At 38.6% G+C, this 72,089-nt stretch overlaps 1 protein-coding gene across 1 annotated transcript; it reads left to right on the plus strand.

The window, feature by feature from the left end:
• Positions 1-33,069: 33,069 nt before the first annotated feature.
• On the plus strand, positions 33,070-50,112 carry LOC140240547 (prokineticin receptor 2-like). Its single transcript, XM_072320312.1, has 2 exons — positions 33,070-33,533; positions 49,302-50,112. Exons 1-2 carry the CDS (start codon positions 33,070-33,072, stop codon positions 50,110-50,112), a joined length of 1,275 nt encoding a protein of 424 aa, XP_072176413.1.
• The last annotated feature ends 21,977 nt before the right edge of the window (positions 50,113-72,089 follow it).

The following is a 72,089-nucleotide window of genomic DNA, read 5'->3' on the forward strand; positions in this document are numbered from 1 at the left end:
ACACGTGACTCATTTCAGCGCTTCCAATTGGCTACATTCTTGAACCCATTTTATAATATTCAAATAGTGAATGGTCACGAGTGCAATGGTACGAGATTTCGCACGAGGTGAAAGATAGAGGCGCTCTATTCAACGAGGCGAAGCCGAGTTGAATAGTGCGCCTCATCTTTCACCGAGTGCGAAATCTCGTTCCATTGCACGAGTAAAGACCATACACTATTTGATTTATACAACGTCCAAGTAGATCTTTTTGGTCTAAGTAGGCCTAGAAGTCTATATATGTATGAAAAATATAGCCATACTTACATGTGGATCCACTGCGATTCTCTTTCTGGCTTGTGCAATCAGTGTAGTATGGTTGGGTGTTCATAATATCGGACACCTAACGTTTTTCTATCAATAGAAACGTGAAAAATCTCACAATTTGCCTGAAATTTTACTCACGTGTGGAGAAAATACTCCGGATTCACAAGCGCGCACTGAAAATGCGATCTGAGGTACGCGCTCTAGATGGCGGCTTCGAACGCGTGGGGTGTCATTTTTTCCGCACTCAGTTGCCGGGCTCATATCGACCGACCACCCCGCCCTCTATTGACAATACGTATAAAGCGTACTTAAACGCGTTTTTTTCGACAAGCTGCTGTTTTTTTCTAGTCGTAATTTTTTTCCCCAATAATATTTGAATATATTTTGAATCCTTCGATATTACTTTTGAAGGACTGTTTGATGAATTTGACTTGATTTTCATTAGGAAACTTTTCATCGTAATTGAAATAAATTAGATGAGTCGGTTTGTTTTTTCACATTCATTTCTCGTTTCTGCATCAACTCGTACGGTCGTATAGTAGCGGGCGACAAAATGTTTATGTCATGTGTATTATGTGTAACGTGTGTGCACGATCGTACAAGCGGCGGTGACAATTTTGCGGTCAAAATCATCAAATTTATTACGGAAGGATCCTCTACATCTAACAACGAGTCAGCAAAGTTAGGCCTATAGTTATATGTAGTTACACGATAAACCTTATTCGATTTTGCTAAATTTCGGTAATTTAGAGGGAATACTTAGTTGTTTTCGCCACATTTTACTCGGTAGCGTAGCCCAGTGAAGAATCGAACACCGTTGCGCGTAGTCCCATGCGTACATTTTCTTTCTGTACGCGCAATGCCATTATAATGCGCGGTCGGTCGTTATGGACCCGGCCGGTGGGTTGGACCCCTACCATATACAGGTCACAGTTATACTAGCGCTCATACACGTACACTAGCACTACGTAGGCATAGTGTACGCGCATGCATGTACCGCACACGTACCTGCGCTAGCTGCATGCGAGCCCCAATATGCAACACACAGTATGGTAGGGGTCCAACCCACCGGCCGGGTCCATAACGACCGACCGCGCATTATAATGGCATTGCGCGTACAGAAAGAAAATGTACGCATGGGACTACGCGCAACGGTGTTCGATTCTTCACCGGGCTACGCTACCGAGTAAAATGTGGCGAAAACAACTAAGTATTCCCTCTAAATTACCGAAATTTAGCAAACTCGAATAAGGTTTATCGTGTAACTGCATATAACTAGGCCTACCTTTGCTGACTCGTTGTTAGATGTAGAGTATCCTTCCGTAATAAATTTGACGATTTTGACCGCAAAATTGTCACCGCCGCTTGTACGATCGTGCACAGCGTTACACATACACATGACATAAATATTTTGTCGCCCGCTACGACCGTACGAGTTGATGCAGAAACGAGAAATGAATGTGAAAAAACAAACCGACTCCTCTAATTTATTTCAATTACGATGAAAAGTTTCCTAATGAAAATCAAGTCAAATTCATCAAACAGTCCTTCAAAAGTAATATCGAAGGATTCAAAATATATTCAAATATTATTGGGGAAAGAAATTACGACTAGAAAAAAACAGCAGCTTGTCGAAAAAACGCGTTTAAGTACGCTTTATACGTATTGTCAATAGAGGGCGGGGTGGTCGGTCGATATTAGCCCGGCAACTGAGTGCGGAAAAAATGACACCTCACGCGTTCGAAGCCGCCATCTAGAGCGCGTACCTCAGATCGCATTTTCAGTGCGCGCTTGTAAATCCGGAGTATTTTCTCCACACGTGAGTAAAATTTCAGGCAAATTGTGAGATTTTTCACGTTTCTATTGATAGAAAAACGTTAGGTGTCCGATATTATGAACACCCAACCATACACGCAGTACCGTACAATTTCTCGAACCGTGGAATAGAACGAAAAAATCGAACCAAGTTGCACGCAAAAATAGAACCAAAATTGCACGGCGCGTTGAATGGAGTACTTATTTAATATCACGTCACCAACAATCCTCCAATCAAATTACAAGGATCTACTTGGACGTTGTATAATAGGGCCTACTGTCGTTAGAGGACCGCTGTACAAAATCGCGACAGCGCGCACACAGCGTCTGGTCGGGCTAACATGAGCGTATAAACTGTTAGGCTATGCGTCGTCAGTGTAGGCTCTTCTGTAAAGCATAATCAAGGGCAAGGCCATCTAATATAACAGATATCGACTGGTAGGGGGTGGAATGTAACAATCTTTGGAACGCCAGGAAGTTATATTTTCCCTCGTGATCATATTTTCCCTCAGCGCTGCGCGCTTCGTTTCGGGAAAATATAATCCCTTGGGAAAATATAACTCCCTGGCGGTCCAAAGAATGTTATATTCCACCCCGTACCAGTCAATATCTGTATAATATTACAATGTGCACTGAAATTTTCGCCAACACTGCTACGAAAATACATAAAATGGACCTACTCATGGCAAACGGTAAAAGAAAAAAAAATCTTTAAAAAATGGGGCAAATTTACCACTTTTATTCATCCTGAGCAAAGTCTTCAGGATCATTTTGTAATGGGGATGGCGGGGGATCTATCTGATTTGACAACATTGTACGGAAGATGATGATGGCGATATAATTTCTACGCAGTGAATTAACATTGTGTTGAATTGCTCATCATTAGACTGTAGTAGGCCCACATTTTAAATGACGTTATTGCACCAAAGAGTGTTGTATAATTATTATAATCAAATCTACACTGTCATCGAAGAGGCGTGATAAACCGTGGGATTCCTTGCTGGTTTGTGCTACATACTTGCGGTCATAACTGACATTTTCGTTTACCTGCTTGCCCTCATTCTGTCAATTCTCCGTCGCTTGTCATTTCAGCCCTTCGCGAGATATTAAAAATACACTGTCGGTATTAAAGTAAAAACATCGCTCATAGACAACACATAATATGGCACCATTTTGGTGGATTATACTTTAGGCCTACAGTCATTCATGTAATAGGTGACTTTTTTTCTTCTTCAACCGACTCCTCTTTTCAATGTTACAGAGTGATGTAGGGAAAGGCACAAGTCTTTATTCTCTGTCAGTGTCTATCGTGATATAGCGCTAGCTTATTGTGTGTTTGTTTGTTTCTTTGTGTGTGTGTGTGTGTGTGTGTGTGTGTGTGTGTGTGTTTGTGTGTGTGTGTGTGTGTGTGTGTGTGGGTTTTTTTTTTTCGGCTACGTGTAAGTCTATGTATTTAATGTAAGTTGTATGTATTTCGGGCCACGCACCGATTGATTTTTTTTTTTAAATCAAACATTGCCGATTGTATATTATTGTGTTTATACATTCAAGATGAATGTTTTGGCATGTGAAATCAATCATAGAAATCAAATAAAGATTACTGGAAAAAAAAAAGTTTGTGTGTGTAAGCGTGCGTGCATGTGTGTGTGTTTGTATGTGTGTATGCGTGCATAATGAACCATGAAGCAACATGAAAGTACATCTATTTTAATTTTCCAGTTTCCTCAGTTCAGTAACTTTTAGAAGTGATCACTGTGGATGGTTGCAGGGTACATCATGGCGTATTCTTACTCGATAGATTTAAGTCCACCTTCAAAAAATATATAATATCCATCATTTTTTTGTTTTTGTTTTTTGCTGCTTTCCTACAAAGGTTCTCTTTTTCACATAAAAGACAATTAATTTAGCCGTTCTTCCCATGCAATACGTTAATTGTCAAACGGTGTGGTGTGCAGTGTTTTAAACCACCTTGGCACGCGCTGTTCAAGCAAGTTCATCGAATTAAACATTCATTCATACCTCATACAGCCTGTCGTAAGCGTCCAAATATTGCTTGTCGCTGAACGTAGTAGAATTCCAAACGCTTTTCGTAAGTAACTTGGAAATAATCTGTTCAATCATTACAGAGGTTCTTCTGAGAAGAACTATATCCAAGAGCAATATTGGTTTGTATTACTGCATGCTCAGGTCTGCTCCATAATAACGTTGCCTCCTTTATACCTCCCCTATGTTGGTACATGCAGTGCTAAACAGATCATGTTACTCAAATCTATGGACTGATTGAAGACTTTGGAAATAAACCACATTAATCCCTGAAAAGGATTACTTTTTTGTCAGGTTTTTTTAATGAGATTTACTCCTCCTGTTGAGTACTAACGACTCCCAGAATTTTATGGATTAAACCGTATTCATTCCCAGTGATGTGTGACATTACGTACAGAAGTGTGTTTTCCAGAGGGCAACATTTTTCGTCATCTGTCGCTTTTAAGAGATCGCCTCCAATACCCGTTTTGTTCGCTCTGATATTCCCATTCTATAGGCCCTAATAGAAACTACATTTTGTGTTGCAAGTAAAATTGATTTTATTCAGATATGTACAAAATCATAGTTCATATTTGCAGGAAGAAAATACGTAGAAATCACACGATTTATCAGTAGTCTCTCCTTGTCATTGTTTCATTTTCATCGTTGTCTATTGTTTTATTTCACAACTCCGTTTTATAGTCCCCCGGAAAAATTACTTTTATATTCATATGCTAGTGATTAGATTTTAATGTATGAATATATATAATATATATATGTGGGTTTTTTTTTTCCTGACAGTCCACCATTATTTTGCCTAAACTGTCCTCTCATTCTGGTTATTGTAATGGTATTCACCGGTATTCAGCTTTAATCATCCAGAAGTGTTTCAATCACCACTCCCATTGTTGCTCCTACCGATCGGGGAAAAGAAAGAATGCCTTGAAGCGAGAGTCTGAAAATTAATCATAGATATAGAGTGACAACGATAAAGCAACGACGATGTAAAATGTAATACGACGAACAATGAATCCAAGTTCAGTAACGTCGGTCATCGATTGTGGACCAGAGAACAATGCGAGCTCTGCTCATCACTTAGTATCGCAATGCTTCTGAAGAGTAGATAACAGAAAACAAAAGAAAAAAAAAACACGACAGCTTTAGTGATTGAAAGCGTCAACGAAACAACTATAGAAAAACAAATTAATACAGAACAGAAATAAAACAGAAATATCTGAAAAGTCAACAACTTGCTCAACTATATGGCTGAGACAGCTGAAGAGGAGGCATTATACTCATACAAGCCTAGCATTTTGAAACTTACAAAGGGATTAATGTCGTGAAGTGTACACGAGAAATAACATTATTTTGATAATCACTGTTGTGTTTGATGGCTCATGTACTTTTGTATTTTATTTCCTATTCAGCAAAAGTATTTCTTCTCACCTCCCTGTTTTAGCGCATCATTTTGATTTTTACATGCAATAAGGACGGTCAAGCGTTGTGCCGGAATGTCATTTCATCTGCTTGAAGTGTTTTATTTTCCAATGTGTTTTGCTCAGTATATATATTTTTATATATAAACTACAAGGTTTCGAATTCAATCCTTAAAGCTACGATAAAAACAACGCTCAGCATGATCACAATTTCAAGGACAATAGAAAAGGGGAGACGGAGAGAGAGGGGAAAAAAGGGGGAGACAAAGGAGGAGTTTGATCGGTGGAAACAATGTAACAGCGAAAAGATTAAGTTGTAATGAGGTTTCTGATTTGTTTGTTAGCTGTTCTCGAACAAGATTGAATTATTTTGTGACAACGTGAGAGATGGACAGCGTATACCAGTTGAAGGTGATAAGATTTGATCTGTTCGAGACCACGAGGCTGACATCTTAAACCTCGTGATGTAATGGCGGTCTCGTGGGCCGTTTTTGCCTTGTCTCGAACTCGTGGGCTTTGTTTGTTTAGTGTCGAACTTGTGGGCCTTGTTTGCTTAGCGTCGAACTCGTGGGCCTTAATGTCCTAGTGTCGGAGTCACGGGCCTTATTTGTCTAGTGTCGAACCCATGGGGTGTATGAATCGTATGGGCCGTATGACTCATGGACCTTATTTTTTCAATGTCGAACTCGTGAGCCTTATGAGTCGTGGGTGTCGGTCTCGTGGGATGAGCCCTTGCCAGTTACCAATTGACGAACCTGGTTCGAAAAGGAAAATGGTGGATCAAAATCATGTACAATTCTGGATAATTTTGAACTCAATGATTTTTAAAAACACAGTGTGCTTGTTTTGTTTATTTTTGGATTTATATAACGTGACCAGCGAGAAGGAAGCCCCCAGATGAATATTTTCATCAAATTACGTCCAATCAGGATGGCTTTATGCAAACCGCGTGCTTTGACTTAGGGACACAGCCACTCTTGTAGTTCTTCGCAAAATGTATTTATTAGTAATAAACACCTCATGGTAGGCCAGTTGCATGGTTGAACTGCTGCTTTTACTTCTAATACACCACACAAAGCATGTTGATGAATTTGACTGGCTCCACTTTTGCATGCACAAGTGATGACAGTTTACCTTAATATATAAATGGAGAAAGGTGGGTAATGGATTGGGTATGTGTACCCTATATATTGTGTTGACACAGTGTTAATGGAGTTGTACAAAAGGGATAGTTCACGACTTGAGTGTCGTTAGTGCGGGTGTCGTGTTGCTGTAGATGAATAGCAAGTAACACTGACTGCTGAGCGCCTTGGTGTTGCCATGATGAATGATTTAGTGCGCTTGCGCAGATCAAGACATGGGTATGCTTAGATTCCTTTGACAATGTACTGTCTTATGTCGATGTCATTAAGGCAGTTTTTTGCTTGCTTACGCGGGTGACCGTAAGAGAGAAGCCATTAGAAAATGCGAGTCATGTTTATATATAGCAATAAATGAAGTAAATAGTTGACATGGGTGAAATCTGCGAGTGTGGTGCTGCTTGGTGTAGTGTTGATAGCATGTATACTATACACGTTGTAAAAAGATGTTCTTTGTTTTGTTTCTTTATTTCACGTTTTTGTTGGTTTGTTGCATTTTTTTGGCTTTGTTTCAGAGACTACAATGTACTCTATCGGATAGGCAATCCATATTTCTATGCCAATGAGTCAAATGTGCACACATTTCACTCACAAACCTATGAACAGGAAATTAAAGTGGCATGTGCAGGGTTAAAGGTGAACTTTCTTTCATGCTCAAGTTGACCTGTGTAAGAAGGGCAAAGAAAATAAACAGAAAGGTATGTGTTGCACGTTAATCAGACAAACTATGGATTTTTTACATTTTTACATTTTTTTAAAAAAAATTGTGACATCTTTCACAATCTCATATGTAAATTAAACAAGGCGATTACTTCACCACTTTGCAATCCTTCGAGTACATGGGTCATAGTACATCAGACTATTTTGAAACGACCCGTTTTGTCATACGCTGAATTAAGACACTTGAAAACCTTCTCCATTTTAGTCGCCATTGCTGCGTTATCTTAACTCGAGAAAGGACAGCATCGCACTTTTCTTGAAATAAAAGGAAAACCCAACACGTGAAATCCCTTTGTGACGCTTGAATTATCTGGTGTTCTTACTTGTTTATATAGGTGCCTACCTATTGTTTTTTAGACCTCTTTTCCTACATAGTCAAAAAGATCTCTTTATGTCCTAAAAGGCACAGCTGCAATATTAATGAAGACACCACATGATGTCAAAGATCGCTCCGTTCCAGGGCCTATAACCACCCTGAATGAATATATTAGCATTGACTTAGAAGCTGATATCTGTAACAACCATGAATCAGCATTTATGGAATGACCTCTAAGGTATGTAGTCTATACTTGTACACGATAGAAATGGAAGTTTGCCGATTGAGTTCTGTGATGGCCATTCAGGAACTTGGAGGTGTCAACAATATCTGTTCTATTCCTTTCTTCTTAAAAAAAAAAGTTCGGAGAGTTGCAAAGACTTAGTCGCGTCTTGGCTGCACATTTCATTCACCCTATAAGTACCTCCGATACTTTTGGTGGTGAGTGGGCTCCAAGGCGGAGATGAATGATCGAATCTAACGCTGGTCTTACTGAGGACAGTTGCAAAAACTTAAAGGGATGGTATAATTTCGTTTGAGACCTGGCTTCAGGTTTCTGACTTTATTTAATGAGATAAAGAGAAAACCCACCTTTTATTAGGATCGCTTTGTTTTACTTTGTTTTTGGATATCTCAGCCATTTCAAAATTTTCATCAAATAACATTTGAAATAAGCTTTCCTCCTAGAATGGTATACTCTGTAACATTTCATAAGTGGTTTCTTAGTATCTCGCAAAAAGTTGAAATCTCAATCCTCATCTCCACCAATACTAACCATCCCTTTAACTTATAACCTGTACAAGCGTAACACAGTGAAACTGTGTCGAAACTGTTACTATCGTGCGATGAACATTCACTACATATAATTCTTAGATAATTATTATTTGGTTGGAGGATCAGAGCATTTCCGAGAGTCTTATCGAGATCTTTTTGGATTACCACCTCCTGCATGTTGACACTGTTGACTGTATATTGCTAGCCCGAGGCTGATCAAACAAGGAAAACATCATATTTCTCGGAATTAGATACTGTTTACCACTGTATTGGACGATTAAAGTCATCGACCTGTAGGGAAAACTTTTAGCTTCACTTAATAATCCGGGGATTAGATTTCTGTGGCGTCAGCAAACAACCTGCAGGTGGAAGAACTCATGCCCATAACATCGTTCAGAAGAAACAGAAATAGCTCTCGGTCTCATAGGAACCTCTGCGGTATACACCGCTCGTCCTTCTCCATCACATGGCGCAATTCTGGCGTGTATACTCTTTACCTACACTCTCTGAAGAATGGCTCAAACCGCACTAGGCATCGATCACGAATTCGAAGGCTTTTCAATTCATGGCATCAAAATGACCGTCGAAAATCGAAATAAATCACATCCATTCTTTCTCCTTCACGTAATTGTAAAGCTCCGGTGCTGTCATAGAGAAGTTTAAGTAGTGGAGTGACGCATAATTATACAGACTTCTTCCGGAAACTGTGCTGATGACAAAATAATAATTAGATTACCTGTATTTTAACAGCATACTCCATGTTCAAATCTTTTACAAATTGTGTAATCCTCTCTTCTATCTCGACTTTTATCATTGTAACCACGCTTGTGAGTGAAATTGGGCGGTAGTAATGACTGTTTCGGCACGCCGGTGATACTTTCTTATACAAGCAGGTGTTCAATGTATTTTTTACAAGTTCTTTTTTTAGTGGACCCCTCAATCATCTTTTTCTTCAGAGCATCGATAATGTAGCAAGTTTTGTTTTAAACTATGAATTGTTATGTATAGGTCCTATGCTTTTAATTCATGAATTACATCTAATATTTATCGTACAGTCAAATATTGTGTACTCAAAATCATTTGTAATTTTCATATATCATTCTATGTTCTGTGGAAGAAGAAAAATGAACATGAATTGAATTGGATTGAATTGGATTGAATTGAATTGAATTGAATTGGATTGAATTGGATTGAATTGAATTGAATTGAATTGGAACATGAACTGAATTGGAATCTAGCCGACCAGGAATCTACATGTAGCTTAAAACTTGATTAAAATAAATAGATGAAACACACGCAAGAAACAAAAACATCTTATGTAGTGACCTAAAAGAGTATATTGTTCCATGTGCTTTTACCACACCTTAGAGAAATGGATTGACCTGTAAGTGGAACAGAAGAAAAAAAAAGATAGTTGAATTGAAAGTAGCATATAAATTATTACTGTCAATACAATAATAACAATAAAAAGCATCATATGTCGTTCCCCTTTTCTCTGTTTCTTATCGTTCCCTCGCCTATAGACACACATAAAAATGACTTAAATCAATCAGCTCACCTAGCACAATACATCGAAAGATGTTCTTGGTATGTTCGTAATTGGTGCAAAACTGTCTGAAAAATATCGGTAACTGAATTAACAAAATATGTAGTCTCATAATACACAGCAGCGAAAACTTTTACCAACGTATACGTGCGAGAAGAAGCATATTATAGATTTAGAAATTTCACTTCCCTTGTATTTAACAGTAAGGTTGCTTTCGGATATCAGAGAGAGAGAGAGAGAAAGAAAAAATGACTAACATGAGGGTCGTCTGAAGTTTCTACTTTGATTTCCTATTGGAACATTGCCCACCGCCATAAATCGCTCGTTGCTCGCTGAGTGGCGCTCTGCACGTCGCTATGAAAAACACTGCCGCCAGCGGTTCTTGTCTGTGCATGGCTTGGACACAGTGTAGAGATTTGGTACGCCGCCGAAGCGCACAGTTTGTGCATTTCTTTTCTCCACCGCCCCCCAACGGCGCTACTCCGAGCAATATCGCATGGTCTAACGAGGACCCTTAAGTGAGACAGAGCTTTATCTCACCTTGCATTGGTGTCAAGTTCTTCTGTTGAGAGTCGCAGCGGAGTACCCCCGAAGTCTGATGGTTTGAAATCAAGATGCCCTTTCGTCAAGTGACCCGCGGAGTCAACCTCTCCACCAGAGTCCAGCGTGACCACGAATTTCTGTCATTCACTCTCAATAGAAAAAAAAAAAGGTGAAAGGCCTGCGTAATAAGTTTGTTTTCAGTGATTATCATGCACTTAATTAATGATGTTAACTTTTTTTTTTTAACTTCATCAAAGGTATAAAAGTGGGAAGTTATTTTTCCATCCTGAAATATTAAACGGATGATGTCAATAACCTCTCTACTTTAAAATGTGCACTTCTAATGAAACTATGCGTAGAAACATGACAAAATGCCTTAATATCTCTGTAGGGCTCTGTATTGATTGAAAGTTACTTAACATAAATGAACCTTGTAAACATGAGTACAGTATTACCAACTGCATAACATCTAAGGTGAAATGAAGAAATTAGAGTTCAAATTATCATCCTTATGGAAAACAGAGAAGTGTATTACATCAATCATATTTGTCGGTAGGTATGTAAAAGAACAAACTCGATAAATCGATCATGGTTTAACAATGAAGAAATCCCGTTTGGGACAGTGATTCCGATATTATACCATGTTTTTCCCCCAGGATTAATGTCTGCAGTTAATTGTTCATCTGTCTGTAAATCAACCTATTTGTAACAGATACAAAATGAAAATGAAAATGAAAATACCAGTCCACATTTACAATGTTGTAAAAGCCACATTGCTCATAACGGTGTTTGTTCATTCGTTTGTTTGTTCTCTTGTTCAAATCAGGTTAAATTAACAAATCAAGATCAATTGGTATAATTTTTGCTATAATAATGGAATTTTGCAGTCAATATGTGGCGAGGAATGTGGCTGTACTTGTCCTGAACACTACGTAGGCTAAAGCAAAATAACAGCAAACATACCCGTATAAGGCCCCTGTTATGAAGATGAACGAAGATTGAGGTATATTCCACATTCTTAAGTGATTAGAGTGGATGTCATCTCTTTGGAAAAAACCCCACATAGTTGAAAGATTTCCCATTTATCTTTTCCTCTATGAAATTAAACTGCGGTCATGCAGAAAAGTGGCTGAAGTCATGGAGGAATGCAATTAACCATTAAAGCATTTCACCTCCTCCGAGGGAGGATCGTTGTTTTTAGTGCCTAATGGAGAAAGAAAACCAGCTTCCTCTCTCTTCTCGCGTTTTCTCGTCTGGAGGCCTATCCTCGCGAGATTACAGGTCTCGGTCGTCTGTTGACGAAAACAACAAAACCTATCACGTACTCCTAAATCGAGTTGCATTACAGAATCGACTCTAAAGAAGACCAATGAACGTGTAGTTCTTTACCTCGCAGCTTTGTTCTCATCATTCTCGCCTCGCTATCATGCTCTCATCACCCTGCTTAATACCAGAGTAAAGGTATTCTAAACTTCCAGTCAGTGACAATAATTTCTCGAGACACTTATTTCGATAGCTGACTATTGCAGTGTCTGAAGTCTGTTAATGTCCAAAGTCTGTTAATAAAAATATGCGTTTCTATTATGATACTATGTTACATGGAATATACCGTTATTTTGACATTAGTATACACGTCTAAGATATTGTTTGGAAATTGAGATAAGAAATGAATGAATATAATGACAATCATCTTTTATTTGTCATTCACAATCGACGCGAAAGCTATACCCTAAAGGAGATGGGGAGGGCAGTATCCTCTAAACACAGACACACACACACACACACACACACACACACACATACACACACACACACACTTTGGCAACAATGACAACCAAATATTTGTCCTACTTTACAAAATGAAAAAAAAAAACAACATTAAAAAGCTGTTCAAAACTACAAACGCTTCTAAAAATCAGTATTTGCTAGGGGTTTCGCCTTTATAGACCCCACCCCATTAGGACAAGTCCTGGCATGGCCTTTTGGACCCCATCAGGAGCAGTGATAATGTCTCTGCAACCCCCTTCCATTCATTTCGCGGCTCATTTCATAACACATTATTCTACCTTTCCTCTTACGGCAGATAAAATGAATTCTTTATGTAGACTTATTATGATTAATTATGATTTAGCAATCAGCGTCGCAGGTATTCTTACATCACAAATAAGACAATTGACATGACTTCACTCTGAGTTTGATGTAGTTGTCAGTTAAAAGGAAAAAATCAACGTGACGCTTCACTTGTGCAATATGCTAAAGGTTACTGTTCGTTATTTCAAAGGTTCGTTAAACCGAAAATGAAATAAGGCTCGTTATTTCTTCGGTTCGTTATTTCGAGGGTTCGTCATCCCGAAAGTTCGTTAATCCGAGTGCGCACGTTTTTTATGTTTGAGGATTGACAAACCTTATGTCATTTCCGGACAAAAGAACTTTCGGAACAACGAACCTATTTTCATTTTCGGAATTACGAACCCTCGGAATTACGAACCTTCGGAATAACGAACGTCACCCTCTTATAGCTACGACACAAACCGTACGCATAACATGTCATGAATTTGGCAATGATTGTGTCTTCTCTTCTCATTTATTTAGATAGCACATGCCAGAAAATTTGACCGGAGGATTCTCGATTGCGTCTTCCTAGAAGCAAGGTCATCAGCAGATGATATTTACAGCCGAAAAAAGTAGGTAATTGCTTCCTGGTTAATGTGGTACGATGCCCTTATTGGTAAGAAACCATCCCACTGTAACGACTTTAGGTCATTTCCGTTTTGTTGCAAGTAAAGAGAGTGCTGGTACAGTTAATTGGAATTCTCCGTCACGACCGGTCAATTGTCATCTTGAGCGAATATGACGGTCTATTCTGCTGTGAACTAGAGCAAGAATATATAAAAGCAGAGGGCGCAAGGAACAAGCAAAAACTTGATATTCATATTGTTATGTGAGATTAAACATTAAAGCTTATTACGTGAGGATAATGATACAATATTGATTGTACAGAAAAAAAGGGGGGAGAAATCAACAACCTCAATAACAAAAGCAACATTGCGAGAAGAAAATCAGTCCTACAGTATGCAAGACGCAACCGTTGGTCACTGAGAGAGAAGAGAAAAGAGCAGAGAGATTTGCTCATCGTTATCTCGCTGACGAAGAATGTCTTTACAGTAGGTCTTCACATGCCGGTGTCGGACATCAAGTGACGTCATCGAGTGACTCGTGGGGAAGGAGAAGAACTAAGATGGATCCCTCAGAGTTATCCGGGATAGTGGCAGAAAAAATTAAAATCAATGAGATTTGAAGGGGAGAGAGAGAGAGAGGTAGAGAGGTGAATGTCCTGAAAAAGGAAACTGCTGCTATAGCAACCCCCCCCCAAAAAAAAATGAATAAAAGCAAAAACACAAAACAAAACAAAACAAACTAAAATAAAACAAAAGAAAGCAAAACGCAAAGTAGAAAAGCTAAATAAAATAGAATAAAACAAAACAACACCAAACCGATTTCCTTTGGAATAAAAGCTCTTAAAGCTACTCTCAAAAAGGAACAAGACTGGATGCCTGGAGGGAACTGATTGTTGTGACTTTTTGTTGGGAAGTGTGGGTCGAGGGGTGATCCATTACGAAGGGCTGTTGTGATATAATGCTTATAGCACATTATATATATACTATGGCTCTAATCCCTGTGCAATCCATTAATGTTCCTAATATACCTCAATCAAAGTTCCTGAGATTTCTGTCTTGTTTGGAAGAACCTTTGTTAGTAACGATTCTTCTAATTCTTTTTATTTTCTGTGACATTTTGTTTAATTTCGTCTCTTCCTTTTATATTAATTCTTTGTTATTTATTACTCATGATATTTTCTCCAGCCCATAAAGTATACGTTAAGTGCATTATTAATTGTAAACTTCAAGGTGTAAAGACGCCCTTCCTTCAGTTTTTAAAAATAATCTCAATCAATAGTGATACCCGACTTTTATTGCTTCATGAATTACAGTCGGAGGATTAGGAATTGCATACCTTGGAAACCAGTGTTCATTATGAAAAAGAGGAAGAGGCTTGAGTTTATCTTTTCTTTTTTTCCTTTTGGATGAACCTTTGGGATGAGAAGAATTTTTTAGTAATCTTGTAAATTATACAATTGCCGTTCACGCCGTTTTTGTATGGACAAAATGAAAAATGCATACCAATAATTCATATGTAGTAATGGCAAATTTTGAATCTAGTTTATTAGAACGAAACAAAATGAAATGGCACTTTGAAGAAAATAGATAAATCATACCTACTCTTTTAATGTAATAATATTATGTGGAAATAGACTAAAAAACGGACCGGAGTGGAATGCGACGAGGGAACGATTAGAATTGGAAAAACCAATGAGAAAAAGAAAGGAAATTATTATTTCCTGCAATGCATAGCAGACGTTACCAATTAGAAATGCTGTTGCCAATACTAATATTTCCCACGTGCCACTACAAGACCAAGAAACATCGATGGAAATTTGAAATGTATATCTGACTAATATTGCTTTGACACTGGTCTGGGGCAATTTCCCCCTGGGCAATTACTCCGGACCCTTCCCCTTCCCCTAATCCTAATCCTGATCCTGAACATAATCCTAACCATAACCCCAACTCCTAACGACCTAACCTTAACCCTAATCTTTAGTCTAACCATACCACTTACCAGTATTCAGCCGGGGGGGGGGGGGGGGGGGGGTCATTGCCCTCTGGGGGTAATTGCCCGGATACCTCTCACACCTTTGATCTCGCCAGATTTCTTCATTGCATTCATTATGCCAATAACTATTATTAAAACGAGCTAAAACACAGTCATTATTATTTTCTTCGGACAAGGATAGGATGCGGCTTTTTCGTGTTCAATAATTATGACAGAAAAAGGTAAAAGATTTTCGGTGTATATTGTCTCTCTTCTTTCTTTTCTTCCCGCCAATCTCCAGTTTCAACGTAAATGCAGAAGATATCCAAAATGACATCTTTTGAGTAAAGTAAGGGGGAGGGGTCAGAATGTGGCGAATCACTTCTTCCGGTTTATCCATTTATCAAATTGAAATCGATGCGGTATGTCTTCGTTGTGTCTGGAGCGAAAGGGCAATGGACTACCCACCCACACGTCAGTTGCCCATGATATCCCCCTATGTGAAACAGCATTCATTATAAACTGCAATGAGAAATCCTCACGATGAAGCATACGACATGAGCGAGAGTAGTTTAGTGCTCGTCAACGCACGACGCGTTCGTCGAAGTCGAATGCGATCCATCAATCTGCACTCTTCGTGCGAAAGAATGCATCAGTTATAACCTGTCGCGCCGTGACAAATTGGCGGATTAGATCTCCAGCGCATATTCACTTGTAACGCGTCGCTTGTCATCTGCGCCATGAGGAAACCTCTCGAAGTGTGCATGCTTGCCAAAGTTTTGTGCGGCACTTATCACAGTATCTGTATAAGTTGTCGATATTTCCATGCATCAAAATGCTGTAGAGTCTGGTAGGGGTCAATAACATCATTCCGCATGCAGCTACCACTACAACAATATACGCGGTCACACTGGCAAAAGATCGCGAAGTTTTAGATCTCAAGTTTTGCCAGTGTGACCGCAAAATTTACGCGAACTTCTCGCAAAATTTCTCACCTATATACCTTTCCACTCAGACTGGGGATCTTACCCTGAACCCCGTCAATGTTCTCGATCTTTTGGCAGGGTCTAGGGCAATTACCCCTTGAGCAGTTACCGCGGACCCTCCCCGTGGCCCTAATCCTAATCCTAATCCTAATCCCGAACCTAATTGTAACCCTAACCCAAACTTCTAACCCTAACCCTAATTCAATTCAATTCAATTCAAAGTTTATTTCATTTTTCGACAAAACATATAAGTTACTTTTGACAACAGAGAATAAGGTAAACAGAACATTATGTATCGAAGAGAATGTAAAACAACTGAGGAGGACCTTATAGTAATTATACATTGTAGTAAAAAAAAAAACAGAAGTGATCGAAATAAAGTACATGTATAACTTTGCTTAAAGTGCGAAAAATGGAGAGTCCCACTAAAAAGACAGAGCTTGTAGAATGTGGGCCCCTCTGGAATAATAATCTTTACTCTAACCTTACCATTAACCAGTATTTAGGGGGGGGGGGGGGTAATTGCCCTGGGGGTAATTGCCCGGATACGCTTTGGGCAGTGTGAACGCTAGAAACTGAATCTTTGCGAAGTTTGTCACGTGACCAGTCCACCGTCTGTTTCTGAAGCGCCCGGTCATTGTGATGTACAGGTGTGCATTGTTACGTAACAATCACCAGCTGTCAGAATCTTTCTTCTTCCTTGCGCACGCGCACTAACGACCCAAACGTTGGATCAAGAAGTTTGGCTGCCAGTGTGAACGGACAACCAAAGATCGCGAAGACTTTGCTATCTTATACTTCTCCATCTTTTGAAAGCGCGATCGCGGCTAATAAAACCACCACCACCAACAACAACAAAAATATGCATACTAGAATGGACTTTTGACATGGAACTATCAATACGCAATCACAGACAACTATGGGTTAAACCTAACTTACTTTTGACAGATTCAAATATCACTTTTGGCTTTCGAGACAATTTCAAGGGAAAACAACAAACGAACAATGCATTACAACAATACATAAACATACATGTATGAATCTATTTATTCAAAATAATTGTATTGGAAAAGAGAGGTCCACGTAAAAGCCAAGTTTGCGTGGGCCACTTAATAATTAAAAGTGATCTTTCAATAGAAAAAAGAAATGAGACAAAGAGCCTTTAATGCCCAAACATTTTTATTCGAGCAATATAGAAGGAGCTAAGGAAACAGAGAAACTATTTAACTTAAGATACAATACAACTCTCGCTAAGTCTCCCTTCTATTTCATCTGAACTAACAGCAGTGTGCAATTTTCTACGGAGAAATGGAGCGTGTAAAAGAGATTAATATTGTATCAGTCATTGTCAATTACGAAGGAGTTGTTTAAAACAAAGGTTTTTGATCATCATGATAATTATAGCGACGTACTGCTTGAGTTTATAATTACGATGAAGTTGATTAGCAAAATTATGATTTTGTTTCCGATGATAGTCTATCATGGTTAGTCTATTCTGATCGTGTTCATACATAAATGGCAATCTGTTACTTTCTTTTGTGCATGTGTGCGTGTTAGTGAGAATTTTCGCATTCCGATTCCGAACAGGTTGGACACTTACCTGAATAAATAATGCATGACTTACTCCAGAGTTCTCTCAATGACCAGTTGAGAGCTCTCCTATTTGTGTCGGAACCTGGAAAATGTCGTCAAGTATATTATTGCCGTCTCGGCATGTAATCTGTGCAAAATCTCGCAGGATATACCCATGTCGCAGGCATGATTTCCTCAACTGACAACTGATATGGTTAAACGGTTGGTCTGTTAATGGCAATAATAGTTTGTTCCGGAGAGAGATCGTTTCACTTCATATCATTTTCTCTTCATATCATTTTCTCTTCAACTCGTGAAAACAATCAAAATTCCATGTCAAAATAAGCAAAGCATATATGATGATAAAGCGTACATGGCATGACAATTTCGATATAATTGCATGACTAAATTTCATCATGTCATGAACAATACAACAATACAACGCGTAGAGAGAGGACAAAAATACCATGGAAATTCAGGTTAATTAATCAAAATTAGACATGGTCTTCGTTAAATTCTCACGTAAGTATGATACTGTTGCACTGAATGATGTGCAATCTTTGCTCACTGAAGTGTTTAATGGTAAACTGTAAACTGTATCACCATGGACCTATGATTAAGTCCATGCGTATCCGGGCAATTACCCCCAGAGGTAAATTACCCCCCGGCTAAATACTGGTTAGTGGTAAGGTTAGGGTAAAGATTAGGGTTAGGGTTAGGTTTAGGGTGAGGAGTTTGGGTTAGGGTTAGGATAAGGTTCAGGATTAGGATTAGGATTAGGACCAGGGCAAGGGGTCCGGGGTAATTGCCCAGGGGGTAATTGCCCTAGACCCAGTCCATGGTATCACGATGCCTAGGAAACCATTTTGCAAGGCACCTTGGATGAGCATGACATGCATGCTAGTGTGATAATGGCGGTGGTGATGTGTTTTTGGCACTTGTTTGCGCGTGCGTGTGTTCCCAGATGCCTCGTAGCGATGTGCGAAGCATACAGCTTGTATTGCTTGATTGCAAACTCCAGTTATCAAACATTGACAATCTATATCCCCTTTAAAGGGACTGTACGGTAGTGGTTGAGGTGAGGATTCAGGTTTATAACATTTTTTTTTTTGTGAGATTAATGAGAAACCTCTTGTGAAATATAAAAGAGCATGTAATTTCAAGAAGGATTCAGCGTTTATTTGATGAAAATTGGCCTTGAAATGGCTGAGATATCCAAAAAAGCGATCCTAATAAAATTGACAGGCCACGACTTTTCTTAGGATCTCTTTGTTTTACCTTGTTTTTAGATATCTCAGTCATTTCAAAACCAATTTTCATCAATTAAACTTTTGATTCACCTTAGAATTGTATGCTCTTTAACATTTCATATAGTGGTTTCTAAATATCTCGCAAAATGTTACAAGCTGAATCCTCACCTCATCCAGTACTGTACAGTCCCTTTAAGTATCACGTCGCTGATGTAAAGCAGTATCTAAAGCTAAAAATCATATCTACCATTTCGTCTGATCTCGGTTTTGTTAAAGGGGCATTCCAGACGATTTTTAAAATTTCACATCATGTAGTATATAAATCAATAGCTCCATGTATAGATTCGCGGAATTTATTGTGGTCCTCGATCAGAGAAATCAATAAATTCAAAATCTTAAACAAATTACACTGAACAGTTTTGATGACATCATAGCCTCACATATTTTAGAAATGTAGTAGTGTTATTCCATTACAATACCGCTTGCTCAACAAGTTCACCTGTGTAGAATCTATGCATGCCTTCTTCTTTTGTTCTGCTTCCTGGAGCCCCGACTCATGCATTCCAATGGTGAGGCTGCCATGCCATCATCCTTGTTCATTGCAATTTGTTATAAATTTTGAAAACATTCCCATTCCTCATCCCAAACACTATAAATTCTGCAACTCTGTACTCAGTTCAACTAATTTATGGTTGTTCAAATGTAAAAGTTTGAAAATCATGTGGAGGTCCCCTTTAAAGAAAGCATATCAGGAACAGCAGCAAAAAACAAACAAACAAACATGCAAACAAACACACGTATCCACGAGAGAGGGGAGTGATAGCGCGTGTATAGGGACGGTGAAGAAGTTTTGTAACTGGAAACAGGTTTATTCTATTGCACAGACCGCCAAAATAACCGAATGCAAATAATGATAAGAAAACAATGTTGGAAATGTGTTATCTACTGAAAAGGGGGGCTTGTATTTATGTCGATTACCCCTAAAAAAATACGGATCGTGATGAAATCTTGGTAAAAAAAAAATAAAGAAAATTTCATACAGCTACATGCAACTGTATACATATAGGATATACATACAAACACAAAGATATACATCGCGGGGGGGGGGTGAGATAACAAAATGGAAAGGGAAAACGAAGAGGGCAAAAGGGGAAGGAGGAGAGCGGAAAGGGGGTGGTAGGAGGGGGAGAGAATGGAAAGGGGGGAGAGGAGGCAGACACGTAGACCTATACTACTCGACAAACAACCAAAACAAAGACACAAACACATACACACACACTCAATATTAATCCATACACACTCATACTCACTTATGACGTCCACCTTCATGGGTATAGACACGACCACACACGCACATGCGAACACAGCACGTAGATGATATCTACTCATGCAGTACATTTTCACTGATCTTCAGTAATAATATAAGCATTGCACCTAAATTGCACCTAATTTACTTAATTTAGCACTCTGCACATTTAGCCTTATACTTTTTCGGTCCTTCCTCCCACTCGATTTCCACTGTTAATTTCCTAAATTTGTAACCATGAAACACCTTTTTTTCTGCCATCAACTATCAAAGAACGTCCTTAAGTTGGCAGACTCCTTCATTTTTATATCTCTTAGATTGAACATTACTGTATCGTTGACTTCTTTGATTTCATTATACTCATTCAGCTTTAGAAATCATTGTGATCATTATATTTTTTGTTCGAATGATTGTCATGGAAAATGCTGAAGTATAATCAAAATCAACTGAACTTAAATGACCTGAACAGAATTTTCTGTCTATAAATTGCGTCATCTCGTCATTATTCCTGACCCAGGGTTTCCTCGTTGTCTTAATCTTTTTTCATCTAAAATTATTCTTGTGTAACCGTTGAAATACAAGCTGCCAGAGATAGGGAGGTGGCTTTAAGAAAACTAATCTTCAGTGAACTGTGTGAGTGTGTGTTGTGAACGTGTGTTTGTCTAACCATGCGCGTGTACCTATGTTCGGTGATCGTGAACGACGGTCATACGTATAATGTACGTTTCCCCGGGGTTTAATCGACGAGGAAGCGTATGTATATACCTGCGTTGTTTGAACCGTGTACCCCTATTCTGGGCTCCATTCTACCCCCTTCGGAAGATCCGCTCTAAAGCTTGGAATACAGCGAGGCAAACTCTCTCTTATCGATTACGAACGCTTGAGAACGCTAACGGGGACACTCGGCGACCTCTCATTACACCCAGCGAGAGGGTACGGTCGTTCTGAACTTTCCAACAGCTAATGCATGTTGTAATCCGAACCTACATTAGTGTAACGCTAAAACAAGAGTTTTCTTTTAATTCTCCTTCTTCTTCAAGTCGTTGTTGTTTCCCTTTTAGTTCATATTCCTTTTTTGTTTCTTTTCGTTTTCTAATGCATATTGGTTTGCTCTTCATCGCCTTTCTCATCTTCCTCCTGCTCTTCTTGATTTTCCTTTGTTTGTATTCTTTTCTTTTTTTTTCTTTTAGTGTTTTTAGTTGTTTTCTTTTCTCTTTTAAAGTAATCGTTTTCATGACTCTTTAACAGATGTATTCAATTAACTTCTTTTAGTCTTTCAAAACACGCTTAGAACTGCGTTTCCAAGTCATACGTCCGAGTCATTTAATCTTATTTTCTATTTCATTGTACTCTATCATTATTGCTCGTTTCATCTTAATCACTTTTTTATGCCATCAAAATCGTTCGCTTGTTTGTTCACACTATGTTAGGAAAAAAAGAAAACTTGGCAATGAAAATTGTTTTTTCTTTTCCAACCGCATCTTGTGCCTATAAAAGCATCAGAATAGTCAGTCAGGATAGTCAGTTCATTTTGAACGGACTCTCACAAAAATGATCGCGGCGCCAGTGCACTATGAGGGAAGCCAATTATGCACACACGATGCCGCTCGTCATTATTTCAGCCCTATGAAAAATGAGAAATTGCCAGATTATCTTTCACTCTATATATAATGTGTTATTTGTGTAGAAATAAAAACTATCTTCATATATAGTTAAAGAGGAAAACACGAGAAGAAAGGTTGAAGAGGAATGGGAGGAGAACGAAGAGAACGGGTAGGATCTAGCAAAATATTATGAGGGGCGATTTTAAAAAAAATGCGGTAAAAGAGCATGCCCCTCTTATGGTGAAAATTTTAGGGAGTGTGGTTAGGAGTTCGTGAGGGGATGACACCCCAAATGTGTGGTGAATTGAAAGCTGTCTGTGTATAGAGCCCTGTTGTTGAATGTATTCGTTTGAAAAACATACAGAATTGTGTAATATCTCACGACAAAATTCTGCTTACGTCCGTCAGCTTTTTGCAAATGAAGATTTTCATTTAAAAAAAAAAAACACCGAAGAATGGGAAAGCGTCATTACTCTACACAATAGAAACTATTCAACAAACTCGTATCTTCATTTTTTTTTTCGAAAATAGTGGCGACAAAAACGCAACTTGACTGTGTAATCCATATATAGCGTCACTATGGACTGGTAAGCCTACCAATGCCCTCAGCAGTTACCCCTGCAACCTACCAACATACTATACCCAAGACATCTATTGGTGCATTCAAGTACTCATTCTTTCCAAGAACAATTTGGATCTGGAAACGTCTACCTAGTCAAGTCGTGCATGCCACCACCTTGACAACATTCGAGAGGCTGATCTCCCCTCTATTACAACCATGCAGCCTTCTTCTGGATCCCTCATACTTTAAAGAAAGATGTATTCAGATTTTACTCGCAGAGCGCACACCTTTATTGTAAATAGAGGTTATCAATGTAGCACCTCCCGACGAAGCGTCTGGAGCTGCAAGAGGGACTACAGTATAAAGTATCAAGTACAATGTAAATTACAGTGAACTTATGCCCTTATAAGTTTTCAGTATAATTACTGTTTCATAACTATTACAAAAAAAAAAACAATTTATGATTATGATAGTGGGAATGCTGCACATTTTGACCATTAATCGAAAACATGATAAGTGAATGCTCTCACGTCATAAATCCGAAAGTCTGAGCAGAAGTGTCATTAGTGCACGCCCCTCTAATAAGCTTCATTGACTATACGGTCATGTGTTTCGATACGCGTCGCATCTCAGCTTTCGTCCACTGCGCGCCCTGCACCCACAATCCCATGCCACCGTCGCACACTCTTCACTGTACGAGTATGTGGCGGACAAAGTGATAATCACGTGACTAAAACTCCATTCCTCAGTGGCTGCGCACGAATGCATCCCACGCCGACGGAAAATGATGTCCTGTCGACAAGACCGGAGACCTTCCAGATAAAAAGAGAAACGGCATTCACGTGTCGACATACATACATAGACGTTCACGCACGCGGACATCTAACGGAATAAGAAGTCCGTGTTCGGAATATTATCTTATTGCTTTGCATCCGATCGATCTCCGTAGTGTCTTAGATTTTCGCGCCATCGCTTGTCAGTCCATTGCCAACAATCAGTGCATTGCACCTCTACACACGTCTCTGCGTTTGAATAAACTGATCAAACCGATAGAAAGCATTGCTAGAGGCAACTTTTAGTTTTGAAGCAATTTTCTGTCATCGATCGTATTCTTTACGAAGAGATAGCGAGAGAGGGAGAGATAAAGCTATATAGAAAACGGAGCAAACTTGGATTGCATAATCTCTCCATTCTTGTAAAATGAGAACAATTTGAATAAATCAACGGTGACTCCTACTGAATTTTGAAAGTGGAGACGATATTGGAAACGTTGGTGTAATAGGATGGATTTCTTTTGATTCACGCTTATGTTATAAGGTAAGTTTTTATCATTATTCATAGGCACACATGTTTGAGTACAGAAATCCTTCCTTTCTACTTATGACATCGATTAAACTGCGTAAACAGAATTTGCAATGAGTTATAATAATGCCACTGGATTCATTTACCACATGGAAAACGTTAGGTTCCAAGAACAACAACAGAATGACGAATTCGTTGTTTTGAATTCAAACTGCCAACGCTAGTATTAAGCATCAGTGTCCATTCGACATCCTCACTCAATTTCGTTCATTTATAGCCTTTGAATGGTAAGTGGACAATTTTACAATCTTTTAAGAGTTCCTCATCCATCCATCCTTATTTCATAAACATTTTGAAGTGAGACATGGACGATGGTATGTTATAGGAATGATAAATTACGTCATCGTTAAAACTCAAACGTAATGTTGGTTGCCAAAAAACAAATATAGTGCCGTCTAAAACGAGACAAGTATTAATTCATAAAGTCACAGAAACCGCTTTTGTGTTATTTCGTGCTCTAACTGGTTATCGTGAAATTTTTATTCAATGTCAGATAGTGTTTAAAAAGTTTCCTTCATTACAGAACCATTTGTTCAGATATTGCAATAGTTCGTTTCTCGTTTTCAAAAGTATCTCTTTTTCAAAATATGGTAGGATTTTTTCATTGTTCTCTCTCCAAATTCTTATTTCCCATTTCTCTCTCAAATAAGCAAAATATTATATTCTCCTTCTGAAATTTTATAACTTTAACCAGTTCTTGATGTAATATTTCCACAATATAATGCATTGTACGCGCAGTACAATTTAGAGGTGCCAACAAAACATTGACAAAATGAAAATTCACATGGACTCGATGAGTTAACGAGAAACTATCGATCTTTCATTTTATTTCAGTTCATTTCATTCCATCTCCAACAAAAAAAAAATAATGATACGCAATCATAAAACACAACGTAATTGGACAAACAAAAAGAATTTTAAATGTTCATATCATCAGCTGGTAAATTTTCATATCAATGGCGGGGGGGGGGGGGGGACTGCTCAAAAGCATAGCTTTCCCCGAAAAAAACAAATAACACCCCCACATATTTCAAGGTTAAAAAATGACCTGCACGGTCCGTTATGCTAGCAGTGTCTTCTAAGGGAAGTCCTAATAGAAAATTGAAAATCAAAAATTACCTCTAAGTGCTCAAAAAAAAAAAACTTATGTAAATGATCTGCTATAACCGTGCTCCGTTTCCTCTTCGCATACTATAATCAGTACAGTAATAGTGGTAGTATAAAACGAATTATTAAGATAGTGGTATTTGTTTTATGTAATGATTATGGTAGTGACGAATGTTGTATATAGTCTCGAGTGTGTGTGTTTTGTTGTTGTTGTTGTTGTTGTTGTTGTTGTTGTTGTTGTTGTCAAAATCCACTTGAGCATCATTTTACAGACTCTTTAACAAAGTTCTACAACGTATAATATATGCACATGTTTAATCCGAGATACATTATCATGTTGCACTAAACTATCACATAGATTAACACAATCTCTCTCTCTCTCTCTCTCTATCTCCTTAAATATATAAATATATTGTTGGTAAGTTCAATGATATTTTCGGTATATCACAAATACAGCGTCTGGAGGAAAATCGATTGAAACTGTCAATATTTCTCTCATTGATTCAATCAATCAGTCAGTAAAATAATCAATCGTACAATACGGTATAATTTGTAAGAATGGGAACCTGTAAATTCAGGGAAGACTCTAAGGACTTCAAAAATCTACATTCTGGAAAGAACACACACACACAAAACAAAGCAAAACAAAACAAAACAAAACAAAACAAAGCAAAACAAAACAAAGCAAAACAAAACAAAACAACCCACCATAAACCATTCCATTTCGTTCTCAATGCATCCTACCAATGTACGCAAAGTGAATTTATTTTTCGACCTATTTCTATGGCAAAATTCAGAATATCAATACACTGTGAGCAGTATTAACCTGACAGGGTCATGTAGTCAAATGGTAATTTTGTTTGCATGTAATCATGATAAATTGGACAGTTTCTTATCACTTTGAAATTGAGTGAAGGTAATGTTACCTTTAAGTATAACGTTTGTCATTTGAGATAACCACGTGAATTCAGCCGGTCGGTAACTTTAGGTTATATTATTTCCAGGAACATGCTGCTATTTTTAGCGTAATTAGAGACACACGTAACACGGAACCATCTCTTTACCTATACTTGAGACCAATTACTTTCAACAAATTTTTGATAAAATCATTAACGTAATTGCAAATATAGGTAAAAACAATTAGAAAGTGTGTATGAGATCTTAAATTCAATCATGTGCTTTCCAAATTTGTGTAATTATACAAATGTGTAACGAATCAACGAACTATCGAAAGAGTACAAAAAATATAATTAGGTAATGAGTAATAGATGGCAAAGGAAAAGAGCAAAAGATAAGGAGGTAAAAATGTAATAAGATAAAAATAAACAAAGAAATGAACATCGGAGGAAAAAATGAATTCATGATGCAGTAACTTAAAGGAGCATAAAACGTTGGAGAAGCGATGAAAATTAAACTAGAAGTTGTCGGAATTGCTAGTCGGATAAAAAAAAGAAAATTTTCATGTTAAAGGCATAATCTACCATTTGCAGATGAAACAAAAACCCAGCATTAGTGCTTTAACATAGTTCTAAAATAGTTCTAAAATGTGAGTTAGCTCATTCAAAAGAATCATCTTTGTATCATCAGGAACGCACATAATAAAGGAACGAGAAATTAGTTAGCGATAGAAACAACCACTGATAAAATTTGAATCAGTCAAATCGATCTTAAATACACAAAATGTGAATAATAGTTATAATAAAAATGTTTCCAGACTAGACAGTCTACATTTACGGCTTATTGAGAAAAATAATGACATCTCCTTGTATTCCAGGCTTTATTGCAAAAATTTTATATGGTAGGATGTTTTGTGGTGCAACAGACCTACACATATGCATGAAAGGCGATATCTTGAACATTTTTTTTTTAAGGGACTGTACAGTACTGGCTGAGGTAGGGATTCATGTTTTGAACATTCCTAAGTGAGATAATGAAAAGCCTCTTATGAAATATGAAAGAGCATGTAATTTTAAGAAGGATTCAACGTTTATTTGATGAAAATTGGTTTTCAAATGGCTGAGATATCCAAAAAAGTGCTAATAATAAAAGGCGACATGCCCCCACTTTATTAGTATCTCTTTGTTTCACCTTGTTTTTGGATATCTCAGCCATTTCAAAACCAATTTTCATCGAATAAACTTTTGATACCCCTTAGAACCGCATGCTCTTTGACATCTCATAGAGTGGTTTCTGAATATCTCACAAAACGTTAAAAGCTAAATCTTCACCTCGACCAGAACTGTACACACCCTTTAATCACTGCTCCCAAAGGTAAATTGGACCTTTAAGTAAAGGGAAGGTTGTATTTTGACATGATGTATGACACAGTATGGTTTAAATACATAAAATACCTCTTCAGAGTAAAAAGAGAGTATAATAAAAAAAAAACATGATTGTAGAAATTCTAATGCGAATATGAAATTAAAATGAGAAAGTCACGGAACTTCGAAGTTTTGCAAATATTCATAAAACAATGTTGTTGCCTCACAACAACTTGATAACTTCCCTATTTTCTATCCGATTTTCATCAAAATTTCACCGTTGTACTCGTAAGATACAACTCTTTCTTATCGGACCAATTAATAACTGGGCTGGAAGTACATGACAGAAATGGTTAAAGGCACAATTTACCATTTGTAGATGAAACAAAAACCCAGCATTAGTGCTTTAAGATATTTTAAAGATATTATAAAGATGCTTCCAGACTAAACCGTCTACAGTTATGGTTTATTGAGAAAAATACTAATATCTCCTTATATTTTAGGCTTTATTGCGAAAATTTTATATGGTAGGATGTTTTGTGATATACAACGGACCTACACATATGCATTAAATGTGATATCTTGAACATTTTTTAATCATTGCTCCCAAAAGTAATCAGGACCTTTAAGATGACATTCTTTAATAATCCACTTGCACATCAACTGCACTTGATGTAATGAACCAAATTCAACAAACCCATGAAATAGGGACTTTTTAGATTGCTTTTAGATGCCATTTGCAATCTATACAAATACAGGGAAAAAGTATATGGAATACTCTAACTTGTAGGTTTTAAAACTTTGGTAAAAGGAACTAAAACCCTGTCCTGGTAAAACAAAATATCAATAGCCATCCATTGTTGTTGTTTTTATTTAAAATGCAAAACACTTGGGAGAAGAAGACTATACCACAGCCTAATTGGACAGCTCAGTATAATGAACGGTAATACCTTTAATATTGGTGGATCCAGGAATTTCGTAAAGGGGAGGCGCCCTTACAAAATTAAAGGGGGCGCACGCCCTCCCCACATTTTTTCTTTTTCTTTTTTTTTCTTTTTTTTTTGGGGGGGGGGGGGGGTGGGCGCCCCGTGCGCCCCTTCTGGATCCGTCACTGTTTAATGTTTGCATTTGTGATTCAAGGATTTGAAAATTTTTATTTTTACCTCAATGTTGCTGGAATAATGATTGCTCATTCAAAAGTATCATCTTTGTATCATCAGGAACGAACATAACAAAGGAACGAGAAATTAGTCTAGGGAGATATATTGCGCTAAACAGGAAGTTTAGAACATGACTGAGTTAAGTTGAATAACGGACTTTGCCATTTTTGCAGTTAACTAGCAAATTAGAACAAGACGTTTTAGTGTCAAACAAACAAAAATGAAATAATGTACTATGTTCTGGAGACTACACAAAGAAGGGCAGTTTAAAAGCAATAGCGAGATAATCGGAGCTCATGAAATGTATTTGATGAATATGAAAATAAAATATGGAACCATGAGACAAAACAAATCACTCTGAAAGTCCTTCATTGCCTTTTGAGCTATGAGAGGACCCATCATTCATGCTCGTGACTTTGGCGCATTAGCACTCAACGTCGAACACAAGTTTAAACAACTTTCCTCTACTAGTGGCTCGTCTGGTAATACACAGAATACACCGTGCACATCCTCGTTCTGTAAAATGAAAAAGTCTAAATAAAAAAAGGTCTCTTTTCAACTTTCTGTGAGGAAAATTATTTCACGTTTTGAAGTGCCTCTATAAATCATCATTCGACACCCAGATCACTCTAGAATGAACAAACGTATATCATTCAAACAACTCACTCTGCAGAGAACGCTTCTGAAAAAAAATGAAATGAAATGACAATGTACATGACTATGTCTTGCAACACATTTGATCGCAATGACAATGGCACTTTCACTCGCTGATTTTACATGAAATAACTCTGTGAGAGAATGGCAAATTTCCTGCCATCCTCTCAAGTGGTTACTTCATATCTATAGAAGATAACAAAGCCTCTTTACTTTGGCGTGCAATGCCCTCTTAATGCCCTATTTATGGCAGCAAAAGCACCGTTGAAGAATACGTCCTCTGATGTTATGACCTGTCTCAGTAAATCTTGTTGTCTTTGACTTATATAGGCTATCAAGACTTATTTATTACTAAAGCGTGCAAGAGAATATGACACCTGCTTCGTGTTGGTCATCAAGCCGGAATTTAATTTGCGGAGCAGGTTCTATTAACGGCGAGGTCGCATTTCTATCAAAGATGCGTAGACAATGACCACAGCAGATCACCGGTTCTTAGTCGGTTCACTGCCGGATATGAAACCACTGACTTGCCACCATTAAGTAAACGAACAAATATATCAAGCAAACAAAACTAAGCACGCATGCTGAAATTCTCTGTCAACTTGGGCGGAGCAAGGCCCTCCCTTACAACTTCGCGTCGATTCATTAGTTCATACAGCACCGCGGATTGTATCATTTATCACTGGTACCCAAAGGCTGAGAGCTTGGGTGTAATGTACGACGGATATTAATCAATGAAACACTTACAGAAAGAAAAAAACACACACAACATTAAACAAAACAGAAAGGAACCCGGAGAGCGCACGGGTGGGTGGGGGCTTGGTGGTATGAGGAGAAAGGGGATAAGGCCCACCTTTATGCAGCCCAAATCCGGGTGAGAAGTTTGCGGCTCGGATGGCAGGTGGGGCTTGGCACGCGGACAAAACAAGACGTATCCCGTGTCGGACAGCCAGCCGCGGCTAATTTAAAAGGAAGTGTGGATATGCGAGCTTCTATACCAATTCATCAACATATCTCTGCAATAACAAGTCATGCCGGAGAACAGAGTCTTACGAATCTAAGGACTATTGCAGCCAAATTGATGTTGTCAATTATTCATTTGGGTTTGTTTTCTTCTCCAAAAGTACATTGACACCTGTTCGCTATTCTTTTCTTCTTTTTTTTCAGTCACTGTGAAACACCCTCAAATGTCTGTGTGTGTGTGTCTGTGTGTGTGTGTGTGTGTGTCTGTCTGTGAGTGTGTGTGTGTGCTCGCCTCTTCTAACAATTTTACGTTTGTTGTCATAACTGCGTTTTATTTTTTTTTTTCTATTTAGGAAATTTTCATCTCATTTCCATCTAAATCTCAATTGCGTTGATTTGTACGATGTGTTACGCTGTTACCGATTTCTTTGTCACGATAATAGCTTACAGCCCTTGTGAATGTAGTTGTAAAGAGCAATGTGTATATAAACTGTATATATTTGGTTTGTTGTTGCTTTGTTTTGTTTGTTGTGTTTGCTTTTACTCTAAAAGTCTCTGTATAATGTATACAGGTCTTCTTTGAAAATCAGGTCTGCTGGATATCAGCAGCACTGAACGGAATGTCTCTGTTAAGTAATGTTGTGAATAGATCAATTTAAAACAAAATACATTCACCACCAAAAATGCATCAAGATGTCAGATTCATTGTTCATGGTATATTGACACAGGGTTTCATCCACATAAGCTTTGTTCAGACACATTTCTGCTGCAGCATGTCATCATAAATCGTCATTTAGACCGTAATACCAATCAAGGCCAAAATGTCAGCAAACCACTTCAATTCCTCCGTTCCCAAAATAATGGTATGCCAGTCCGCGAAAAGTTGTTCTCTTAAAACTATTAATCATCAAGCTCGTACGCTACAGTACCAATGTACAAAACTTCAACCCGTGTTTTGGATGCAAATACTATGACTTTAAAATTTCCAGTAACCACGAAAGCTCACGACACAATATTCATGTATGATGTCATTGTTCTCGTGAGAACGAAAGTGTGAGATTCAAGTCAGTGTTACGTTAAAGTGGACAGATTCATGTAATGGAATAACACAGATTCGCCTTGATTCGGATGGCCTCGTAAGTGCTGATATGACGTAAGCGATGTTAATATTTTAGTCGGCAAAATAGGATACCTTATGGGAAGTACAAATGACTATTCGAGCTAAAAAAGAACAAAACAAATTGAGTCTGCATGAAGAAAAGCGCTTCCCTTTTCCAATTAATTGTTGCGTGTGAGAAAACGTTAAGTAGTCCTGTTTTAAAGGCTTATTAGTAAAATTTCATCATGACCTTCAATATACACGTGACGCCCAAATTGGAGTAGGTAATGAAGAAGCCCTTTCAGAGTACAGCCACTGGTTTGAAGAAAACCGGGGAAAGGGGATCACACACGCAGGATAGAAGCGAGTTTCCATCGTGACGCGCAGCGAGCCTTGAATGTGGCGAATTTTCAAGGGCTCTTGAGGGACCGGGGGACGGCGAGCTTGGCTTGGCACGGAGGCACAATATCCAACACACGACGCCGACATCAGCAGGGTCACGCTTTAGCACATGCGTGCAACACGTTTTGCTGCATCGTTGTGGGCTAAGATTGTATAATGTTCATTAACAAAAGGATAGCGTGAGGCCAATTCGTAGTTCTCGGAGTTTGCTTTTCTTCATTTGAATTTGATGTGACCTCCTAAACTACAACAACAACAACAACAGGAACAACAACAACAACAACAACAACAGCAACAGCAACAGGAGCAACAAAACAACAACAACAACAACAGCACAGGCATAGGGGCACTACTTCCCCAAAATTCGTATAGTCGTTCATACTACTCTGCCTTCTTGACAGGTACTTAGCGTTCGGTTTTCGACGCCACTATCCTACTTGGCTCCCTGGGGAAAATTATGTATTTGGACTTACCCCCCTCCCCCCCCCCCCCCAAAAAAAAAAAAAGACCTGCTTCCTTTTTCTCCACGTGCCACAGCTGCAATAAGATTACAAATAAAAACTGAAAATCAGAACACGTATTGAATCCTTTAGATACAACAAAGAAACTGAGACTTTGATAAAAACAGAAATGTACCTATTACAACCTAACATGATTTAGAGACGGCTCAAACTGTTTGTCACAGTGGCCATCGTTGACAAACACTTGGAACTTATATGATATGATATAATCAATATTATATAATATCATAAAACATGATATAACAAAGTATAACACAAGACAGGACATGGGCTGAGTGTAGGTCATATTGATCTCCACTGCGCCCAGCAAAAAGAAGAAGAAAAAAATATATATCGGGATGATACGTGGGAGGTCAGGAGGGAGAGATTGGAAATTTCTAAATATCGCGTGAGCGTCGCTACTGTTTCTGGTTAATATAGAAAGAAGTGGCTAGTTCTATGGCTTCTGGATATCCTCCTTTTTATACCAAAAATACCGCCCAATAAATGGCCAGTTCTTAATTCCCTGGTGTGCACGTTTCCAAAATGATTTTTCTCTTTTTCTCAGCTGGTTAGACACATCACTCATTTTCAAAGTGACAAATGCGACATAATGGAAAGCAATCAATGAAATGTAAAAGAAAGATAAGGTAGCTTAGACTAATTAATCACGATGGGCCAGGGAAGAATCTGTTTCATTGTTTCATCGTTTTATAATAAATGCATTAACATTATTTTTTCTTTTGTTATTGCCAATAGTATAGGCTTTCATGAAAACTTTGTTGCAGTGAGGTGAATAAGCTGGCGAGCATATCTGTAAGGATTTTATGAATGTTCGTAACGTCACAGATGCGTGTCTCAGTGAAAGTATAAAAAGGCATAATTCTTCTCACGGTCTCATTGTGTTGCTATGCTGTTCTTGCAGACAACAATTAGTCTACTGCTGATCAAAACAGCGACTGAGATCTACCTGACTACACTGGGAAGGAGTGAACATACAGTATCACCACGATGTTCGAACGAGGCGATCCGAGCTCGGACTCTCACAACTTGACGGGGATCTACGCCGATTTGGCCCCCTCCAGCACCCACACCGACGACGACAACTTCTACGACGAATACGTATACTCGTCGCCCCCCGAAGAGGGTCAACTTTTCCCTCACGTCCACACCGCCGCCAAGGTCGTCCTCGGCATAAGCTACACCCTTATGATACCCGTTTGCAGTATTGGTAACTTACTCCTCTGCTGCGTCATCTACCGCTTTCGGCGCATGCGCACCACCACCAACCTCCTCATCGGCAACCTGGCCCTTTCAGACTTCATCGTAGCGGCGGTGGTGGCGCCTTTCAATTTCTTCTACTCCGTTCACCAGACGTGGCCGTTCGGGCAAGCCATGTGCGTCACCGTCGGTTATCTGAAAGCTACGTCATTCTACGTGTCCATCAACTCACTGCTGGCCATTGCAATCGACAGGTGGGTAGTAATCTTTAGGGAGTATTTTTCTTTGACCCTTCCAGTCCCACAAACTAAACTTCTGTGTTTGTTGCTGTATCTTTCTTTTGCTATTTACTATTTTCTCTCATACTTAATTGTTTGTTTCAGCTGTGGAATTTTTTAAGGCTTTCCTTTCTGGTTTCTAGATTTGTAACTGAACTCTGAATTGGCAACACAATTGAAATATTACGGTTTTTGTTTCCCCCTTAAGTTGACAAACCGTCGTAAAAGCATTTCTGATTTTGTGCAAATTTCACGAATTAAATCAGTTCCATCTCATCTTTCTCCAGCGTGTTCAAGTCGAGAAATACAAATAACAACGGCATCAATTTGATGATGACAAAAAGATGCAAATTTCAGTGACAACATTCCTCACGGATTTGATGGACTAACACGAGACCAACCCCCACCACATGTGCCCACCCTCCATAATTTTGGAAATTGGGAGACGGGAGAATGAGGACAAGAATTGTGAAAATAAGTTTTCTCCTTGTCTCTTTAATTTCTATATTTTGTATTTACGAATGATTCTGACTGATTTAAAGTGGAAAAGAATGAATAGGATACCGGTATATCGGGATTTTCCTTTTTTCTTTTCCAATTTCTTGCCAGTTGAATAAAAACCCAAACTTACTCGATACTCAAATCTCTACCCCTGCCCAACTTTTTGAGTGTGTGTCTGCGTCACCAATAACGTTTGCATGTAATTTCCTGTTACTTGGTTTTTGAGAGGGTTAATATGTTTTTATTTAGAATGGCATTCAACCTTAACGCGAAACGCGAGTCTACCATTAACGCGTGGGGGGGGGGGTCATAGCGGCCTTTTTTTTCTTTTCTTTTTTTTTTTTTTTTTTGCTTTCACTTCGGCAGGATATATTTGGGATGGGAAAGCCACTTATCATTCCGGACACCGTTTTCCTTCACAGTCTCTGGTGTTGGGCAGAGTAATTATAGAGACAGCCCCTACGGCTGTTTCTCAGATTTTTGTCATTTTTTTTTTCCAGCACAGCTTTTGCCGCAGCAACTCTAATGTATCTCTTCTGATGCTATTATAGCAATTTCTCCCTCGCTACAAACGCACACCGATTGTGCGTTGCACTTTGATTGTCTTTTCCCGCGAAACCCTAAACAATACAAAACAAAACAAAAGCAACTCCTGATTCGTACGAGGTTAGGACAAATAAATCATCCCCTAAAATACCAAGGCGCCACCAGCGTTGCTGAACGCACAACTATCCTGCACCTTCGGCGATAATCGAATTTCAAGATTGCATGTGACAGCCGCAAGTCTGACGCTATAAAATCTTGAGAACAAAAAGAAAATTTGATGTATCGCAGAATATCTAAAACTATAATCTTTCTCTCCTTGGTCACTGTGTTTAATTTTCCAGCCACATTTTCCCGTTCGAATTACAGTAGGCATGACTGGCAGATGTGCAGATAAAAGGAGAATATGCATAGATATATGAGATCGATATCAGCGGGCAAACTCTCGAAAATTGTTACAGAATGTGCAAGGCGTGACCTATCAAGAAGGTTCGGATGCAAAGCTATCCACATGGCTGCAACTGCTACAAATGGCTACAACCCTTGCGATCAAAGGTTTATCTAGATTGCGCACGGGGCTGATACCGAGTCATGAAACAGAGCAAAGCGTAATTTATTTACAACTATGTTTTTGTTTTTTGTTTTTTGATTTACACTGTCTGTCTCTTGGAGGCAATTATAAGTAGCTTGCTTTTGGTTTAATCCACTTCTTTGATGTACAACTGAGAAAAAAATACGACATTGGGATCGTGTGCGCGGGATTATATCAAAGATAATGGACTTGAGATCTTTACTGTCACATCCTTCTTCTAATGTCGTGATTCAGAAAGTGTTGACAAACGATGTGATACAAATCCATATAATGAATATACAAGAGAACTTTGAGGTTTCATGTCAAACCAGATGGTATAAAACACAACAATCTCAACGTTTATATCGCAACAGTTAGCATACAACTTGGGGATTTAGTGTTTTGTTTTTTCAACTTTTCGTACGTTCTTCTGTTGGTCTCTCGTTGTCTGATACCCTGTCTTAACGGACTTTACTCGGACATTCTCCTGGCGTTCTCCGGAGGTGAAACAAAGGGTAACATCCTCAAATTTGTCAAAAGACTGGGTGAACGATGAGTGCACCATCTTAACAGGCATTACTCCTTTCCCACGTACATTACAGGGCCGGCGCAGTGTTTTCAAAAGTGTGTGGGGGGCCCACTTCCGGGTTTCATGAGCTAACAAGCAAAAAAAAAAAAAAAAAGGTCCTCAGCTCATCTCTCCTCGTCCACTTCCGGGTTTCTTCAGCTGACAAGCAAAAAAAAAACAAAAAAACAAAACAAAACAAAAGGTCCTCAGCTCATTCTCTCCCCTCCCATTTCCGGGTGTTATAAACAAAAAAGGTCTTCAGAGAAAAAAACACATAACCTTACCGCCACCATACTTCAAGATCTCTATCTATTTCTATTTTAGTGCCACTTACGTACTTCCGGGTTGAAAAAAGTATGGAGGCCCAACGTGATGACACCTTATGTATTCCTTTGTATGGTGCACAAAAAGTGTGGGGGGCCGAGCCCCCACGGCCCCCACGGCTGCGCCGGCCCTGTATTAAACCACACAGCCGTCCCAGGCCAATTCGTTATAATACGCGGGAAGTGTTTATCATAGACACTATCACTGTAACGTCATTGCAGTAGCATATATGCGTACTACTATTACAGATATGTATATATCATCTAAAACGTGTTTCAATTACTGTATTCTTTTGGAAGAGATTAAGATTTAAGTTTTAACGCATTTAGTTGCTCGTCTCTTAAGGATTTTATCAGTAAATGAAGAAATCAATCATATAATCAGCGACAGACCAGAACGCAACTGTGGATATACTGGTCGACTCATAGTAGACAGTGCGCGCAACAAAATTTCCTGTCAAGGTGACTTCATTTGGCTTCGCCGGGTAAGATTTACCTTGAGAGTGTCGCAAAATACGGCTTACATTGGTGCATTCCAGATGCTACCCCGAGTCTACCCTGGATGGTCTATAGGGTAAATATGCACCGAAGAACTCCGGGGGCTACCCGGAGGTTGTCCAAAGTGTTGCGCCCTACGAGACACGAGGTAACAATGCTCTCCCTGCGGAGGCTACCCCGAGCTCTATGGCCTGTTCAGATGGGGTATGGTAGTCGTTTAACTTGGTTGTGAATAAAAATTTCACAATGTATGCCAGCTGGAAGGTTCAAAGAGGACACAAAAAATAGATGCTGGCAAGTGAGACATTCGAGCGACGTTTTGCACTCTGAACTGAAGACGCTTGCAAATTCATAAATTATGACTCGCTCTTCCCCAAACCTGGATCCTAATAGTAACGCTAACTCTTTGAAAAGAAAAATAAAAAATAAGAATATATTCATGGTTTAAAATATTCACGTAAATCCATTCTTTTATATTTGCTTGATCTCAAAACGCTTGTTTAAGTGTCAAAGCCAATGATTTTTTCTTCTTACATGAAGTTTCATATAAGGTCAAAAGTGAACGGACATATGGGAACGCGGAACAGAGGACTGTTAACCTTAGGAAACAGTCTATGATCGTATGATCTTATCACCGCATGCATTTCACTCTGTGTATGTGTGTGTGTGTGTGTGCGCGTGTGGTGCTACCGCATGATAGCTATGTTTGCCGAGTATGCATATGCTAATATTTGGACCTCTGCCTCTGGGGGACAGTTTTTCCGACTATACTGATACAGAGTATATAAATTCGGATTTATGTATGTGCCCCGCAGGGCGCATTTATGAGAATGTGTAAAGTATGCAGGGGTCGTCGTAAATGAAAGGCGAGCTGATATCGTTTCGAGATCCATATTCGAGAATAACTTGACAGTCATACATGGGGAGGTGCCAGAACAGGCCACAAACATGTTTGATGCGTTTAAAAGAGCAGCACGCTTGACTGGCAAGAGAGCATATCACAGGCGTTCCTTACGCCATGAGTTGCAACAGTTGTACCGGCTTTAAAAACGGACGAACAAACAAACAAACAAACACCAAACCACTTGTTGCCTGTAGGAATTATTGTATTGTTGTGTTCTACAATCAGCAACTTCCAAGAATTAACCGAATTTCCGAAGGGGCGTGTTAACTTCATATGGTACTACTGGGACATTGTCACGTAGAAACTTGCAATATCCAGCTGTAAGAGCCGCTATCCATAACCATATTGTTATTACCACGTGTCTTAAAATTTCTGACAGGCTGTCACAAAGATTTCTTGACTCTCAGCGGTGTCAAAGTTTTCACAATCTTTTATCATTTCGGATATGCTTTTAATGTACAATGAATATAACCAAAAGTACGATCAGATTTCAGAGTCGCAGTATCTCAAAGAATCACACGATCAAGTGAACTTTAAATATTTTGCTTAGTAATCGATGTAAGCCTTGCCAGACACACATCTCATAATGCATGGCTTTCTAAAATATGTTTTAGATTGTGTTAGCCACGGCTGCGGCTGTCAACTATACCGGGAAATCCATTTGTCAACAAGTTGTAGACACTGTCCGATTTTTTCCCTCAATGATTTGCTCTTAAATTGCTGGCGTTTTCATGTTACTTGCAATACCTTTGATCCTTAATCATTCCTTCATATAAGGAAACCTTAACAGTTTATTCCTTAACTGCCAATCGTATGAATAATGATAAACGAAAGATAGTAGGATTTTTTGTTGTTGCATGTAAGCTGTAGAATTCATTTAATTCAAAGTCAAGTATATTTCACGGAAATTAATGCAACACGCTACTTTTGTACGTGAGCAACCATGTGCAGTTAGGCCCAGAGCTCATTTTCTAAGACGAGTTATATTTTCTGATAGAATAATTAACGAAAAGCATATTCAACATTGTGATGCTATAAATATGGATCCTGAATAACTGAAAGTCTTATCTAAATTACATTGTAAATCTTATGCGTTGCACTACATTATTTCATATATATATATATATATATATATATAGAGAGAGAGAGAGAGAGAGAGAGAGCGAGAGAGAGAGAGAGAGAGAGAGAGTAAGTTGCCCACGTGTTGGTGTAATATAACATCAAAAACAAAACTGAATCCAAGTTCATGCTGTAATCACTGACAACTTATTTCGGCACACAAATTTTCGAACGATTCGCTCTTTCTCAAGAACACTGGAGAAAGAGCTAATCGCTCGAAAGTTTGAACACATTTGTATATATATACATATATATGTACATATATATATATATATATATATATATATATATATATATATATATATATATATTGACCACACGAGCAAAGAGAGTTAAGGTTTTTTGGGACGAACACTGATCTAGGGCTTTCAATAGCTCAGTCGGTAGAGCACCGGTCTGGTAATCCGGAGGTCTCGGATTCGAATCCCGATGAAAACCCGTTTTCTTTGTTCAAAGTTTTCACTAAGTATGTATGTATATATATATATATATATAATATACTGTATATCTTCTTTTATTTCACAGCAGCAGAAGTTAGTTTGCTATGTCACGGTTACCATTATAATACTTTGTCTACCTCCTCTGCGCCAAGAGCACCCCTGTCTGCAATCTCCCCTTTCCCGTCTTACTGTCTGTGACTGGCCAATGTTCAGCGATGCTGCCTTTTCATAATCATGTAGTAACCTTAGGTAACATGGACTCCTCGATTAGTCAACATAAATTCAAATGTTTTCAATACTAAGTATGGTACAATGCAACCCAATAATTGTTTTCTGTCATCCGCTTCTCAAAAACAAAATAAAACACACACAGTGATTGTATACACTTCCACCATAAATGGCACATAATTACCATATCAAGAGTTATATAAATGAAATGTAATAATAATCAAAATAATATTGATTTAAATGATATTAAACCATCCTTAATTATTTGACGAGAGTAATCGACTTTCAAGAATGGTTCTACCACTCTATCTTTGAATATCTACAAATCTATCGTACAGACGGATTTTGCCTAGTCACAATTTTTAATACCCAGTGTTTCTTAAGAAATCATCACGATTACATAGCAAAGTTTCACATTGGCAAGAACAAAATCCGCCAAATCAAGAAGTATTCACTTAAAGTTGGCGTCAAAAGATCAATGATAATTGCATCGGAAGATCGTGGATTCAGTGTCATTCAAACTTCGGATAATCATTTTTTCCCCCGCCATGATATATTGCTTCTTTTTTTTTTCTTCTTCTTCTTCTTCTTCTTCGTTCTTGCTCTCTGGTATTAAAACACAAAAGTATTTAACAACGAGCGATAAGAAAAATGGTACCATCACAGCTAGCGTTACCTTCAAAACAATCGAACTGATTCATTTATAGGTCACCTTAGCCTGTTTTCGTCAACCTCTCGCCCGGCGTTATTACTTTACTCCCTCCCTACAGTTTTTCCCTCTTTTTTATTCATTCAAGCCGCGAGCAGTTGTGTCGTTTTGGCGCACTTGAAAACTTTCGTCATGTCAGCCCTGTGGCGTTCAAGGCTATATACATTTCCATTTTCAGTTTTGACGGAGGGAGGGGAGGGAGGGAGGGGGGGGGGGCTAATGCGATAAGCTATGCTTACATTGGTCGCATTTTCATCCCCGCGCGAGAGACCGAAATCCATGCCTCAGCGAGAAAGAAATAGGCGTCAGCTACCGAAGGATACGGCCAATTAAAGATAAACACTATCGGATAGCCCGCTTTTATCTCGGTGAAAAACAAAAATTAGCTTCACGTGACACGAGAAAAACGCCACAATTGTCACATTTGAAAACGATTTATGCCTTACCTGGCTGGTGGTGATTGCAGTGGCAGGTCGGGTGTCACGCGATCTTGATTATTATGGGCGTAACTTGTTTGGCCCTAAAAGACACCATCTACTGTGGTGAATGATTCCTAAAAAGAAAATCTTTCAAGAATCTGAAATATGTCTGGAATGTTGTTTTGACAGAGGCTCATGAAACGGATATTTTGAAGCATAGATATCTTACAATCCTATGATGATAAGGTATTGATAAGATCATTTACTTCATTGCTAGATTGCTCGGTTGGAAATAGTCATTGTTGCTTGATTGAACAGGTGTCTTGTGGATATCGTTGAAACCGTGTGGCTGTCACGTGTAGCTTTCATGAGGAAAAAAAAAGAGAGCGAAAAGTGTGGAATCATTGGCACATGAAATATGGTATATTGTCTATCATTATATTTTCTTGGGATGTGATTCTACTAAGCTTTTTTTTTTCCACGCCCAGTAGGTTCTAGAACCAGTTTGAATCGCATTTACATTCCCGTAAAATGTAAGTCAATTACTTTAGTTGCATTCACTGCGTAGCTGCTCTCCTAACGGCCTGGGATTTGTTTCTTGCCGAACCGGCGGCACTGACGTCGAGTGATTTGCTTCGAATCCGATGCCGTGACCTTTGCGGGGGGATAAATGTAAAAGTCTCTTAGACGATCATCTGCCATTGAGATCGAATTTTGGATGGATACATTTGGCGGAAATCAATCCGATCGTAAGAGCGCGGAGAAATGAATACGACTGTATAATCGTTTGTTCACGTCCTCGTCGTCTGCTCCGCCACCCTAGTAGAATTTTATCCACAGGCACAGACGACCGGTGGACATGAGACGAAGGAGAAATCACTCTGGATTAAATTGTCTTTAGAGAGTTTGGTATTTTACTGGTTGTCTTAACTTGCGAATGAAATGGAAGGCGACGGAAATCCAAGCAACCTCTTTCTACGTATCCAGTGCTTACTTGCATGAGTAGGATTGCATTCGAACTTTGATATCAAAAATCCATCGAAAGTTTGTGTTCTTTCATTAACGCATTGCCTATGATCTTCGTGATCCCTGTACAAAATGTACAAATTTCAGAATATCGTACATACCTGCCGAATGATCTAGCCATTTTAAGTGTCTCCTGTCGTTGTCCTTCTCTTCTGCACTCCTAGTAGGCCTATTTTCTCTAAATCGTCAGCTGTTGCATGTCATTGCACCTGTTTTTTTTTTCTTTTACAAACGGACCTGTAAAACACTATGATGGACATGGATTGCAGTCTTTCACTTTCTAGTCAGCTATCTTGTTAAAATTAACCATTGCGCTTCCTATAAATCTTCTTTTATCTTCTTATTTTTCTTTTACAACGGGCAGTCACTGGTAAATATTTGGAAGAGATAGCTCTCTTTCATTTGCTTTTTTCGCAGGTCTTGTTTTCCTCTTTTTGTATCTTTTTTTACTTCTTTATTCATCGTTTGTCTCTCTGATTTTATCAATATGTATCTGTGCCTTTCTTTCTTGGTTTGCCTTTGGTATCATCTCTCGCTAGATATATATATTTTTTTAATTATATTTTTCCCCTACCATCACTACTGTTCTCAATTCTCAGTACAAACCTGATACAAGCCAACCTAGTAGGGAGTTAAATAGGCACATAAAAAGGATTTCTATTCGTATCAGTTTTTTGATAACCGATAGCTAAGCATTATGGTCCAGAATCGTGTTTCTCCTGTACATAGTCGGTGCTGGATACGACTCAATGGCTTTGTTGTATTCAATCTCTCGCGCCTTGTTTATCGTGGTGAAATTGACACCATTGCTAGTCAGATAACACGCAGAAGAGCTTTTGCCAAGACTTCGTTGGTTGGTCGCAAGTTTAGCGGCGGCATTAAAAAATATGACACTGCTACTTACCGGCGGCATACATGATTAAGATAGAAAGTAGCAACGGAAATCCCCCGAGGGATGGTGCCTTTGATTTTAAGTCCAATCGGAACAAACTAGACGTCCTATTTTCGACAGGGCGACAAGCCTATTGCAGACCTCACCGCCAACTCCTCGGAAGCATGTATATTCATCAGAGAAGCTCGGCTCGGATTTCACTCTTGAAACGAAAATGATGACAGTCCATCACAAGTTTCCTTCGAGCCGATTCTTTTCTTGCCCCCCCCCCCCCTCCCAATCTATCTCCACAGTTCTCTAGTCCCACCACCTCTTTGCTTTCTTCTCCTGTATTTTCCTCATTTCTTCTTTATTCCTTCTTCTTGCTTTCTCTCTTTCCTTACGCTATCTTTTATCATTTATGCAAGAGCCTATCACGCTCGATCACTTTTTCCTTTGCTTTTTCATTTTTCTATTTTTGTTTTGTAAGTTTTTGCAGTTCTCTTTGTCCACGTTTCTGTCTTTCCCCATTTTGCCTTTACACTCTCTCTAAATGGACAGCGTATCCGATTTCCATATCCAGAAACACAACGTGGAGACAACTCATCAGCAGTATAACGGCATGCTTGACGAGCGAATGTCAGATCCCAACACGTACATACCGTCTACGAGGAAATGATAACCTTATGTCTGTCCATGCTCTGAATGCTTCATGCGAATTATTTTCTATATATAACAACCAGAAGACAATTCGGTCTTTCCTGGCATATTGCCTCACGGGATGCAGTGCTCAACATACATATTTTTCATCTTTTCCCCAACCTCCCTCCCTCCCCCCCCCCCCCCCGAGAGAAAAGAGAATGATTCTATCAGCTTGTGTCCGATCAAATCTTTTAATTCAACAAATCTAATGAACACATAGCACACTATATATATATATATATATATGACTTCTGACGTTAAAGTAACTTCAAGCAAAGCATTTTCCTCTTGATATCAATATGCCTTATCATTCTTGAAGAAACAGGATGTTTGGCATTTCAATCACGACATTTCTTTTCAAATTTGTTCCTGAATCCCTAGAGGAGTTACGTTGTAATGGAACGACTACTTTCCTTTCACATTCCAGTCTTACTTTTAGTGATCAAACACAACGAACCAGACAGAACATAAGATTTGCCCGCGAGGAAAACATTATATTACTCATTGCAGGGAGGTGAGTCTCACCTCCCTGCTCATTGTCAGAGCGATAGACCATTCTCAGTATCGCGCTATAGCGATAGTCTACGTGAACTAAAGCACCCACGCAAAGTGCCGGAAATTCAATGGGATCGCGTAAAACCTAATAGTTTTGCCGTCGATCAAGTCGATGCTAACTTAAAAAAAACAAACAAACAGATTATTTCTCACGGGGTTCCATTTTAGACGTGATCGTGACTCTACAGGCAATGACAGGCTTACATTTCAGTCTTAATATCGAGAAGGGATCATATCAGTTTGGTTTGCACGAAAACTGATCTTGCAAGAGGCAGAAGGGATATTGGTTGTACCAAAGTGTAGATAAACAACATTCATTGCTTGTTAAGCCCCCTTGATAAATTCATTGTAGTATACTATCAAAGGTGAAGATGTGCGTGATTATTACAGTAAAATAATTACCGTTTCAGGACATTCTCCCTTCCTTAATGATTATATAGGGCCGAGTGGTGTGTTCTGCATGCAAGTTTATTGTTCGGCCAAGGCGGGACCTCTCCGAAGGTGATGTTGTCAGAGATTCAGACGCGCGTTCGTGGTTTCTCAAGCTGCGCGGTTTCCCGAATGGTTTCCGCCCTTTTGTGTCGATATGAAAAGGGCGAGTGATAGGGACGACGAGACGAATGGTCCCATCGTCAGCAAACCTCGAGGACCCATTGACGACCAGCGATCCGAGTTTCTCCAATCAATGCTATCATGGAGGTGTTCGAATCGGGCGGGAACAACACGCAGGAAATTAAAGTGGTAATAAGGACAAGCTCCCCCGCTGTAAATCACTGTAATTGTGTTGTTTTGTAACTTTGCATGCGCCTCCTGGAGGAACCTCCCCCCATCAATACCGGTGTGCAATCTGTCACATGGTCGTTCGGTAACTCTCGTGTTTCTTCTTCTTGTCTCTTTGTTATACCTCTCTCTTTTTTCATTCATCTGTTCTTTTTTTTCATATATATCCAGGCATTTTCGCTTCTCGATGCCCTCCTTTCGGTGAAACGTAAAGATTAATGTCCTTTTTCTCCTTGCCAAGATTCAAACAAGGTTATTTTGTGTCCCCCTTTCTACTTGTCTTTTACACTTTTTATGTCTTGTTTCACTTTTCCTCCACCTCCTCTTTTCCCACTGTCCTTTTTGATTTCTTCCCCTCTCGATTGCGAAACTCTAGAAAGGTATACCATACATAAAATCAAGCAAACAAACGGGCGAACAAACAAGAACTACTCAAAGATATACCAAAACGACACGGTCCATCTAGTTTAAACTTCCTTTGTACTTCCCTCCGTCACTTGTCTCGTATACTTCTCTTTCTTCCCCTCTCTTTCATTTTCTCTTTTTCCCTTTCTAGCACCACACAAACACACACACACACACACACACACACACACACACACACACATACACACACACACTCACATACACACACACACACACACACACACACACACTGACATAAAGATAATTTCCTCCGCTCTTTCTCTGACACTTATGGTGCTATCGTTGATATTGCTGACATGTCTCGCTTAAAACAGAGTGGACAACAGGATATTGGACGGGGAGTTCTCTTTAAAGGATGGTCCATTCAAGACAAAATGGCTCCCGTTTGGCCCCATCTTGTTGACTACTGCTACGATTATTATCAACCGTATGCTTAATAGTTTTTGCCGTTGTTGTTGTGTGTTTGTTTGTTTGTTTGATTGTTTGTTTATTTGTTTGTTTTTGTTTAAGTGTAGATTTACCCATACGTGACGCCATGATTGTTTGGCGTGCTTCGCTAATCTCCCTAAAATCCCTGCTCAAAATTGTGGGTTTGAATTGTACTTTACTCAGCGTCAAAAAAGTGCGTTCCTAACACTATCAATATACCGAACAATAAAAGTCACTTCGAATCACTGCCCACTCTTACCCCCCTCCTCACCCGAACACAAGTTTTATACATCCGCCGAAATGTTCAAGCATTGTGAAATCACATAATTGGCGGAACGCTATTGTGGTTACTTTTAGTTTATTCCGTCTGAAAACTTTGACGCCGCAAGACACGCTCGCGCGAGTACCCCACCCCCCATACACATAAGAACATCTCAACAGCAAGACACAATTTTTATTTAGCATGTCACTGAAATCGGCGAATCTACGTGGTATGTAATTTTTCTTCTACTTCTTCTAGTAGAAACAAAGTTGAGTGACCCAGCTACAAATCAATAGTATATTGAGGCGACAGCTGAGTTGCCCCAAGGCCATTCTTTATGTAGCAAACGACCTGATTTTGCTCGGTTTTTGTCTTCATGCTTTTTAGTAGCACACTCACTTTGTAGCTGTATGGTGGTTAACTATAGTTATGCCATACGTGGTCGTGAAGGGAGGAATTGAGTGGTTCTGGCTATGTATCGTATTATTTTCAACGACTCGCATGTCAAATTTATCATATTGTTTCTTGTACATTCTGTTGAAAAAAGTGAAAATAAAGTTTGAATTTGAATTTGAAAATTTCTACGCAGACAGTCACGTGAGCAATGTCTCTTAGTTCTCCTCGAAGTGCATACAATACAAACCGTGTATTACCCTCTGACCATATCCAGTGGACTAGAACCACGGTCCTCAAGATCGAGTGCCTAAGATATACTCCACTGAGCGACAGTAGTTTCCTATCTAAGTTAGATACTGCCAGGCATAATGATGCCACAGAAGTCTCATCTATACAGAATACACATTTTTACGAATACTCATATCACTACTGATTTGACTTTAGGGAGACATTATTAGAGACATTACGAGCCTCATCTTCGGTAGGTTTTATTGGATTTTGTATCAGAGTTTTTTGTTTTTTTTGCACTATCATGGAGAAAGATAGAGAGGGCCTACAAACTTTCCTAATCAAAGAAATTTCCGAAAATATTCAAAAACTCAACTGCTCAGTTTATGTTTCGTGCACCTGTGCGTATGGATATTCCATAAAATAATATTATTATTAGCGTTGTAAAGTACAAAGTGTTATACACATGCATTTATGTAAAGTATAGGTATAACCTGTTCAGTCCACGTGGGGCAGAGGAAGATTCGAGACTTGGGACTATGGCGCTCAAGGGGAGGAATAAAATTCTGTTGTTTACTTTAAGAAAGTCTGGTATGGTGGTGATTTGTTTTGTGTCAGTGATGATACGTGTGATATGTTGAGTTACCATCATCTTTCCTCCCCTCCATGATGAAAGAATGTCTAATTCCATATAACAAACATTATAGTCTAATGCACTCTCGTTTCTGCGGAGACAAATTCAACTCGAAAAGTGTCAATTTTACTAGGCATTGGCGTCACATTTTTGACTTCGCAAAAATAAGAGTGTGTTATTGTACGTTTGTTTGTTTGTCCAATATAATGTTCCTGTTGACCACCTTTTAACTTTTTAGAAATGCATCACAAGAGTGTTAGTGATTTGATGGCAACGCACCCTCTTGATGAGAATCTTACTACGCGGCATTCCGTTCGCAAATAACCATATCAATCTTCGATATTCTGCGGCCTAGTTGACTATATAAGACATTCGGCAAACGTAACAAATCCCTCCCTCTTTCTCCCTTTATTTTTTTTTTTACTAGTTGTCTCTCTCGCTCTCTCTGTATTTCGCCGTCTCTCCTTCTCTCTTTCTCTCTCGTATTAGTTCTTTCCATCTCATCCGATGCCATTTCTGATCTGTTCTCTCCGTTGTGGTATATGTATCTCTCACATCGGTTTTTTTTTTTTTTTTTGACACTTCTCTGTTCCGCTCTGTCTTTCCAATTTCTGCCTCACGTCGTCTTCCGGGCTGTATTTGATTCTGCTCTGAATTATACCTGACACGTAGTAAAGTCTTCCTCCACTATCACCTCCTTCTCGTTAGCTTTGCTGCGCGACGGCACGCTGAACGATGAATTCCCCATCTTATCGCACTAAATGTCAGACACCATTTGGTAACTTCGGTCCATAAGTCTGATCGTCATCTTTTTTCCCCTCAGTCTAGTATGGTGTGTCTATACGTTATACTGCTTGCAACAAATTCACTTTATTGAAAATATATTATAAGTCAAAGAGGAACCGAATCTACCATCAAAAGAGCCACGTTTCGCAGTTTTGCTTGCTTGCAGCAGACTCTGTTATCTTGCTTTCCTAGGTATCTGTACCTCCAGGAAAAAAAAAAATGAAAGCGTAATATTCCAGCGAACTTAAAATGGTGATTGGATGACAAATGACAACGTAATGTTTTTTTTTTTTCCTCTTTGCCTGCTCCGTGAGAATCGTTAAACGTTTGTACTTCATATTTTTCTACGCTTGTCTGTTTGTGTGTGTGTTGGGGGATGTACACCATAAATTTGATCAAAGAGATGAACTAAAAATCATTGTCGACACCTTATCGGCTTCGATATACATTCTTATTCACAGCAGTGCTTGAGAGAGTCCCAATCAAAAGATTTGGCGAGTACAATGTGTGTAAGTGTGTGTGTGTGTGTGTGTGTGTGTGTGTGTGTGCGTGTGTGTGTGTGTGCGTGTGTTTGTGTGTGTGTGTGTGTGTGTATGTGTGTGTGTGTGTGCGTGTGTGTGTGTTTGTGTGTGTCAGTCAACGTATCGATCTTAGCGAGAATGTATGAAGTTGACGAGGATGCATCCAAACAATTCATATATGGCTGTTGTTGATTTTTTCTCATGAAACATTAAGGAAGAAGAAGAAAGCTGTTATCAGTCCACTTCACTTCGTAAATCATTTTCCCGCTTTCTCCTTACTAACATTTCTGCCGCGTGTTTCACATTCCTTCCATCTTTCTCTCTTCACAGCTTTACGTTCTCTCCTCCTGCACAACTTCCTTTCTATCTTTGTTCCCCTTTCTTTGATTTCACTTTTATTAGGTTGTCCATCACGACAGATGTCTAATAGCCTTATTTTGTCAGTACGACTCGATGGATTTCCTAGAAAAAAAAATCCTTCGCATGTCTCGAGAAATATGTCCTATCAACATCTCACACCGTCATGACGGCAGCTGCACATTGATGTACGTCATAATAGCAAGCCATACTCTCGTATTGCTATCCAGAAACGGTCCGTAAAGAATGTCAAATTAACCCTGTTTGGGATGATCGAGTGCAAAACAGTTAAGATATAAAGGAGCTGATCGTTCTCCATGCATTCAGTTCTGGAAAGAGAAGGAATAGTATGACGCCAGATATTTTCTTTTCCATCGGTGGGAATTGATTCTGTTCCCTCCATGTTTACCCATTTAGCAAACGATATATAATCATTGTAGCCAAAAGGCGTTTCAAACTATACGGGTGATACTGTGCAAATTCAACGATGTTTTAAAAAAAGTGAAAGCATGTACATAAGACATAAACAGTCGTGTCATAAAATCTTTGCTGTAAGTGAATAGTTAAAATTAATCATTCTTGCATCTTGTTGTTTTGATTTCATCTGATTGACAAATTGCCCTTCGTCCACATGCATCAATGGTGATTATCTAATCAAACGTTCGAGTAGTAGCCTTGATAGGAAATCATGGGCTTACATGCCACCCAAATATGCATGCCAGGTCCTTTTGTGTGTTTTTTTAATAATGGCTACTACTAAAAAAAAAATCATTTTCATTCATTGACGTCGATGAATTGCATATTATCAATCAGCTGCAAGTGATTAGTTACTAGGAGTATTATCATACCAGAAATTGCTTAAAGGAATACACAGAGCCCCTCCCCAAATTATGCATTCTTTCGAATTAATGTTCAAATTTGTTGTAATGTTTATTTGATGCTCTGCAGATACATCATCATCATGCATCCGCTGAAGCCGCGAATGACGACTTACAGGGCATGCTTTGTGCTCTGCTTCATCTGGCTCTTCTCGCTGGCCATCGTGATTCCCACGGCGCTCTACTCGTCCACGCACCTCTACTACAGCAATCACGTCGCCCTCATGCAATGCGGGGAGAATTGGCGGGACAGTAGCGCCAGGAAGTGCTACGCTCTTGTCCTCGTCATCGGCGAGTTCCTCATCCCGCTCACCATCATGTCGGTGGCGTACTTCCTCATCGCGCGTAAACTCTGGTTTCGACGCGTGCCGGGGGGTCACGTGACCGCGCAGCAGGAGATCGCCGCCGAGACGTCGAAGCGGCGGACGATCCGCCTGCTGATCATCGTGGTGGCCCTGTTTGCGCTGTGCTGGGCGCCATACCACGTGCTCGCCATCTGCCGCGACATCATCTTCCCCACGTACCAGGAATCTCACCACGCCATCATCCTCACCGTGTTCTACCTCGTAGAGGCGCTCGCCATGAGTAACAGTATGTTCAACACTCTCATCTACGTGGTCTTCAACGCCAATGTGAGGAAGTATGTTCTGCAGATCCCAGACTCCTGCCGACGCCTCAAACCCAAGGATAAATCCACGGTGCGCTACTGGCACCCGCTGTCGAGGCGGACCAGCTCCCATTGTCTGCGCAGTTCAGTTCGATCCAGTCAACTGCGCACCACGTCAACAAGCATCCCAACCCGCCTGACCATCAACTTAAATCGACAACCCTCGGCCCAGTCTAGCTCGCTGTCCGGACCAATGCACGATCCAAGATGTTAGCACGTTTTCCTCGGGAAGATTCTTAGGGAGCCCTCATTACTTTATTTAGCATCATACAGAGATAACGATCCTTGATCTACGTGGTCTGTAAAAAACAAAAGATACGGATAAATGTGATACGCAAACTTATGCTGCTGAACATAATGTATGGGGAGCGTCGGGGGATTATTGTTATTGTAAGTTCAACCATCTTCGCGAGAGGCATGCAACACCGCCGGCAGTCAATTTTCTAACCTCACGTGTTCGCGATTTCCTCTGAGTACCTCTTGTCCTGGTCGATAATTGACACGATTTGGAGTGCGCGACACTCGAACTACATCGAGGATCGACAGTAAACTTGGCAACGTCTTTTCAAAAGCTGCAATGATGCACGTACTGACTTGGCGCGATGATATCCAGAGTCGTCGCTTGTTTATAAATCCAGATTGACCAATTAGAAACGAGTGCTGGAAAACGCCACTTGTAATGATTACCACTGTTACCCTAATATCTTGCATTGGAACTACTGTAATCACACAAAAAAAATCTTTGAAGGTGGGTCCAAAATGTTTGTGTGTGTGTGTGTGTGTGTGTGTGTGCGTGCGTGTGCGTGTGTGTGTGTAAAATAGAGACGGCAAGCATTTGGCAAGCTCCAGCTACTAGATGATGTAGCATTGGTTGAAACGGAAGAGAATGATTTTAAAGCGGCCCTGAAATCCAAATGCATGTTGATTTGTGTTGATTTATGATACCCTCAACATCACTTTTGCGGTAAAAAAAATAAACCAATCAACATGCATTTGGATTTCAGGGCCCCTTTAAAGATTAGGGGTATCATTCACTGTACATTGCTGCAAGTGTAAAGGTTTGTTAGTTTTCACGACAGGATTGTTACAAAATGTCTGGTATTTCAAAATAATGCTCACTTTGCTCACTCATCTTTTAAGTCACACTGTATAGCCATTTGAGTTTATATTTCGACATGATGAAATTGCATTTTCTATTTCTTCTGTTGAAACAGACAAAGTAAAAGAGTGCTTACGTTTGTTTTGTCACTGCCTCAATCGATATTTTGTTTGTCTGATCATCTATGTGCTAAGCCTCTTCATCACAATCTGCGTCTTGTTCATAAAATTAGAATGAATCTTTTGTGTTTACTTTTTGTCATTACTGTGCAACGTTAACGGAGAAAGCACACGTGAGAGAATGTGACACAAGTTATATGTGGCACGTAACATACTGGAGGCCATTACGCTAAACACAATTATTGTTAACATAAAATGTCTCTCTCGGATACATGTTTTCATACCAATGACTTTTCAAAAGAAAAATAGTTTCTGAGTGAAGTTCTTAGAATTACGTTCATGCCCCTACCAGATCACATTATTTTTGTTGTGTTTTCGCTTGTGTTGAAATCAATCTGCTTATAGTGTCTGAATTTTCACATTTATTCACTTGTCAATGTGAAGAGCAGGTCTTTTTTTTTCTTCTTTTTTTTACTGTCTCAGCCAAAATGGAATTTAAAGAACACAACGAAAGCAATAGCAACATAAAATAAAATATCACGTGCATACTGTGATTAGATATAAGGAGCCCGCACTTATTAGAAAAGATCAAGTTTGTTTTTGCATTCATTCAAAACTCTTTCATGAGCCTATTAGTTCAAACTCGGTTTAAACCTTGTTGATATCATAATTACATGAGTCATATATTCGTGGTTTAAACAGAAAAGGGAGAGAATCTAAAATATGAGCTAAGTTCTGATGTCTAGTGTTTTGCATTGAATGTCACTTAACTCATAGTTTAAGAGTATTTGTTGTCCTTTGCTAGTGTTAAGCATCTTTTTCTTATCTGCAACGTACGAAGATGGTAGAGTATGTAGATGCTAGTAACATGATTAAATTTCTGCGACATCTATGATTGTGTCTGAGATTGTATTCTGTTCAAAAACCTGTGCTAAGATTTGATCGTTGTTATATCTGAATTGTTATAATGACAATTCCATCTGACAAAGTACACCGTAAACATTGATATGTGGTTTATATTTTTATGAGGAAGCACATTATGTATCTATTTATGCAGACAATATTTTTCATGAAGTGTTTCACCTCACTTGTTAGTTTAATTCATTACAGTTTAATTTGTGCTTGTTCGCAGCATTATAGTGTGTGTATTTTTCTTCTTCTTCATCTTGTAAATACACTTCTCAATACATGGAATGTCAGTGGCTGCATACTTATTTTCTTTCCAGACTGTTAGGACACTATTACTGGTACAGCATACGTTCACATAGAATAGCAAATATTAAACATACGCCTTTTATCATGTTTGGAAAAGACTGGTCTGCACTCTGACTTAATGTCTTCGCATATAACATTGTATAAGAGAGAAAGGCGACAAAGAATGCTAAAAACCATGTACTCAAAAAGTTAGTAACGCGGATATTACACCTTATTCACAAGACATTTTGACTTAAAAGGTAAATGTTCACAAATCTCACAAGCAGTGTGTCTCATTTATGCCCTTCCCTACACTCTAAAAAGAACTGACCCGGAACTGGGTCCGTTGGGGTCATACACCGTTCCGGGTCAGAAATGACTTGGAATTTGATCATGAAGACCCCGAATGGGGTCATCCTGACCCGATTCATGACTCTGAATGGGTCATATCTGACCACATTCCTTGTCATTTCTGACACGTAACGGTGTATGACCCCAACGGACCCAGTTCGGAGTCAGTTCTGACTCGGATGTTTTAAGAGTGTACGAGATATGGAAAATCCCTATTCATTCAATACTTTCCACACCCCGCGATCAATGGGTTAAAACTTGCTTCCGAAAGTTTTACTCGATATTGAAACAACCCACATCCTTCCCCCCCCAAAAAAAAAAATAAAAAAAAATTAACAAACAAACAAACGGCAAAACAAACAACAAGAACATCAACGCAAAAAACAGAAGTTTCTCCAAATAGATTTGATTTTTTTTTTTATTCATTGAATTCGAGCACCTAGCAAAAATTTGTAAGATTTTTTTTTTTTAGGATGAGTTGCTACAGTTATCATGTACATCAAATCCTAATCTTATTGTACGTGTTTTCGGTGAGCCGAGACTTTCATTTTACGCCACTCCGTCCCTCACTGCTAGGGTTGGTTTTCAGTTACTGTCCATGCGATGCGATACATACGTGACCCGTCACCATGGACTCCTCATAAATTCGTCAAACACAGATATATTATTCTGGTATTATCAAATCTTCCGTAATCTTAGCTTTCAGAATGATATGAACTTTGTCCCACTTCATTTTCAACAACTAGAATTCAAGCTAAGAGATAAAAACAGTTTTGAGAAAAAAAAAAGCAAAAACGTCTGCGAAGTGAAGGTGTAGTCAAGCAAGTTAGAGATTGGACATTCAACGCCAATAATGAACTCACGTCATAAGCTCAACTGTAAGTTTACTCTACAACATAGTACAAGGGCGCCGAATTTCTGGAACTTGAAAATATGTAGGCAAGAGATTTAAGTTTTCAAGGTTCTTTTCCAGTTTCTGCATTTTCCCATGAAAATCATACATGAATAAACGGTACACGTACTGTAGTACTTTGAACAAAAATATACACAATAACTCCTACAGTCTAATGATCACGCTAATCGTTAAATCATTTGAATAAATACGACTGAATAATAAAAAAGTCAACGATGAACTTGCTTACAGTATGAGAGAGAAATAGATAAATGCGGGCATATTAAGTAGGTCCTAGAGAGTTATGGTTGCCTCAGAAAAAAGAAAATGACAAAAATAAACGTAAACAGAAATTAGCAAATTGCCATTGAAACTTGTTTTGTACTAGCTTCATGGAATCAGCAATACCTGGAAGCAAGTAGGGTAGGGAAAAAGCTGTAACAACATGATTATTGTTTTTCTGTATGTGCAGTTTGTAAGGCTTACATGAAATCACAAATATTTCATTTTCTTTCCTTTTTGTAAGATGTGGAAAATAAAACTTGAAACTTTAACTTATTCAAATATCAAAACTAATGTGAAAGAATAGAGAATGTGTTATCGTTTTAATGCCGGCGACACTTTTTTTTTTTTAGAGAGTCGTAATGAAGGAAAACAAGGTAATTGAAACAGTGATCTCGCTATTGAAAGTCAAATGATGTCAGTACTCATTAACAGCAAGTTTGTTGTGTTGGTTGTCGATATTTACAATGCACAGTATGTCCCCCCCCCCCCCAAAAAAAAAAAAATACAACCGGATTTTCGCATTGATAACTGCCAATAATGTTTAAACTATCTGCATACTGTTTCAGGGTCTTAAGATATAACCTCTTACCCGGCTATATTTTGCAGAAAACCCCATTCAATTTCGTTTAGTGGTCACAGAGAAATGTGGGTCGTTGTAAAGCAGGTCATGGGTCATGGGTTTAGCACTTGGATGCTCTTAGAACTGCATATTAATGTGTGAACACAATGGACAGAACTTGGAGGGACGGGATTCCTGACATGCTCTACAAAAATCCTCATTTCTCCTTGACCACTGAAGTAAATCGAATGGGGTTTTTCTGTAAAATGTGGGTAATAAATTATGGTTTCACACTCTGAAAGTATATTTGGATTAATTCACTATTTCTAAAGTTATTGGTGGGGAGGGTCCGTTGTAATTGTAATTGTAATTTTTTCTGGGACATGCGATATAATTCCACCTTTGGTATGCATGATATGGATGGTGAAACTTTCTTATTGACAATTGATTTGTCAAGTGCAAGAAAACAAAATAAACAGGTCAATGATACAGACTTTTTTTTAAAAGAATTCATCTTTTCAGTTCTTTTTTGTGTAAAGATATTTGTCTGAAATATAGCTTATTGCCATTGAAGTGTCATGATTACTTGTTTAAAATATGAAAAGAAAAATTAATGTGAGATAACTAGATCCTTAATGAACAATCCTTTAGCATTTCTCATTTCGTGTGTTTATTTATTTCCTTTTTCTGTACAGCAGCGCTAGCATGAACTCCCCCCTTAACATATTACAAGTGGTTACACGATGGACAAGAAACAGCATGATCTTTACAACACTTTTAGTATTTTTCGCATTTGTTTTCTTTTTTTTTCTCCCTGTCTTTTAGATAACATGCAGCTCTCAATAGTGTTTTTTTTATCTACGTGCATGATATCTATCTTATTTTAAATTTGTTTCACGGGCAATTTTCTGCTACCACTACAATCGGCTGACTAAGGGGGAGGGGGCGCCCGCGCCCCCTTTCATAATTTTTTTTTTAATTTCTTTTGTGTGTGTGTGATTTTTTTTTTTTTTTAAGAGGGGAGGGGGGGGGCTCCCAGGGCGCCCCCCTCCCCCTCTAGATCCCCCTATGTGTTTGTTTGCTTTATACCTGTCCAATAATGTTTCGTTAGTAAGATACAAGTCAAAACCGAAGTGCGGAAAATCAAGTACTGAGGCAAGTTGTGCTCAGTTTCAAACACAAAACCAGATACATGACTAATTGCATATTGACAACGTTTACATTTAACTGCAAACGTGTCATATCTCAGTAGCCGTGATTTTGTTGTTGTTCTTGTTATATTAAGCCCAAGGTAATTACGAATCAAATCAAAACTTGTAGATACGGGTATCATCGTGATTGTTATACAAATGTCCCGTGTTTAAGAAAAAATAGAATAGCGATGTGTTCACACTTACACCAGTCATTTACACCAGTAAACACGAGATGTCTCTTTCTCTGTTTCGACACGTTCAATCTCCAGTGTTCCATACACGGGCACATTGATGGTAGTCATGTGTAGAAATTGAATGTGTTTGAAATAAAGGTATCACCACGAGATAAAAGATAAAAGGATTCCCAATTGTCCATCTCTTTATTTGACAATGAAGTGAATTGGTATGAATGTATGTATAGGATGTTTTTATGAAGAGCCTGTACATATATATATATATATATATATATATATATATATATATATATATACATACATACCGTGAAATTACCTTGGCCACGTACGTGATGGTTGCTGCATTGTTTGGTACACAAGTAGTAGTAGCAGGATATACATATATATATATATATATATATATATATATATATATATATATATATATATATATATATATATATACATATACCGAGATGAACTAAGGAGTAATTCGTCCTTCAAGCAAATTTTGTTGAAGTTTCTAACTCACCATATTATACAATATATATATATATATCTTCCCATGCGCATTGCGGGCACTGCCCCCTCATACAATGCATAGAAAGTACAGCCGTTTCTATAGGTTCAGTTATGATATTGTCCTTTTAGAAGAGCGCATTTTCCTCAATTTAAGGCTTCCCTCTGAAACCCATTCTCCTCGCTGCATCGGTCCTATATATCTCGTTTCAGCAAACTTTCACTGGGAGTTAAGATGTGGAATCATCATGACAAAGGGAAGGAATTCTGTGTATGAGCTAACTCAAGGAGTATTACATTACAGAGGATTATTTGAAAATAGGCCGACTGAAAAGAAAAATAAACAGAAATGAAATGCGTCGAAACGAGCACTGAATCCCCGGTAATGTCATTGTGCATGATATTGAAAATAGCAAGAACATACTACGATTATTGTGATACCCCCAGCAGAGAATAAGATATGGATGATATAATCTTGCACATCAATGACGAGGCGAGGTAAAATCAAACACGTTTAGAACCAATCCAATTATAGACAAGGCCGTGAAAAGCTGTTTTCTGTCTGTTTTCGGTTTGAGTGCAACATGATCAACGTACAGCAGGGGATGGTGGGACATCTCCCTGCGCATTCTGCACGGTGTGAGATCGATCGAACCAAACTCCCACAGGAGGAAGGTATGCAAGTCGTTTCCCAGAAAGATGCTTGTTGAACATGAAAATGTCCAAGAAATTTGTTGAATACATAAACATTCCCAATTAGACTACATAAAGTTATTGTATAATAAGGGGATTCTTTTTTTTTTTAAAGGAAAGCAGCCCCCTTCACTCGATTACCAGACAACTTTGAGTATCTCTGGAATAGCAATTAGTGGTTGTTTCTCTCTCTCTCTTCTTTTAGGCCTACATTGCTTACATTATCTGAATATGAACGTTTTGGGCATTCATTTTATATTTCTTTTGTGAGATTTGATAATTTTGTCTCTTTGCGCATGTAGGAAAAAAAAGTTTTATTGTGTTACCACAATGTATTGTTTATTTTCATGGAATACAAATAATATGACAAGCTTACTGAATTGAACTGAAATGTGAGATCCCTTCTATCTTTCACTGGTGAATGACCTCGACTCCAAGGACATTGCCAATGTTTCCTTCTATGGAGATAGATCATAATCGTTTGGAGTGCACATTTAAGAAAAGATTCGACAAAATGGACCGCCATTAGGCCATTTTTTTTTTGTGTGTGTGTGTGTGTGTTTGTGTGCAAAGAAAACAACTTCATGAGGTGAATCACCGCATGTATATTCCCTACATAGTATAGGTATAGCGTGGCACATATATCCCGTCTTGACCGCATTCTGATTTCGCTTTTAGGTTGCTTGTTTTATTCATCGCACTATGAACAGAATGATGTGGAAGCCTCTCGCACAAAGCAGAAAGAGTCTTTTCCTTTTTTTTTTTTTTTTGTGGCGGCGGGGGGGGGGGGGGGGAGGGGAGCACGATAGGCCCTGGCTATATAGAGTGGTTGTATGAGTGGGGTTGCAGGAACGAAATTTCTCAAGGACTTCAGCTCTTCTTTCAATAAAAGCGCAATTCCACACTTCGTTCAAGTTTCGTTTTTATAGTGAGTGGGGTGAGATAGCCGTAACAGAATCAAACAGCTGTCATCAGAAAGGGACCTAAAATTAAAAAAAAAAAAAATTGAAGATGTTTGACAGTTTCCCCTGTTTTTGCATATTACTGATAGCTATATAGTCCCCAAAACAAATTCAAATCGGCAGAGGTAATGATATTGCTGAACTCTGCGCAAATCGTCATTAAGTTTGTTGTTTTGACATGAAATCAATAAGTCGTATCCGTCGAATCAAATTATTGCTGCCATGTAATAACTTGGTATCGATGACTTCCAGTGATAAAGAGGCTGCAATAGCTGAATTATCGACCAAAATATAATTTGATAATATTTGCTGTACAAACCAATGAAACATTGTTTGTTTCTTCTTGTTGTGTTTAGTGGAAATAATTCGGTAAAAACAGGAACAACATTATAGAGATCCATAACTCTCTTATCTGTTTACAGATTTTGATGAAAGTTGTATCATTCTGTTTGCCTGAAGTGGGTATTTTTTTATTGAAGGTCGCTTGCACACTGTTTGGAATTTGCAATATAATTTGATGCAACGATTAACGGGCTAATGTCTCTGTCATGTGAAAAATTTCCCGAAGTTTTCATGTTGGATAGCAACAAAAATATTTATTTCATAAAGAAGAGGGGAACCGCATAAGCCATGTGTATTTACAATATAGGTAGTCTCATCATTATTCACGGGGAAAACATACTCGACAAAATAAACAATATTCGAGCCTTTTCAACTCCAGTGCGAGCTGCATCAATATCTTTAAATAAAAAGGTAATATTCGTCATTATTGCATTCATCGCAACCAGAGAAAGCGTCCTTTTGAGGGCATCACAAATCTAAATCTGATAATTAGGAAAACTAAACAACACACACACACACACACACACACACATACACACACACGCGCGCGCACACACACACAAACACATATATATATTATACATATTGAATATATGTATGTATCATATATGATAAATATATATTTCTACGTATAATAATATAAGATATCAAATGCATAATGTTGTTATCATCAATATTATTCTATCATTATTATTTCCTCAATGAATTAATCCATAGCAGGTTAAGAGTGTTTCCATATGGCCCAACTGAGATGCTGCCATTTCCCTTTTATTCACCATTGCCCTGACTCAGCTGCGCAAGTGCATTATTAATATTCTGACGCCCTATGTTTCAACCCGTTACCCTCCGAATGAAACAGGAAGCAACATGTCTTTTAAAGATTCAAGGGCCGCCCTAGCTGTGTTTCGGAAACATTAAACCATCTCCATCAGACAATGCTGAAATGCAAGGTCGAGTCATTGTTAAAGTTTGAAATGTTGTCACGAACTATTCGGACGAGGAGAGGGGAAATCATTTGTGGCTATCCTTGAAATTGACATTTCATGTGAATTGGCATTCAGGATAAATGGAAAACCAAACGTTTCCTTTAGAATAAACTCAATATGACACCAGCTGTCCCGGGTTATTGCAGCCGGTTCTGATTTTCTTACAGAAATCTATTACCGTAGCCATAAAGTCTGATGACACAGATCAGATACACACTTATCTATAAAAAGTATCTGAATTATCAATCGTTGAGCACTTGTGTCCTTGAATGCTTAATCAAGAAATTCCACTATGGTTACGACGTTCAAGAAGTCCCCTGTATACCGATAACCCTATTATATTTGATAACAAGTATTGGTATACCACAAGCCTGTATGCCGTGGTGCCAAAATGGTTCTAGGGCAATTACCCCCTGGACAACTACCCCAGACCCTTCCCCTGACCCTAACCCTGATCCTATAATCTTGACCCTTATCCTAACCCTAACCCAAACTTTCTTATAACCCTAAGCCTAAGCCTATTCTTTACTCTAACCTTCTGACTAAACAATATTTAGCCGGGATAATTGTCTTCGTGTGGTAATTGCCTGATACGGCTAAAATATTAGAACGCCATTCCTTTTCTGATAATTGGGATAATTACAAATATTAAAACAATCTTTTCATGTATTCTTATCTCCGGAAAGAGAGAGAGAGAGAGAGATAATTGTGTTCACTTTCTGCCTTTTTTTTTTAACCTGTTGGACGCAAACTGACCTCTCACGACGATGCAATACAGATTGAAAAAAAAAAGTTTAAACTCCCGCGCCAACAAGTGAAAACAATCAGTCAGTTTGACATGAGCATCGAGGGAAAATCATCGGTCCCTATCAATCAAACAAACGTAGTGGAGAGCGAGCACCTGCGAATCAGTGTGCCTTCGAGGAACATAATATGCCTTGATTTGTTGTTCCGAGCGCAACTAGTGAAACTAATTTTGCCCCATAAACAAACCGACGTATTAGCGTCTGAAAAGTTCAAGAAAAATATGAAACCAGCTGGATTCTCTTAGATTTGCAGGAGCTGCGTTTAGTTTATCTCGTTTTATCTTACTATGTTTGTGTTTTTAGGGAGGTGTTTGAAAAGCAGCAAAAACAAGCCGAATATTTTGCCTAGTGCTTGATCTTTATACTTTTCTTCACGAAAACACGATTTCTGTAATAGGACAATGTTATTATGATGATAATAATATCGATGTACATTTTTATTCATCCAGGTAGTATGATAAAGGCGCGTAATTAAATCTGTTCTACTGGACTTACTTGTGAAAATCACGGAGAGAACAGTTTCGTGACTCGTCCGAGTCACTATAAAGGAAGTATGACTACATGTATTAAAGTAACCATAAAGTGTTTTGAGAAGTCGTTATCAATGGTCAAATGTCAATAAATTCTCAGCGACTACGTAACCAACCCGATTCGCTTTGAGAGATACGATATCGAATCTATAGGGACCACGGAGTATAATAGTAATCATCTCTGAATGATATTAAACTACCATTTGATCGTCGCTTTGGTTTATGATGTATTCATTATCACGTAGATTTGTCATTCATGTTTGTGTGTGTGCGTGTGTGTGTGTGTGTGTGTGTGTATGTGTGTGTGTGTGTGTGTGTGCATGTAACATTCAACATATCACATAAAATTCTATGGGGTCGATACTGTTACATTATACTCATGGTGTTCAGCAAATGTCATATTTAATATAATATTTTTATTGAATAACCAATGGATTAAGAAAAAATCTTTCTTTTCTCCCTTCCTTTATCTTCCTGCTTATAATATATCTCGCTTTAAAATCATTAGTACATATATTTTGTATTATATTTCATGACTTTTAGGAATACTTCTTTCAGATTATCTAATGATACGAACTGAAAATGATTACTTTGCCGTCTAAAAAAAAAAAACGCTGCCCGGAAAGGTGTGACACGTTGATGGCTAGTAACTGATCAGTGGGAATCAGTGGGAATGCTGGGGGAAGATTGTTTCAATCCTTGTGGGATTCATTTAAGAGTACATTATAATATCTATTGTTCTGTGAAAATTATTTGCTTCAGAATGGTCTCATATTCAAGTAATGCATTGTAATGTACAGTTTAATATTTGCAGGTTAGCATGCCTGTACAGTGACGGGGCGTTAAACTGCACATTACTTGAATATGAGACCCTTCTGAAGCAAATAATTTTCACACAACAATAGATATAATATTATAATGTACTCTTAAATGAATCCCACAAGAATTGGAACAATCATCCCCCAGCATTCCCACTGATTCCCACTGATCAGTTACTAGCAATCCCCTTTAAGCTTGTTGTGTAATATTCCGCTGCAAGCCAGATCACTTCACGAGTCTTTATAAGTAAAAAAACAAACAAAACAAAAACAAAAACAAAATAAAACAAAACAAAACAAAACAAAACAAAAGGGTAAGAACTCTGGTTTAAATTATTGACAACATGTTACTTAAACTCAGACGATGGCCACAAAAAATAATGCCCAGTGTAAATATACATTATACCTTGGTAGTTGCTCGGATAGTCAATGCATTTGATCCAGTATTGTGTCTCTTTAGATAACATAAAAATTGCAGTCACAAATGATTAGGTAAAAAATTACAGAAAGCTCACAGGAAATTGTAGTACTGACATGAATTATTCTATAACTTATACATTGTAAAAGCGGATTAGTAATGGCACCCGAGTACTAACCCCCTCTCCCACATGTTGGCATCGGTGTTTGTAATTATACGTGGCAAAATGTTAAAACGAAAAGTAACATCGCATATGCTAGCCAACGGCCAAAGGATGTGGGAATAATGTTATTACCTCACAAGTCTTAAACTGGAATGCATTCAAGATCATTGTAATAACCTTCGTATGGGTAATATTTTTTCCACTATATCCCCAACTATACGACAGCTACCAGTGCTAGATCATTACAGCAACATAAAAGTTCGACGTGAGGAATTTTTTTTTTCTCTAGTTAGTGTCCGAGGAAGACAATTTATGAAAGATTTGCGTGTAGGCGACGAAAACACTTGGAAAGGTAATGACATCATCATTTCATCAATACACAAATTTACGCAAATAAACAGCAAAACATACGAGTAAGCAGTTCTAGGAATTTACCCGTCGCCTCTCGTAATTATACTTGTTCTTGGACCTCAACTGAATAACTTAAGCGTCATTTTGTTCGCCTGAGGGGGCAAACCGGAAGTTGGAAGTCAAGCCTTCCCAGCAGACCTTGGCTCCTAAAGTCTCGGGGCGATTCGATCGTTGTTGGTGGGGGTGAGCTTAGGGTTCTTGGACAAAGTATGGAATGGAGAACAGAATGACGAGATACAGAGAGTGAGGGGTGGAGAAAGAGAGACCATGCATATGCGTCATCAACTCTTCACTATTTCTTAGACATAGAAATAGAGGCGAGAAAAAATGCACGCAGTTTCATACAATGTTTATTGTCATTCACTCGTATTTTTTTTGCATTCTTTTTTTTTTCGTCCTGTTCGTGCCTCCTTCTCGTCCCTACAGGCAAATATGGATTGTACAGTGGCGAATGACTCAACGCAAGCTGAAATAAACCAGGAAGTGCCTCTAGAAAAGTCCGATTAATGTTTGTGACCATGTCTTTGAAGACAATCGTCCGTATTTTTGCGATGACGGGAGACAATAGCGCGCCAAAATGCCCTCACACTCCCGGTCAAGTCAGCAGGTCACGTGGTCATGAGTCAGTCGAGAGTGTTCAATCACGTGATCGTACAAACGTCGGTTTTTCACGACTCTGTCGATCAATGGCGTCTCACTTTTCTCTGCCATTCCTCTCTCAATTGCTGGCCCTCCAAAATCTATTGATTCGGTGACGCTTGTGTGCATTTAAAGGGTAGACATGAAAACTTACTAGATTCTTAGACTTCCATCGAGGACAGCGCAAGACTCTCCCATTATCATGATTATGTCGTGTTTGTATTATCGCGATAAAAACCACTGGTAGAATCAAATGATTCGTTATCTCATGCACTTATAGATTTAATTTTCTTCTCCTGCTTTCACAGGTTAGGACCTGTAATCCATTTAGATTTTACTTTTCCAAGCTTTTTGGGTTTCCTTTTCCTTTTGGGTAGTAGGAGGCCAATTAAAGATGGGAATACTGATGGGCTGAGGGTTGACGGTTGAGAAGGTATTTCAAGCTGCTGTAGGCGGAAGGCTGGGGGGGGGGGTAAAACCCTCTCTGCGTAGTTCTATTACAGAATATGTAAACAGTAATTTTACGCTTAGGCCTATTTAATCTTGTAATTGACACATTCACTAAACTTTCTGCACCTTCGAAAGAAAACGTGCTTTCTGCAAACGAGCACAAAAAATCGCAAAACGTGTATAAATATAATCATACCAATGAAAGACTGAGAGACAAGTTGAATTGAAACTGAAGAACAAAATGTCTTTCCTGTTGAAAACTTAAACCGGATACAACATTGTACAAGCCAACATAAATCAATTTGAACTGCACGGCTTCCAAATTTGTAATTGAGAACCATACATCAAACTTTATGTTCAAAATCATTCGATACATGAATTCATACGATTCATTTCCATCATTTCCCCCACGTATTTACGGAAGGGGGAGAAAACAGAAATAGTGGCTTTGGATTACCGGTCATTGAACGACAGATCAATGCTTATGTAAATTTCGATACGGGCGTTCTTTCTCTCTCAAATACAAACATAAAACATATGCAACAATAACAACTACAACAAACCACTGAGGATAATATCACGTGGTGGTCGGTTTGTCGAATTCCGATGATCATTTGATTATTTTTCGCGCTTCGAGGCGATATTGGCCTGTATCCCCAAGCCGCCAATTTTGACACAATCAGAGCAGATATTTTGAAATGTCTCTTCAAATTTGCGGTGGTACCACACCGGTTGTCACCACTCGACATGGGGTATTACGTGTCAGGAAGCTGCTGAAAGGGAAGGTATAATATCGAGCGATTTAAACCATGAACGAATAATCTCGCGACACAATTTGATATACTCACCGCCACGTATTGCTGCGATGATGAGAACAGCACTTTCTGAAGCAAATCTCGTTCTGTTTTCTACGAAGAACAGTGACCATGCACAACTGGAGTATTCGAGTATGCATTGTGTAATAGTTTTTCATGTGACGTCGCATTCTCTCAACCGATAAAAAAACAACAGCAACACACACACATAAAAACAATTTTTCTTAATGTTGTAGACAAACAGTGTGGCATACTGTTGAGAGAAATATCCTCATTACTCTAAGTACCGGTATCTTTTTTTTTTCAAAAACAATCTCAAGAAGTTATTATCTTTTTTTCTATGATTTCGTCATTATGATGGTGAATTATTACTATATGTATTATTAAAACCCATTGACCAGCATTATATCGGAAACAAGCTTTGCAAGAAAGTTTATCATCATTATCATGATTATTATCATAACGACAGCTATCATTTTCAACATCTTAATAATGATGATGATGATGATGATAATAATAATAATGATAATAATAATAATAACAACAGTTAATCATATTACTGTTATTACTATTATTATTATTATTTATTATTATTATTATTTTATTATTATTATTATTATTATTATTATTATTATTATTATTATTATTATTATTATTATTATTATTATCATCATCATTATTATTATCATCATCATTATTATTATCATCATAATCATCATCATCATCGTCGTCATTGTCATCATCATCGTGGTGGGGGCAATGTGGCATGGTGGATAAGATTAGACTCTTTCCTTTCAATCGGAGGTCCCGAGTTCGAAACCCGTCAAGTGTCTAGGTCGTTGGGCAGGCTTTTTAGTTTTTACTCACCATGTCCCTCCCAACTCAGGTGTATGAATAGCATGTACTTGGCAACGGTGGGGTAATATGTATATAATAATGGCAGGGCCCGATGGTACAGCAGTGGCAACACCGACGAGACTATATTATGCCTGGATAAAGAACATCATAATTATCATCATCATACTCATTACATTCATAACAAAATTTGTTTGCTGCCGAAGAGTCTTCGCAACGTGTCCAAAGAGGAGAATCGCCAGTAATGTTCATACAATACCACTTTGATTCGTGCTCCCCAAGGAAAATGACCCCCAAATCGGTCGAGAGTAAAATGACTGGCGGGAGATATTCATGAAGAAGCCTTTATATGCAAAACAGCTAGTACAAATTAGACCCGTTGAATCATCAATGTGATAAAACGTTTGTGATCACGCGAGATGCCAGGTATAGAGCTAAGACAGTATAGCCTTACATGCAATTTGTGGATACAAAGGAGTGGATATAAAAAATAAAAAAAACTCATTACAAATTGAGATGTTCTTGTTTATAATTTTTGTGGTGCAACCGGTTTTGCTAGCACTCCAATTTTATCAAATAGAACGGAAAGATAATGGCAGCTATCTGTTATCAGGTTCATGGTATACGGTGAATTTAGGGTATTCCTCTTTGTGGCAACTAAAGTAATCTCAAAGTTCATCATTCTACATGAGTTTGCCTACCAGCTTAGATGAGAACAAGTGACGTCGTCAGTTCGATTTTACATTGCAACTATGAATGAAAATTGAAATACATGACATTCATAATCAGTACAACCTATAATGTTTGCAATGTAAAGTCGAATGACAATCTTCATTTTCTAGGAATGCGCACAAATGAGCAATGGCCGTTCTGGCGTTCATATCAGGGGCCACGAAACGATGGGGGGGGGGGTCTTAAAAAAATCAGAGGAAAAAAAAAACAATTATGAAAACCAAATCACATTGCCATGACTTTCCGAAGGGTCTGTTCTTGCATTCTTCCCGTCTAAGATGCTCTTGACTTTGACTGTCGGCCGGCAGTCTCCCCACCCCTCGGAGAAAAGTTCCGCTGCCCCTGAAGAGGACGAAACATACAGTGTACATGCCTGTGTAGGTTCCAGAGTATGGTATACGCTTGAAAGATATAGTGACGAACTTTTGAGAAAGAGAGTGTCTACGATAAATGGCGGAAGGGAGACCCGCAGGTCAAAATAGACAAACAAATAAAGTTTGTCTACATGTAGAGTAGGCGTTAGTTATACATTGGAAACATTCATCAATGCCGTCTCCATTCGTCGCCATATCAATGCTGGTCTCGTGAACACAGTGGATTCTTTGCCCCTTTTTCTATCTTTTCATTTCTTTACTTTTGTTTACCCTGTGTCTTGTATAGTTTCGTTCCGGCTTATCTTGCCTTATAATAGATATTGTTTGGTTCTTCGTATAGACTTCCTCATCAGTGAAATTGAAAACACTCACAGTATAAGAAGATATATATATATATATATATATATATATATATGTATATCCCCTGTTACGTTTTGTCTATATATTCAGTTCAGAATAGGACAAATAGATGTAGAATAATCTTATTTACATTAAAAAGAGGGAAATATGTTCCAATGCCTCGTGTCATGACATTTTTTTTCTTTCATGTTCTGTTATCTTTGCCTTATGTGGTGGGTTGAAGATGAACTGAAACGTTTTGTTATGTTATGTTCTAACAAAAACGTGAAGAATAAATGAATTTGAACACAAAGTCATGTAGATGATAATAGACACTGACAATATCAAAATATTGCACTTGCGATTCCTCGGTCATCCGATTCTAGATAACATGACATCTGCTGCGTCTCCTTATAGTTTTGATCAACACCTCGGCATTCATTTTGTGTCAGAGTGACCGTGTAGCTTGCAATGCTTAATTGTTAAGCCTTCTACTGATATTCTTAGAGAAAAAAAAATCATCATATTCAGCAACCCAAAGGAAATCTGAGACTTGTTCGACTAATCCGCTATATTATCAACCTCAATCAAATGGTCAAACCAAACCTATCCCACAGGATATAATAGAAAGAGAGAAAAAGAAGGAAAAAGGAGAAACAAGCAGAAAGAGCGAGAGCAGGGAAGATACAGGAAGGGTTGAGAAAGAGGGAGGGGGTGTGAGAGAGAGAGACCGAGTGAGAGAGGGAGAGAAGAAACTTCAGTTGCAAGGTGTGTATATCCCTCATGATAAATATTTGCATTTGTGCGTCATATAATTGGATCGTGTCACTTTAGGCATATCAATTCCATATCAAATCTCAATTCTCCCCATGCCAAGGCGTCCTCTGGCAAACGTTCCGACAGCCAGATGTATTCTCCGTCACGGTGCTCGAGGGTGGATGGTATATGACTTTTAAAGGATTGTTTGCACTTCGATCATCTTTGAAGCATCTATACGGATTAACGATTTGAAAAGTAATAGCGGTTACCTTTTATCAACGACAAGGGCAGTGGCAACTTTATTTGAAATGAACTATGATATGACAAGTACTGTCATGATTACAAGTACAACTATGACCATGATAATGGTGATAAGTATAATTAGTTTTTAAGTAACGATATTATTAATGGGAATGTCAATACTGATCTTTTCACCTTAGGAAGCCATTTCAGAATCAGTACTACTCATCTATAAAAGGGTGTTCCCTTCCCATGCCTTCCTACAGTGCAAGTTGTTTATTTTCAACACCTTCGAAAGAACATGTCATGTCATGTCATGCTGGGCATAACATTCATGAAACAGAAATTTGTGCACTGGGCAGGAATTGAATTCGTGATCTCCTTTCTTTCTTTCTTTCTTTTTTTTTCACGAGCCTGAAGTCTTAGTCGCTGCTCCTCAGTAGTTCCACGAGGAGTCTTAAATACCGCAATTCTTTCCAGCGACTGCCACGCTGATGATGCTCGTAAACTGTCATGAGAATTGTAAGCATTGCGTGGAGTTAAGCTTTTAAGATAATTTTATGTAAACAAAGAAACAAAGAAACAAGACTGAAGCAATGCATATAACTATGTGTGCGGGCGCGCGTGTGTGTGTGTTGGGGGTGGGGGGGGGGGGAGGAACAAGAAATTTTCTGGATGAGAAGTAATTTGATCATTCCTTTACCGTATACTTCAAGTGCAGATTATTCCTCAATTTAATATCTTGCCAAATGCTGTCTCTTGCGACTATTCCGCTTCGATGATGTGCAACTAAATTTTTCAGAAGTTGAAACACGCAGGCATGAAACGTGAAATATTGATGGTACAATCATTAAAACCAACAGGATTTACAGCATTTCAGAACAGCATGTTCATATACACTCTTAACCTCGGTTCAAGAAAGCAAAAAGAAGTTTTGTGCCTTCTAGGATAATGTATGTAATGGTTATTGTTTATGTGATAATGATATTTAAAAAATGATCATAACAATAATGATACTATTCAATACAAATAATGATGGTAATGATAATAATAATAATGATGATAATAATAATGACATTAACAATAATAACAAAGTTACAAACAACAATAATAACAATGATTATCATTATCATTATTATTATTATTATTATTATTATTATTACATATGACGTAAATTCCATCTCACCTGTAACCATCAAAATTTCAAGACTTCAACAAGAGTAAGAGATGGTTGTGGTCTTGTCTGCACAGTTCAATACAAACGTTACATGTGTTTTAACTGTTACGACCAAAATCACTCTGAGAATGATCGCACAAAAGAAACAATCAACTAATGTTCAGGCGGTTTATTAACAGTGATATTGTGGGTACAGACTCGTAATCGGTTTTCACATCAGTACAATAATGATCAATAGAAACAATTATAAATCGGTAGTGGAATCACTTACACGTAGTACAGCCAAATTTGAAAGCAAGTAATCCTTTGACAGTGTCCAGATACGATGTTCGATGCACAGATGAATGATCCGCGATGCACCGATGAATGATACCTCAGACGTAAATCCAAAGGCGCAGGTTGTGATAATCCTCGGTATTAATCCGGGGTAAAAATCCAGGACATACGTCCACAGCGAAACGTGCAGAATCCACAGGAAACGGGCAGAATCCAAGTGTTATGACGACCACGTCCAGTTGATGCGTTGAATGATGATTCACTTTATAATGTCCACCAAGGAACCCAGCCCGCCACAGCTTTGCCGTAATAATGTCCGTTGACACAAAAATATGGAGTCTCTCTCCAATGTAGGCAAATTAATTCTCTGCAGGCAAAAATGTCTCCCAGGCCTTATCTCCACAAACACAGTTTGTATAGCAGGTCAGCAGGTAAAACAGGACTGACTATCACAAGTCGCTTCAGAGCCAGAAGTGACGTCCAGAGCAGAGGTGTTGGGTACTCTGCCTACCTCAGAATTTCTCCGGCTTATATCACATCCATTCACCCCTTTCTAGTACATTCTGTAATTTTCTCCAACCTGGGGCCACATACCTGAACATACTAGCAAGTCCAAGTTCCAGGAATCCTGGATGACTCACTGCCTAACTATGTGCATAACATCATTGCCAAAATTAACTACCAATCACATTGGGTTACAGGGACAGTGCCTCACTCCGCCAGCACTTCCTAGAATATTCTGGAATGGGCAAAATCATTCTAGATTGAGTGAGCTATAATGTATTTCCTGTCACATGCATACATGTACTCTAGCTACATTGTATACCACGTAGAAAATTCTCCACTGATCTGGTCAGCCTGTATGTACTATACAAATGTATCTATGTCATATAGAATGTTCTCCATTAATCTGGTCACCCTGTGTACATACACACTAAAACAACCATGCATACAGCCTTGATACATGCACATAACTACTTGTGTGTACATTTGTGACATAACGGTTCCCCTTTTATACTGGGATGAGTCAAAACATACCTTTTACACCATAAGTGTCTTTTTTAAAACAAAATGATATATATTTTTTTTTCAATCATGAATGATTTTGATCTGTGGTGTCCGAGTGCAGGCGGGGAGTTACCTTCAAATGAGTGGATGTAGGCTTATAGGGCACATCAACAAGAAATGTCACTGAACAACGAATGAAATTAGTTATTTTCATTTCATAAACAATGAAAGAGCTAAAGCCATGATAGATGGTTGAGAGATAGCTTCCAAAATTTCAGTCAATACTTTCGTGTGATGTTCGTTATTCCACACGTTTGTTTATTCGAAAATAAGGTTCGTTAATCCGAAACACACAAATTCCCTATACATTGATATTCATTAATTCGAAAATGAAATAGGGTTCGTTTATAATCCGAACGCTGGTGGCGTTATCCCCAAGCTTACTCCGATGATTCCTTAATTCGAAAATGAGATAAGGTTTGTTATTCCGAAGGTTCGTTAATTCGAAAATGAAACGAAGATGCGTATACTAGCGAACCTTCGGAATCGGGATAGCTTCCAAAATTTCAGTCAATACTTTCGTGTGATGTTCGTTATTCCAGACGTTCGTTTATTCGAAAATAAGGTTCGTTAATCCGAAACACACAAATTCCCTATACATTGATATTCATTAATTCGAAAATAAAGTAGGGTTCGTTTATAATCCGAACGGTGGTGGCGTTATTCCCAAGCTTACTCCGATGATTCCTTAATTCGAAAATGAGATAAGGTTTGTTATTCCGAAGGTTCGCTAATTCGAAAATGAAACGAAGATGCGTATACTAGCGAACCTTCGGAATCGGGATAGCTTCCAAAATTTCAGTCAATACTTTCGTGTGATGTTCGTTATTCCACACGTTCGTTTATTCGAAAATAAGGTTCGTTAATCCGAAACACACAAATTCCCTATACATTGATATTCATTAATTCGAAAATAAAGTAGGGTTCGTTTATAATCCGAACGGTGGTGGCGTTATTCCCAAGCTTACTCCAATGATTCCTTAATTCGAAAATGAGATAAGGTTTGTTATTCCGAAGGTTCGTTTATTTGAAAATGAAACGAAGATGCGTATACTAGCGAACCTTCGGAATTGCGAACCTTATTTCATTTTCGGATTAACAAACCTTCGGAATAAAGAACCCTCCAAATAACAAACCGTCCTACCCCCACCTTTTTCCTTACCTCTTAAGAGGTTGGTGTCAGTAGGGTTGGAAACAAATACCATTGACCCCTCTTCCCCTTTTATTTCTTTGTGGGTACATCTTTTTTTTCAGTACACTGATATCAATCCTAGCTCGTCTACCGCGACCGCCTGCAAACAGAGAAAAAGATGCATTATGGAATAGACTCTCCGGCCATTCTTAACATTTAAGATGCTCGTAAACGCAGATAGATTTACATGTCCATCACGCCCTCGTTTTCGTGGTGTTTGCACCCTCTCCTTACTTATCTAAAGCTGTCTTACAAGGTGACCTCAAAATATCAAAAAGAGCCATCGATGAGACGGCCTGACTCAAGACGTTTTTGCAACTTCACTCTTTTATGCTGCGGTATCTTGTTCAACATGAGATTGAATGACAAAGATCAACATCTCAATTAAACCACCGAGACAGTGCATCAGAAAGAACATATCCTCGGCTCAGTGCTACATTTTTTTTTACCTTGTGAGGTTTACTTTTCCTTGTCAGTGTTTCATAGCACATAACAAATTGTGTTTGCTTCTCATTCGATCAGTTTCAACGGAGTTTTGACAGTATAGACGTACTAAGATTACACAACTGTCTCCTTTGTTAAAGTAGGCACGCATAGAGAATCGCCCTCTCTCGGACAACTCGGGGCAGGCACCAGACACGGAGCGAGTCGATCTGGAAAAGGCTGTGAATGTGACGTCACCGTATCGAGCCTGCACGCGCACGCTGCAGCTAGCTAGCTAGCTGCATGCATGTGATATGCATTGCTAGACTGTAGATCTAT

The sequence above is a fragment of the Diadema setosum genome, chromosome 17 (genome assembly GCF_964275005.1).
Source record: "Diadema setosum chromosome 17, eeDiaSeto1, whole genome shotgun sequence".
Taxonomy (NCBI): Eukaryota; Metazoa; Echinodermata; class Echinoidea; order Diadematoida; family Diadematidae; genus Diadema; species Diadema setosum.

Bases quoted from the DNA above. Each gene is read 5' to 3' on its own strand.
- LOC140240547 (XM_072320312.1), top strand. From the start codon at position 33,070: ATGTTCGAACGAGGCGATCCGAGCTCGGACTCTCACAACTTGACGGGG. The intron at 33,534-49,301 runs GTGGGTAGTAAT...GATGCTCTGCAG, and splicing joins CTGGCCATTGCAATCGACAG to ATACATCATCATCATGCATC.